Source organism: Vidua chalybeata, chromosome 6 (genome assembly GCF_026979565.1).
Source record: "Vidua chalybeata isolate OUT-0048 chromosome 6, bVidCha1 merged haplotype, whole genome shotgun sequence".
NCBI lineage: Eukaryota > Metazoa > Chordata > Aves > Passeriformes > Viduidae > Vidua > Vidua chalybeata.
The window spans coordinates 4949786-5010733 of record NC_071535.1 but is presented as its reverse complement, the minus strand read 5'-3'; the positions used below and the strand labels follow the sequence as shown (position 1 = coordinate 5010733).

At 45.8% G+C, this 60948-nt stretch overlaps 1 protein-coding gene, 1 long non-coding RNA gene and 2 pseudogenes across 3 annotated transcripts; 2 read left to right on the top strand and 2 right to left on the bottom strand.

The window, feature by feature from the left end:
* Positions 1-6456: 6456 nt before the first annotated feature.
* LOC128790168 (inositol 1,4,5-trisphosphate receptor-interacting protein-like 1) lies at positions 6457-10314 on the bottom strand (annotated as a pseudogene).
* A 79-nt stretch (positions 10315-10393) lies between these two features.
* On the bottom strand, positions 10394-13435 carry LOC128790167 (inositol 1,4,5-trisphosphate receptor-interacting protein-like 1; annotated as a pseudogene).
* A 23-nt stretch (positions 13436-13458) lies between these two features.
* Positions 13459-14036, top strand: LOC128790169 (uncharacterized). The gene is made up of 2 exons (XR_008431647.1): positions 13459-13639; positions 13742-14036. It is a non-coding gene; the product is annotated as an uncharacterized LOC128790169 (long non-coding RNA).
* Positions 14037-18789: 4753 nt separating this feature from the next.
* On the top strand, positions 18790-28832 carry LOC128789600 (potassium channel subfamily K member 16-like). 2 transcript variants are annotated; one of them, XM_053945752.1, is made up of 5 exons: positions 18790-19069; positions 21083-21203; positions 22921-23087; positions 24677-24842; positions 27894-28832. In XM_053945752.1, the coding sequence occupies exons 1-5, from the start codon at positions 18875-18877 to the stop codon at positions 28235-28237; spliced, it is 993 nt and encodes a 330-aa protein (XP_053801727.1). In that variant the 5' UTR covers positions 18790-18874; the 3' UTR covers positions 28238-28832. The 2 variants fall into 2 exon arrangements, with proteins under 2 accessions (XP_053801727.1, XP_053801726.1); XM_053945751.1 differs by having other exon boundaries at positions 24674-24842.
* The last annotated feature ends 32116 nt before the right edge of the window (positions 28833-60948 follow it).

Here is a 60948-nt window from a genome sequence, read left to right as displayed (position 1 = left end):
GTTAATTTGGCTGTTTAGAAAAGCTCTCCACACACACCAAAAAAAAAAAAAAAAAAAAAAAAAAAAAAAAAAAAAAAAAAAGTGGGAAACAAAACCTTTTCAATAATCTGGGAAAGCATTGTCACTTTAATATTATCTTAAATGAAGAAAATTAGATGTCCTTGCATTTAATTTTACCAGTACACATACCTTCCATTGAAGTTCTGACTTTATTTCATGAGTGATTAATTCATTTAGCTTTTGGTTCATTTTAAACTTATTTTAGTGATCATAATAAATCTCACTTTGAAAGTGTAGAATGATTTATTTCTCAACTACATTTTTGCTTTGAAGTGTCTGTTGGCTGTTAATAAAATAAGTCCTTTTACATTTTCTTCAAAGTCACAAAAGAAATACACGTGGATGCTTTGGGCCAAAGGAGGGGGCTGAAAACTTGTCTGGCAGTGGGAATTTAGCTGAAAGGAGGAAGGGTGCTGCTGTCTTACCACTCTGGGGAAAAATTCTGCATTTGTTCAGCCAAAACCACTGCGTGTGGAGGCAATGGGAAAGGTGGGACTGGGTCTGCCGAGATCCTGATTTAGAGTGTGGAGTCTTGGGCAATGAACATCACATTTTGTTAGAAAACCACTAGTGTTTTCACAGCCCAGATTTCATAAGCCTAATGTCTGTCTGACTGAAAGTTAAGTGCCTTACAGCCCTGCACTGTGTTTGCTTTGTGGTGAATACTGTAGTAGGCTCTGTGTCCAGCTCAGAGCTGCTTTTGGAGTGTGTCTGGAAACATTTGTGCCTGTGAGACATGGAGAAACATGTCGGCTTCAGAGGAGCAAATTGCCAGCTGGCAGAGCTGGGCAGCCACCCTCAGAAGCCACCGGCTCAGGCTGGCTGAGGATGAGCCTCAAGTGATCAGGAGTGAGATTTTTTTACAAAGGTCACAGTCAGAGCAGAATGCTAAACTCAGGTGCTGATGCTCTGGACCACTGCACTACTGCAAAGGTCCTTCCACCCTCAGGGAAGCATTTCACCAGGAGCACTGATGCTACAAAGCAATTCCCATCCCAAGCCAGCAGCTGTGTTGCCATCATGACACAGAAGAGGGGAGAAGGGAGAAAAAAAATCAAAGCAAGTTGGGATTGAGCAAGGGATATATCGCAAAAGGAGTCCACTCTGGAAGACATAGTTCTCAAAACCAAAAGTGTTTCTTTTGCTAAAATATTTCACACTTCTGTTAGGGAGAGTCCCATTTAGCTGTTGCACTTCAGTCACTTAGCTCTAAACCAGAAAATGCCACTGAACATCACACATTTCATTTTTAAAGGAGCTTAAGATAATTTAACAGTATTTCTTCAACTGACCTTCCACAGCCACCTCGCAGAGTCCAACGCCCCTCCTAGGGGCAGGACACTTTGGAAGACTACATGTCCAGAAGTGTACCACTGCAAAACTTGGGTGGGAAAACAATTTGGCCATGTGGGAACTGCCTGATTTTAGCAGTATTGAGGGAAAGGAGGTTTGGGGTGTGAAACCAGCTCCTCGCAGAGGAAAGATGGTGCTTTTGCACTGTACTTCCCATGATCCAGTGGGACAAAATGGATTCTCGATGGACAGAAGACTTTCAGGCTGCCTGGAAGCATTTCCATGTGAGGAGAACCTTTGTGCCAAATGCATCAGCCAAGGGAATCCATCCCCTTCCAAACAGAAGGAAAAATCAGAATTTTCCTTCTAGAAAATTGGAAAGTTTGGAGTGAAAGTCAGAGCTGGAATGTCTGTGTGGATTTTGCTAACCAGCAAGGCCAGACTGTGAAAAGGGGATCTCAGCAGCCAAGAAATGCTCTCTTGCTCTGGGGCCTTCCATGGCACAGGCAGCACAAGTGAGAGCCCTTGTGTGGCCTTTGCCTTCAGCAAGGCCCCAGTTTGGACAAACCCTGAATTCCCTGGGAAAGCAGCTCAGATTTACACTGCCCAGCCTGAAGGATGCCAGAGGACAGACAAGCCCAACAAGGTGCTATTGCAATCCAGCTTAGGCTACAGCTTTCTGCCCTTGTATCTCTGGAGCCTTGGAGGTGAAGGCTGCGTGCCCTGCAGTGAATTTCACCAGCTCTCTGCTAACAGCCCTGGGTACCCCAAGGCTCTTTGGTCTCAGCACAGGCAAGAGCAGGAAGAAATCCTCACCTGGCTTTGGAGATCCCTGAGACAAGCAAAGACGAGGACTGTGCCGAGATGACACAATCAGCACTGCACAGCTGCTTCCCTCAGCCACCAATCACTGAAAATTCAAACATTACTCTTTGGGTTTGGGGTTTGTGTTGTGTTTTGTTTGGAGCTTTTCCCCCACAGGAAAACCTGTGGCATTTGCCATATTGCACACCCAGATTTGAGCAGTCCACTCTCAGTGCTGCCTAGATGGAACTCAAAATTGTGCCTTTGCCTCTCTCCTTCCCCTGTGTCAGTTCCTGGGATTGATGGGTAACAACATTTCTCTTCTCTCACCTCGTGCTCAGGAGCTGGGAGAGTCACCCACCCCCCTCTCCATCACCATCTTGACCCTAGGAGGGTGCTGCAGTAGGGTAAGGTGGCATGTTGCCAGTGGCTCAGCTGCCAGCACCAGTGCTAGCCAAGGTGTAAGGCTCATCTGTATGGCTTGAGTCAGCTCACAGCTGCCAGCATCTGGGCTTTGTCTCACCCCACATTCTTCCTGCCATTGAGTCAAAGGCTGCAGCAGGATGGCAGGAGGGGAAGCCAAAAGGACTTCAGCAAATCAATTCTCTTTCATGCATGGGCTCTTTCTGTTGTTGTCTGCTCCCTTAGGCAGCTGGGCAAAACCTTGCCTGAATGTAATAAAGCACTGAAAAATATTGCAATAGTTTTAAATATATATCAATCACACTACAATAATACTGTAATAACTCTATTGTATGATAAATTACATTAAAACAACACAGGGTCATAACAGTGGCACATCAGTTTCTTCCATTCATATTTACATGAAACATGCCTTATTCTAGATGCATGCCATTTGGAAATTAGTGACTTTCCCACCATTTCCTACATGTTTTGTGTTTACATCACTTTCATCATCTTGGCAAACACAGCCTGGGATTGATGTGGCTCAGAGACTTTATCTATTGCTTGGTTCTGCTGGGTTTCAGATCAGTGCTTCCTGTGATCTGCCTTCAGCTTGACCAACATCTCTTGCAGCCTGCAACTCGCCTCTGAGCGGTCAAAGACTGTCAATAGGGACTGGAGGGACCGCAGCCTTTTCTGGAGGCAGCTCCAACCTTGGCAGAAATAAACCAACCTACGACCCCCGGCATGGGGCTTTCCCACTACCACTGATCCCACCAAAGCCAGTTCTCCTGTCGCAAGGCTGAAGGCAGAAGTGAAGATGAGGAGAGCACAGAGAAAAGCAGCTGCATAAGTTTGAGCACAAGAGTGAAGTTGCTATTAATGACTTCATGAAATGACATTACAAAATACTCTTTGGGTTACAACTGGCACCCATCACAGTAGTATGGACTTGTTTAGGTTGACAAAGATCTCTAAGATTGTAGAGAGTCCACCCACAAACCTGGCATTGACAAGTTGACCTTGCAACCATGTCCCCAAGTGCCATATCCACACATTCCTTAAGAGCCTCCAAACATGACAATATCATTAATTCCACTGGCAGCCTTGGCAACCCTTAACAACCCTTTCAGAGGAGAAATTTTTCCCTAATACCCAATCTAAGCCTCCCCTGGCAGAAGTTGAGGCCATTTCCTCTTGTCCTCTCCCTTGTTTCCTGGGAGCAGAGCGAGACCCCTACCTGGGGGGTGGCTCCACGCTTCTGTCAGGGAGTTGTAGAGAACAAAAAGTCCCCCCTGAGCCTCCTCTTCTCCAATCTCAGCCCCTCCAACTCCCTCAGTTGCTCCTCATCAGACTTGATCTCCAGACCCTTTCCCAGCTCTCTTCCCTTCCCCGTGCTCAGGCCTTTGTCACCACTGCTTTGGGACCTGTTGCAGCATTCCACACTCCACACAGGCATGTTTTTTATCTAACCCTTTCTTGCTCTGAGTGAGAGATTAACCCCTTTTCTTTGCAGTGACCTAACTTGTAGTCTGATTGCTGGCTCTGCTTGTTTTCTCGCATTTTGGATCACCCCCTCAAAAGAAAAAATCACCATACAAAAGAAACCACTGCTAGAGAAGAGTAGAGAAAGTCAGCAAGTACTTTGTGGGCAATTCCTATCCTTTATTCATCAGTGGGTGTGATTTGGCCAAACGATTGGAAATGGTTGTTTCCCTCTTCCCCTCCTCAGGGTGCTTTAACAAGGGAAGATTGATGTTCTGGAGAGGGCAAGCATGTCTGCAGCCATTCATTTGTTATGCTTCTCCAGGACCAGAATGGAATACATAAACCTCTGGCTCCAGCTAGAGGCCACTCACGGCTGGGTTTCTAAGCTGAGAAGAACCCTCCTTAGGAAGTATCACACTGCTCCGTTGAGGTGTGTGGTACAATAGACCCAATACCTCAGAGGGAACGAGAAGACAGGAGAATAGAGAAATCGCTTGCTTCCCGGGAAGTGGCTGAACATTGCTCGTCTATGAGAAGTAGAGAATAAATGTTTTTCCTCCTTTACTTTTGCATGCACAAATTCTCATTTTTTCCACTTTAATCAACAGCTTTATCACAACTGACTGCTTGTTTTCCATTTTATATTCTCTCCCCTGTCACACTAGGAAGGGGAGTGATGGAGTGGCTTAGTGACCACCTGGCATTCAGCCAAGGTGAACCCACTACACCCATTTTAAAAAAGGGTAGAAAGGAACACTCTGGAAATGACCAACACATCAGCCTCACGTCAGTGCCTCGGAAGATCATGGAACACATCCTCCTTGAAGCTATGCTACAGCACACAGAGAACAGGGAGCTGATTTGGGACAGCAGAGGGTGAGTCCTGCCTGACCTACCCAGTGGCCTTCAATGATGGAGCGAGTACATGAAGGGACAAGCGAAGGGCTACAGATGTTGTTATGGACAAATTCAATTGGGGAGGCTAAATATAGATAAATCAATTAGCAAGATTTTTATTAAGCAAGCGGTAGTAAGCAAAAGACAGCGCTGGGCGGCCGGGGAGTCTCCGCTCTACCCTCCCCCTTTGCTCTTTTTGTTTTCATAGTCCTTTTTTTTTTTTTTCTTTCCAGTTGACATATTTTCTCTCAATGCACTCTGCGCCTGTGCAATTGGTTGCTAGGGGGTCTTTTTTTCCGCGTTGGTGGTCATAGGGATGAAGGCTCCTCATCTTCCTTGCAGATTGTCCTTGGCCTAAAAGTTAACTTGTATATAATTAGTTACACAGTCTTCTATGCTAGTTGCATCTGCACAATTCTTAAGCAGGATACTTGCTGTTCCCTTGGGCCCCCCCCACCATCTCCTCCCACATCTTGAAATTCCCTACTCAGTTCAAATTCTTATCTCCTTCAATGCTCGTTTTAATGAACAAAGACCTTTTTATTTATTACAGGTGTCATTTATCTGGACTATTGTAAAGCCTTTGACATGATCCCTACAACATTCTCTCTAAATTTGAGAGAGATGGATTTGGTGCCTGGACTGTTGGATGGATAAGAAATTGCATGCACGGTGCTTCCAGAAGCCAACAGCTCAGAGTCATGATGGACATGGGTGACCACAGGTGTCCCTCAAGGTTCTGTTCTGGGAGCAATGTTTCTTAGTAACCAGGCTGGCCGAGTGTCCCCAGCCGGCTGTGCCAGGGCAGCGGCCTCAGCCTTGAGGGCTGCAGAGCTGCGGGAGCTGCCGGCCCCGCTCCAGAGCTCCCAGCTCCAGCTGGCAGGGCCTCAGCGCCCGCTCTGTGCCCTCCTGCATGGACAGACAGCCCAGGCCCCGCTTGCTGCCCTCATGGTGGCATTCCTGGCCCCTGCGCTCTGCAAGGGCTTCTCCGGGGCACCTTCCTGCAACCTTTGAGTCCCTGCACGGGAGCCAGCAGAGACCAGCACAGGGGCTGTTGGCAAGGGCCTGGAGGGACAGCACCAGGGCCGATGGCTTCCCACTGACAGAGGGTGGCCTCAGGCTGGAGATGTGCAAGGATTTCTGGCCTCTGAGGCTGCTGAGGCCCTGGCCCACGCTGCCCACAGAAGCTGTGGCTGCCCCATCCCTGCCAGTGCTCCAGGCCAGCTTGGATGGGCCTTGGAGCAACCCGGCCTAGCGGAAGGTGTCCCTGCCCTTGGCAGCAGGGCTGGAACAAGGCCATTTCTCAGGACCCTTCCAAGCCAAGCCCTTCTGGGATTCCGTGATCAGAGGGGCTGGAGGCACCTGCGCTTAATTTCTCTTTAGACCCATTTCAGCACTCTAATTTTGCTTGAGTTCAGAGAGTCTGCTCACGAGCCCAGATTCACAGCCCGTGACATTTACCACTACTGTATGTCTGGCTGCGATCAATAAAGTCTTGCAAACTCCAGATTCTGCAAAATTGCATTTTATTGAAACAAAAGGAAAGCAGTTTCCAGCTTGCCACTCATAAATGCTCTAACTCTAGAGCATGAATATGAGTCTCCTCAGATAGCGACCCGAGATACGGCCTTTTGTGTACATAAAAATGATATATGTAATATATTATATGGCATTTAATCTATATTATACACTTATTATATAAAGTATACAGTATGTCTATATGATATGTATGTTATATACGTAATAAATATAACTATTTTATGAAAAACCTTCCAGACATAAATGGATTAAGATCAATAATATGTGTGACAACAGATAGTGACACTAGATATGTGCTCTACTGCTACTATTTAAATGTAATTACATATTCAACTCTTTAAAATTACTTTTTATCATGTCATAATAATTACGTATTTTGTATCTTTGATATTAATAATCTTATTGTTTTGTTTTATGGTATTTTACTAGTATATATGATAATTTATAAACTTTATAGTAGGTATACACAGTACATCTATATCAGAAACAAAAATATAGAGTCCTCTATAGACAAAATTTCAGGCCAGCTCCAACACAGGTTGTCCAATGCTGACGTAAAGGTGTCCCTTCCGGGGACAAGGAGAGACTCCATCCATTGACTCATCCCGGGCCAGCAGTGCTGATTTTTCCTCTTGCTCTTTTATGCCTGGTTTGGTTTTTTCTTTTTCTGTCCCAGATTCCCACTTCTTTCATGCTCTAAAGTTTGGTCCTTCTCAAAGGCCAGGAAGAGCTGCATGTTGCAGCCGGGGTTTGGTGACTTTGACCCTTCACGTACAGCACGTGCTCTCTTCATGTGTTTTTTCAGGCGTGGGAGAGTTCATAGGTAAGCAGGGCTCAATGCCATCTGGGCCCTTTTTATAGAAAATGAAATGATACAAGGAGGTAGAATAAACCCTCCTATGGACCTCCACCCGCTGAGGGAGCAGGAGAGGCTGTGAGACCTTTGCCAAAGCCTTTGCACGAATCCTCTTCTGCTTAAAGCGCCAAATTTGTACTAAGAGGTGGATCTCTGCTGCCAGCTCCGGGCAGCACAAGCACAGCTCTGTGCAGGAGAATCTCTTTCAATCGTCAGGCTTCAGGATCGCTGAAAGCCGACGTTGCAGATCCAGGTACTCGCTTATCCCCTGCGAGTGGGCATCCGGATCCATCGCTAGGCGATAGAAGAGGTTGGGTGGCTCAGCCATTTGAACATCAGGGGGCAAACTGATGTCCTGAGGAAGCCTCTGGTTACCCACAATGAAGTGGTTGAGGCATTTCGCTTCCAGGGATAAGAGCAGTCGCTCGCTGATATCCTTCAGTCGCCTCGGGAAATGTCTCCTGCGCCACTGAGACGCAGGAACGGTGTTCAGGAGGTGCATGACAATGGTCTTCATGGTGTAGGTGGAAAAGTCTGTGCCCAGCAGAAGACGGCAGAAGAGCTGCAGGCATCTCAGGTGGAAGCTGTCAAAGGGGGCCTGCCTGGCAATGTGCTTGAAGAACTTCATCTCTGCCACATCATAGGTCTCAGGCCACAGAGTGCTTGGGCTTCCAGCACATCCTGGCTGGCTGCTCACAAAGACATCTGAGTCACCTCTCTGCACCCCAAACAGCATCTCAATCCTGAAGCTTGCTTCTCCGTTGCTCACTTTGAATTGGCAGGAGCGTGTGGAGGGCAGCAGCACAAGGTTCCACTTGTGTGCCTGAGGCAAAGCTGGCCAGATTGCTTTCACCAGTTGCCGGAACCAGCGGGCAGTTTTCGGCACATCCAGGTAGGAGCTGGCGCACAGGGTGTCTAGGAGGCTGGGACCCTGATTCCTCCTCAGCTCCTCCTCGGGGTGGTGCAGGAAGCACAGCATGTTCTCACCCTGCTGCTGCCTCGTTCAGGTGCACTCCAGCTGCACGCGGACACGGAAGTTCCTCACGTGCCCCAGCCCTGCACTGTCCAGCTCCAGGTGGAAGCTGTGGCCTCGGGGAGGAGTCACGGGGATGAGCACGCGGTGCACGACATCCTCCTCACGGGGACTCCAACCTTCAAAGGCACTGCCCACCCCGATGGCTCGTTGCAGGACTGGGTAGGAACTGTTGGACAGGTCATGTCCAACATAAATCTTATAATTTTCCAGGTCAGTTGTCCGCTCGCAGCCTGCCCGTAGGTCCTGTACAATCCACCGTGTGCGCTCCATTATAATTTGTCCAGCACGATCGTCAAAATCGCTGTCTTCTTCTTGGACTACATTTGCAACATCATTGTTGTTTTCTGCAATTGCAGCCTCATTGACAACTCCATTTCCCACATTGTCGGCTTCATTTGCAGCAACATTACCAACTTCCTCTTCATTTACACCATGGTTTTCTTCTTCATTCTCCTCTCTCCTCAGGCTGCTTTTCCACCCAATCAACCACAGGACCGAGAGAAGGACCAGGAGCACAGCAACAGCTAAGAGCTGCAAGACCTGCACCTTCTCCTGGGAGAGCTGCTCCACCTCCTGCTCCAGCCGAATCCTCTCCCATTCCAGGTGCATTGCGTGCACTTCCATGCGCAGATGTGTTTCCTCATCCAAACCGTCCCCCACGGGTGGCGGATACAGGATGAGACTGTTCAAGAGCACGAAGAGGAATACAACTGCATCCATGATCTGCAGGAGGAGGGAGAGAAGGCCTTGAGTGGGGCAGGGAGGGAGGGAACTACTGGTTGCTGGAGGGAGGACAGGATGCTCAGGGTTCTGGGCGCAGGAAAGACAGGGCCCCAGACAGCTGGCAGGCAGCAAGGGCTATGCCACTGCCCCTGGAGCTACAGAAGCAGCAGCAGCCCTGTGGCCTGCCCAAGGCTCTCCCGTCAGGGGCTGTGCCTGCATGCAGGGGGAGAACCCAGCCCCGGGTGCAGCGTTTCTGCCCCGGCCCTTGACCCCAGCCCAGCCTCCCCGCCACGTGTGCACTCACTGCTTGCCCAAGCAATGCAGGGCCAGTGTTACCTGCTGGGGCCTTTTATAGCTGTCCCCATTGTGACATGGCCTCCCTGATGTCACAGGTGTCACAGCACGTCACTACCCAGCCAACCCCACCCTTTGTCCCCTGAGCCAACGCCTGGCTCAGGAACTCAGAGTGGCCCTGGGGTACTGCTTAAAGCTGCCCTTGAGGGAAGTTTCTCCAAAGAACTCCCATTATACTTTCTTTTGCATTTATTTTCATCTGCCTTCATGGACAGTCTCACAGATATCCCTGTTGGAAGGCACCCTTGAGGATCACGGAGTCTAAGCTTTGACTCCTCACGGGTTGAGCTACACTCAAATCTCGGCGTCAGGGCGGTTGAAAAAGTCCCTGAAGATCACGCAGTGCGACTGCAAACTTAACTCTGCCAACTGCACCAATCAGCCAGGTCCCCAAATGCCCCATGCACACGGCTTCTCCTGGGGCACCTTCCTGCGGCCTTTGAGTCCCTGCACGGGAGCCAGCAGAGACCAGCACAGGGGCTGTTGGCAAGGGCCTGGAGGGACAGCACCAGGGCCGATGGCTTCCCACTGACAGAGGGTGGCCTCAGGCTGGAGATGTGCAAGGATTTCTGGCCTCTGAGGCTGCTGAGGCCCTGGCCCACGCTGCCCACAGAAGCTGTGGCTGCCCCATCCCTGCCAGTGCTCCAGGCCAGCTTGGATGGGCCTTGGAGCAACCCGGCCTAGCGGAAGGTGTCCCTGCCCTTGGCAGCAGGGCTGGAACAAGGCCATTTCTCAGGACCCTTCCAAGCCAAGCCCTTCTGGGATTCTGTGATCAGAGGGGCTGGGGGCACCTGCGCTTAATTTCTCTTTAGACCCATTTCAGCACTCTAATTTTGCTTGAGTTCAGAGAGTCTGCTCACGAGCCCAGATTCACAGCCCGTGACATTCACCACTACTGTAGGTCTGGTTGCGATCAATAAAGTCTTGCACACTCCAGATTCTGCAAAATTGCATTTTATTGAAACAAAAGGAAAGCAGTTTCCAGCTTGCCACTCATAAATGCTCTAACTCTAGAGCATTTATATGAGTCTCCTCAGATAGCGACCCTAGATACGGCTTTTTGTGTACATAAAAATGATATATGTAATATAATATATGGCATTTAATCTATATTATACACTTATTATATAAAGTATACAGTATATCTATATGATATGTATGTAATATACGTAATAAATATAACTATTTTACAGAAAACCTTCCAGACATAAATGGATTAAGATCAATAATATGTGTGACAACAGATAGTGACACTAGATATGTGCTCTACTGCTACTATTTAAATGTAATTACATATTCCACTCTTTAAAATTACTTTTTATCATGTCATAATAATTACATATTTCGTATCTTTGATATTAATAATCTTATTGTTTTGTTTTATGGTATTTTACTAGTATATATGATAATTTATAAACTTTATAGTAGGTATACACAGTACATCTATATCAGAGACAAAAATCTAGAGTCCTCTATAGACAAAATTTCAGGTCAGCTCCAACACAGGTTGTCCAATGCTGACGTAAAGGTGTCCCTTCCGGGGACAAGGAGAGACTCCATCCATTGACTCATCCCGGGCCAGCAGTGCTGATTTTTCCTCTTGCTCTTTTTTGCCCGGTTTGTTTTTTTCTTTTTCTGTCCCAGATTCCCATTTCTTTCATGCTCTAAAGTTTGGTCCTTCTCAAAGGCCAGGAAGAGCTGCATGTTGCAGCCGGGGTTTGGTGACTTTGACCCTTCACGTACAGCACGTGCTCTCTTCATGTGTTTTTTCAGGCGTGGGAGAGTTCATAGGTAAGCAGGGCTCAATGCCATCTGGGCCCTTTTTATAGAAAATGAAATGATACAACGAGGTAGAATAAACCCTCCTATGGACCTCCACCCGCTGAGGGAGCAGGAGAGGCTGTGAGACCTTTGCCAAAGCCTTTGCACGAATCCTCTTCTGCTTAAAGCGCCAAATTTGTACTAAGAGTTGGATCTCTGCTGCCAGCTCCGGGCAGCACAAGCACAGCTCTGTGCAGGAGAATCTCTTTCAATCGTCAGGCTTCAGGATCGCTGAAAGCCGACGTTGCAGATCCAGGTACTCGCTTATCCCCTGCGAGTGGGCATCCGGATCCACCGCTAGGCGATAGAAGAGGTTGGGTGGCTCAGCCATTTGAACATCAGGGGGCAAACTGATGTCCTGAGGAAGCCTCTGGTTACCCACAATGAAGTGGTTGAGGCATTTCGCTTCCAGGGATAAGAGCAGTCGCTCGCTGATATCCTTCAGTCGCCTCGGGAAATGTCTCCTGCGCCACTGAGACGCAGGAACGGTGTTCAGGAGGTGCATGACAATGGTCTTCATGGTGTAGGTGGAAAAGTCTATGCCCAGCAGAAGACGGCAGAAGAGCTGCAGGCATCTCAGGTGCAAGCTGTCAAAGGGGGCCTGCCTGGCAATGTGCTTGAAGAACTTCATCTCTGCCACATCATAGGTCTCAGGCCACAGAGTGCTTGGGGTTCCAGCATATCCTGGCTGGCTGCTCACAAAGACGTCTGAGTCACCTCTCTGCACCCCAAACAGCATCTCAATCCTGAAGCTTGCTTCTCCGTTGCTCACTTTGAATTGGCAGGAGCGTGTGGAGGGCAGCAGCATTAAATGCCAGTTGTGTGCCTGAGGCAAAGCTGGCCAGATTGCTTTCACCAGTTGCCGGAACCAGCGGGCAGTTTTCTGCACGTCCAGGTAGGAGCCGGTGCACAGGGTGTCTAGGAGGCTGGGACCCTGATTCCTCCTCAGCTCCTCCTCGGGGTGGTGCAGGAAGCACAGCATGTTCTCATCCTGCTGCTGCCTCGTGCAGGTGCACTCCAGCTGCACGCGGACACGGAAGTTCCTCACGTGCCCCAGCCCTGCACTGTCCAGCTCCAGGTGGAAGCTGTGGCCTCGGGGAGGAGTCATGGGGATGAGCACGCGGTGCACGACATCCTCCTCACGGGGACTCCAACCTTCAAAGGCACTGCCCACCCCGATGGCTCGTTGCAGGACTGGGTAGAAACTGTCGGACAGGACATGTCCAAAATAAACCGTATAATTGTCCAACAGGTCAGTTGTCCAATTGCAGCCTCCCCGTAGGTCCTGTGCAGGCCAGTGTATGCGCTCCATTATAACTCGTCCAGCACGATCGTCAAAATCGTTGTCTTCTTCTTCTTCTTCTTCAACAATTTCAACATCATTGTTGTTTTCTGCAATTGCAGCCTCATTGACAACTTCATTTCCAACATTGTCTTCTTCATTTGCAGCAACATTGCCAACTTCCTCTCCATTTGCATCATCATTTTCTTCTTCATTCTCCTCTCTCCTCAGGCTGCTTTTCCACCCAATCAACCACAGGACCAAGAGAAGGACCAGGAGCACAGCAACAGCTAAGAGCTGCGAGACCTGCACCTTCTCCTGGGAGAGCTGCTCCACCTCCTGCTCCAGCCGAAGCCTCTCCCGTTCCAGGTGCATTGCGCGCGCTTCCATGCGCAGATGTGTTTCCTCATCCAAACCGTCCCCCACGGGTGGCGGATACAGGATGAGACTGTTCAAGAGCACGAAGAGGAATACAACTGCATCCATGATCTGCAGGAGGAGGGAGAGAAGGCCTTGAGTGGGGCAGGGAGGGAGGGAACTACTGGTTGCTGGAGGGAGGACAGGATGCTCAGGGTTCTGGGCGCAGGAAAGACAGGGCCCCAGACAGCTGGCAGGCAGCAAGGGCTATGCCACTGCCCCTGGAGCTACAGAAGCAGCAGCAGCCCTGTGGCCTGCCCAAGGCTCTCCCGTCAGGGGCTGTGCCTGCATGCAGGGGGAGAACCCAGCCCCGGGTGCAGCGTTTCTGCCCCGGCCCTTGACCCCAGCCCAGCCTCCCCGCCACGTGTGCACTCACTGCTTGCCCAAGCAATGCAGGGCCAGCGTTACCTGCTGGGGCCTTTTATAGCTGCCCCCATTGTGACATGGCCTCCCTGATGTCACAGGTGTCACAGCACGTCACTACCCAGCTAAGCTAGCCCTGCCTTTCATCCCCACTCCCACTTAGCCTCTCAGTGTTGCCTGAAGGAATCAAAGGCTGGATACACACAAAGTGCACACCGAACTGTAGGTTAAGATGTGGAAGGACTACACATGTGGCTTTTGTGAGAACCTTCTATGAGGGTTATAGCTGCAGCTTGAGCAGGTCTTGTGCTGACACAATTCACAGTGGAGTGGAAAATCTGACTGTAGTGGGTCCAAGTGTGTGGTACCACTAAACGGCCTCTGTACCCTCACTCTTGTTTAGGAGGAGTGTCCACCCATCCTTGACTCCCTGGGGATGAGGTGCCACATTCCTGAGCGCACAGGACATGGAGAAGACACTGCTTTGTCAGCGTTTGAAATTTTTGCTGCACCATTCTTCAACAGCAAAAGCTCACTCTGGGAGTCAGATCCAAAGATGAAGAGGCCGTGGCAAGAAGCCTGGAACTAGAGACTCCTGTTACCACATGGATACTGAATGCTCTCTCTTTGTGAGAGAGTCCCATCCCTGTGAAGTTTCACCCTGTGCAAAGATGCCAATAAATGGCATCTTGAGCAAATGCTTCCTCTGTTGAGTGTTTGTGCCTCACTCTGGCGGGGAATGCAGGCACCAGTACTCACTTCTTGTGGTTGATTGACCTTGGCTGGACAGAGAGAGAAAATAAGGACCAAAGACTTGTGGGTTGAGACAAGAACAGAGAGATTGCTCAGGTTCATCTGGGGGAAGCATATTTAATTTGCTACCAATCAAATCAGAGTGGGATAATGAAAAATAAAACTAATTTTCTTAAAATACCTTTACCACACCTCTCCCTTCGTCCTAGGCCCAACTGATCACCGTGTCCAATGCTGTGAGCCAGGACTCACACAGCACTTGGCTAGTTCTCCATGCTGGGCTGCCTGACACAGCAGCCCTTACCTCCTGAACACCAGAGGTCTTAGCCAGCTACCAAAGGCAAGTGACCAGCTTCAGGATTTTCTTCACTCATGAATATCAGCCCATTTCTTTAACAGCTGATAGCTGTCCTCAGCAATTTGGTTTTGCAGACCTGAAATAACAAACTAGGAAGTAGGAGGATCTCCGTGGAATCCATCTTTAGCCTAAGTATTTGATAATCTGGCATAAGATCACAGCATAAAAACCAAAGTGACCCACGTTTGAAGACTGAATGTTCTGACCTGTTATGAGGAATAGGTATTTATAGGAGAACTGTAAGAAAGTGTAAAAAATACTGATCATTTAATGGTTTTGGCCCTAAGTACAACAGGAAGTACAACCACAATCACATGGTAAGCAATTCCCATGGAAACTCATAATATTTTCCATTAAACTGGAATTTATTTTAGGCTATGATCTGCTTAAGGACACAGAATGCATAATGCTGCAGCAAGATGCCATATGTAGAAAAAGAAAATGGCTAAACTGTGGGTATGACTGGAATGTGGAGGAGGAAAAGCAGGACTCGGCATAAGAAAACCCTGTCCCAGCACATCATGTTACAGGCAGGAAACGTTCCCTGCCCTCTGTTACCACTGGATCTCGCTGCCTGGGTTTCCCTGCAGTGGACTGGGTAAATAATGCAGGTGGAAAAAGTCAGCATGGCTCCTTCTGCCCTGGTCCCTTAACTGCGTCATGGATCTCTCCTAGCTCAGGAACAAAAAGTATTAATTAACTGCCTCACCAGACACACTGCCTCCGTGTCTGCCAAGGCTATCACCAGCCCACCCAAGCTTCCTTTCTGTCCTCCATGACCCGGGATCCACTTCCAGCCCAAACCAGGGCTGTCAGTCCGTGTTCCAGTGGCATTGCAGGGTGCCCATTCCAGCTTGCTCAGCCCAGCCATGGGTCCCAAAAAGCCAAGCCCAGCAGGACACCGTGCCTGGCCCGGGCCCCACAGCCCTGCTTGGCTGAGCTGCAGGATGATTTCCTGACTTGAACTCATCCTGTCTCATCACCATGAACATGCTCTATGAACACTTAGCAGGGCTGAACCTGCTGAGAATCTCCAGGTTGGCTCTGCTCCCTGGATGGGGGCAGTGGGACAGACAGACCATGATGTTAGCACACTCAGCTTCCTGCTCCTGGGCCCTCAGGGGGGCTGCCAGTCCCCACAGCACCTGAGCACGAGGTTTGCAGTGCCATGATAGCCACAATCTGCCACCACCCCTTGCCAGGGAACTACACCCCAACCCACCACAGCCTCGGGCAGCCCAGCGGATCTTGTTGCTGTAACTACAAGCCACAGGTTGGGTGGCAGTGGGGCAGTCCCGAGGGAACTGGACCAGCAGAAGCCCTGTCAATTTATGGGCTGTGGAGAAGTTCTTGGTAGCTGGATCTATTGGTTTCCCACAACTGAAAGCTACAGTGATGAGGCCTCACTTCTGTTTCTTCAGCTCCTTCTTGAGAAACAAAATGCCATGGAATAGATCTGTCAGACCATATGGCACCATAAGGGGCTGGGGACTCGAGAGAAGAGATGCTGCCAGCAGAAATTTGTTTTGATTAACAAGAAGGGTTCTATTAACTTGCCTGGCAGTGTTCAAGGCCAGGCTGGAGGAGGCCCTGAGACATAGTGGGTGGCTTCCTGACACAGTGGGTGGCTTCCTTGCCCACAGCAGGGGGGTTGGAAGTTGATGATTTTTAAGGTCCCTTCCAACCCAAACCATTTTATGACTTCTATGATGACTTGCCCCTTGGTGAGATGTATTCATGATCTCCCAATGTACAAAGGTAATGGTGGCTGGCTCACCAGGTACTGTGTTCCCATGTACTTTCCCAGCTATCTAGACAGGTTATCAGTGTGGTTATGAAGCAGGTGTGAGATGCCAGCATCAGCCTTTGGATGAGGGTGTTGTAGCTATAGCAGCTCCCAGCTAACCCAGTACCCAGACCCCTCTGGGGAAACTGAGTCAATAATGGTGCTTTGTCTCAAGCCTCTGACACTCAGTAGCTATAACAAGCAGTACAGCTCTAGCAGCCTCCACCAAGAACACGTTTTGCATTTTTTAAATCTAGGCAAAATAAGGAGAGAAGAGTCAATGCTAATGGAAAATACTCTTAACTTTATAAGGAATGGCTTCAAATAAAGCATTCCACTAAGTGATTTCCCCCTTCCTTTCTTCCTCAAAGCAACTTATCTGCAAACATCCTAGCAGTGAACTGTATTTTCCCTCCCTTGTTCCCTGTGGAAGTGTCAACCCAAGTATGAACAAGATGCTGTGTGATGGGGCACTCCTCTCACATTCAAACAATCAGTAGTGGTTATTAAAGATACACAGGCAGGTTATTAAAGATTCTTTGTATGAAGAAACAGACTGAGAAAAGTTGATGTGTATTCCGTGTTCCAGAGCTAGAGAAAAAACAAGGTCACCAAACTGCCTTGCAATCAAAGGTTTCTGGAGATGCAGGCACAAATAGCCCCTTTGGAGAGGGGCTTAGAGGGAAACCCAACTTAGTATATATATACAGGCTGGAGGAGACAGCATAAGAAAGATGAGGTTTCTTGGCATCTTACCCATACAAACAAACCACTGCAGCTGCCATCAATATCGAAATTCTCATGATCTTCCATGAGTTTCATGTTTTTTCTATGCACTTTCCCCTCAGATGAACTGAGGAAATAATCCACTTGTATTAACTTCATGCCTGTTGAGAATGATGAACACATGTTGCATTTGTACATGTAAAGGGCTTTATCTTATCTCATGGGGCTGGGAGACTGAGAGACACAAAAGGATGGAGCCATTGTTGTCCTTGTTTTGGAGCAATAATTTAAATCTGAGTAAGAAGCACACCTTTGACGTGTAACTTCAAAAGAAGTTAAAGGAAACACGGCACATCCTGTTTCAACAAACCCTTTTCCAGTAACCCTAAGGAAGATCTTCAAACATGTAAGGGTTTTGGAAGCTGCTTACCTTCATTCATAATCTTCCTGTTTTCCTCTAAGGTCAAACAGATTTGTATGTGAAAGGGCAACCTGCAGTTGTGAAGCCACGTGCCGCTTCTTGTTTACACCAGTTCTGCAAGGCTAATCCCAGAGTCTCTGCCTTTTCTTGGTATTTTCAAACTCAATAAAACCACAAAGTCTTGAAGAGCAGAATAGGTGGCACATTTTAAATGCTTTTTCAAAGGGTGACTTGCTTCAGTGTGCTCTCATTATTAAAATAGGGCATCTGCTGAAATAAAAAAGAAATTGTGCACAGAGCAAATGAAAATGCTGGGAAATATAAAGTCAAGAAAATTAATGAGTCTTAATAATGTCCATGGTGCAGCCAAGGTCAGACCTGTCTGCTGTCCGCTCCAAAATCAACATCTTCATTCAAGGGCTTCCCTCTCTCACAAATTCTTCTCAGTGGCACTCAAGTTCTTCTTGAAGCTAATGGGAACAAGCTCTGACAGTTATATAAATGACTTCTCAATGCATGAGAACCATCCTTCTGAAATCAGCAGAGGCTACATTGCTGTAGGCAACAGAGTCAAAGTCACTTAGATTGGAAAAGACCCTTAAGGTCATCGAGTCCAACCATTAACCCAGCACCGTCCACCACTAACCTCTGTCCATAAACACCATGTCTGATGATCTGAGAGGTCTTTTCCAAACAATTCTATGATTTTATGACTCCACGGATCTGATGGCATAGCTACTTTTTTATCCATCTAACTGTGCCCCCAGTACGAGTGTAATGTATTCCCTTGGATACACTGCAGAGGAATTGCTGGCAGAAGAACCTGTTCAGATTTGGCACATATGCAACCCACAGCCATTTGCCTGTGTGGCCAAGGTTTTGCTCTGGGCTGTTGAGGCTCTGCAGGGCTGCATGACCTTGCCCTGTGCTGCGAGCAGACAAGTGAAGCCCAAAAGATCAGTCCAGCTGCATTTCCCTGAGGCTGCTCCTGGACACAGGGCACGAAGGCGCTCCTGGGATCAGAGCCTTGCCCTGGAGTCCTGTTCTTGGACTCAGCCGGAGATACAGGAGGGCAAACAATGGTTTTCCAAGCAAACTCCCCTGTGGACCCCTTCCAAACTATCCTCACCTGTCCCTAGAGCCTTCTGAGCAGGAGATGGCCACCTGCCAGCTGCTCAAATCCTGACCCACTTTTCCTGAGAACTCAGCAAGGGAGAGTTTCACAGACAAGAGGAAATCCCTAAACAGCATGCAGCCCAGAGAATGGAAAGTTTTTTCTTGGGGGGGGGTTGGGTTTATTGTGGTTCCCCCCCGTCCCTTTCCAGCTTCCCAATGAATGCATCTGGCAGCACACTGTCCCTGCTAGTGAAGGATCCCAGCGGAAACCAGAGCTGGGAGGGCTCTTCCTGCCCGGGGGAGGCTTCCCAGGAGCGTGAGGGATTTACAACCCCACCTCTCGTTCCCCGTCCCCTGCAGAGTCGCCCTGAAGGCCATGTGCAGTGGCAGGCTGCAGACAGCTTTGCTGGTGGCCGGCTACTTTGTCTACCTGCTGGTGGGTGCTGCCGTGTTCCAGGCCCTGGAGAGGACTGCTGAGAAGCAGGAGAAAATGGCAGCTGCCCAGATGAAGGAGGCTTTTCTGCAGAACTTCACGCAGCTCACGGTGGCGGAGATGGAGCAGTTCATGAAGGTGAGTGGAAGTCCTTTCTCCCTCCCGTTTCCCCGTCAGATGTTGTTTCCTACTCATCCTTGCTGCACAGGTAACTCTCACTTGCTTTCCTTCTGATTGTGGTCACTTGGATGCTTCCAGCAAACCCCTCTCTGGTGTGAGCAGGCAGCTCACTCTGATGGGAAATACAGTTTGTGTAGCTGGACAAAACCTTGTGTGTGCTTGATATTAAAAATCCCCATCCCATAATCTCCTGGTTTTTTGGGTTTTTTTTTTTTTTGCCTCCTGTTGATTCTACATTTAGTGGGGCTGTGCTCTTACACAATGGGTGGCATGGCATGAAAAATGAGGCTGTCTGAAATGAATAGGTGTGGCTGCCACTTGGAACAGCGTCACAGATAGCACAAAGGAACAATAAGGAAATGTCTGAATGGGGGGAAAAAAAAACCCAAACAACTCCAAATAACTACAAGGAGGGTGGCATGATCAGAGTTTCGTTTTTGAGGATGCCACAGAAGTGGAACAGGCAGCCTGGCCAGGGGAAAACATTTCTGGTCATGGCACAGGAAGATGAAGATGAATATGGCTGTCTCTTAAACTTGGGTATTTTAGAGCTCTATCTGCTATAATGCAGGAGAAAATGAGGAGTTAAAGCCTTGCTGGAAGCATTTGCACGTGGAAAACTAGAAGAGCTCTTAATGGGCCACTTCACAGAATAAAGAAATGTGGGGAAGAACTGGTGTTTCTAATAGCAGAACCAGCAATTCAGCCCCTGTTTCACCCATGCATGCATCCTCTTCACCTTGTTTTTTATGGGTAGGGAAGAAGGTAAAAATAAAAAAAGAGAGAGCTTTTCAAGAAGGGAAGAAAAAAAAAAAAAAAAGATGAGCTTTTAAGACAAAGAAATCTTTGTGCAAGGGCTATGGAAATTATTTTTGTTAGCCTCAATTTTCTGAGACACCAGCAAAAAACATAGTGAAGGAAGAAGAAGGGAGGAAGATTTTGCTGGTGCAATTTATTCCAGCATGTGTCCTGCTTCTCAGTTGTTAATCTCAGTTGTTTCTGTACAAATCAACCTGTCTTCCAGATGTCCAGTCCAATGTTCTCTCTTTGCTAAAGACAGGGACAACTGGATACTGCTTGATTTTTAAATTTCCTTTTAACTTAAAAAAAAAAAAAAAAAAGAGTTAAAAAAATAACAGCACTTAGACTTAAAACCAAGGAAGGGTCTGAAAATGCATAAAGTGATAAATGATAGCACTGGAGAGGTGTGGAAGAAATATTTAGTCAAGCCTTGTGTGTGGCAGGGCAGTCTCAACTCAACCTAAACAATCTCTGACGGATGTTCCTCTAACCTCCTCTCAAAGGCAACTTTGCAAACATGTGTAAATGTGTAAATTTATCTATGTGTATTCATGCATACAGTTTGGAGAAGAATGTGTATGTCAGGCTTTGCAAATCAGTGGACTTTCTCTGAATTTAATTCTGTGACACGAATCAAAATACAGACTTGAAATTAAATTCTCAGTGTATCTCATGTGTACCCTGGCACAACTCACTGATGCACCACTGGGAGGGATCAGAGCCACTGCTCATACAGGTGGGTTATCAGATATTGGATTCACCACTGCCATCTCAACTGCAAGTCCAAATCCAGCAACCAGCCACCCCATCTCTTAAACCGGTGCTCTGCCACATCCTAATCACACACAGGATTGTGATTTTCCAGTCTACTTGGCTGAAAGAAACAAGGTCCTTGGTCACACTGAAAGAAACAATTTCTCTCCAAACACCCACTAGAGCAGTCAGCACAAACAGGGCAGAAGTTGAACACCCAAAACCACTGGATAAAACTACTGGATAATGGCTTCCCAGCCTTGGAGGTGAAGGTGTGAATAGTGTCAGACAATCTCTGAAGTGAGGTGAGTGGTACTCACAGGAGAGGAGCAGCAGTTGGCTGAACCTGCAATATTTTTGCAGCAAGCACTTGAGAAAAGCAGTCATGATGATACCAAACTTTGCTTTCTCTCCCAGAACCTGATTAAAGCCATTCAAAATGGAGTATACCCTGTTGGAAATGAGTCACAGTTTGAAGAGAGCAACTGGGATTTTAGCAACTCCTTCTTTTTTGCAGGCACCGTTGTCTCCACAATAGGTAGGTCTAATGCTTTTAATTTGTGTGTGTTTGTGTGTCAGTGATGCTTATTATGTCTGGTTATTAGGACATGAATGGATAATACTTTCCAGGATAAAAACTCCAGCCCTTTGTTGTCATGGGTGGCAAGCAGGCATGGACTTAGTCCTAAGACCTTCCCACTGCACATCTCTTGATGCTTTATTTTGGCTTGTCAAATATCAGTGGCCTTTCCTATTACTTCCCACTTGTTTCTTCTTTTCAAATCATCTGTTTTAATGTTCACTCTGCTGATATTTGTGGGTGGGAGATAAACTTCACTTTCCTGGTGTTTATTCCATTACTCTCAGGCTTTAAATCTGAGAGTGCTGTAAAACATAAAAAAAATCTAAGGAAAGAAGTGAATCCTGCTGGGGCCTGGGCACTGTCTCCATAACCTGTTTTGAGCTGTTAATCCATATATACAATTAGTAATGTGCCAGGAGGAAAAAAAAAATGGGCAGGGGTAAAGGCAAATGATGAGAATTTTACATTGCTGCTTCAAGTTGTTCTGACCTTTACAGGCCCTGCCTACCCCTACCTGCTTCATCCTTCTTTCAAATGTACATCCCAAAAAGTGCAGGCCTGCCAAACTTAGGGATAAAAGTCCATACTGTTGGCACCTGCTTCACAGTCATGCAGTGGAAGTCAAATCTGTGTTTTTACAGAGTGGTGCTGAGGCCTCACTCCCACCAGACCCTAAGCACATCTGATTTGTGAGTGTCACATGTCCCAAGGGCCCCAGCAGTGTCCCAGCATCATGGGAGCTGTGTAACTGCTGCCTGAGCCCACAGGGAGATCTCCTGCTGTAGAAGGGGAGGGTTCTGAGCCATCATTGAAATTGGAATATTTCTGCAACAGGGAGCACAAGACAGCTCATGCATTTGGGAATCTAGTAGCTTAAAAATCACTCAGTTGTTTTGTCTTTTCCCCCAAAGAAAACATTGCATTTTCCAAGTAATGGATGCCTTGACATGAACTGTGCATGGGAAATGCAGTTTTCCAGGGTCATTGGTAGCATAAGGACATGCACAAATTTCAGTATTCTTGCTCTCAGGGATGGACCTCATGGGGTCCAAGGGTCTTGAGACTAAAGGACATGTTTGGGGTTGTTCCACTACTTGGTAGGACCTTAAGGCAAATGGCTCTCTGGCATGAATAAATCAGCCACCAGCAAGGTCTGGGCTAATTAGCACCAATTATTCTAATGCACACTGCACAGCCTTGGGACTGGAGTCAGTATCTGGACATAGCAACTCACTGGGATGTAGCCAGGGAGGTCACTAACACACAGGCAGATCAACAAGAAGCTGGAGTTGGCTGCATGTGATCCTGACAGCTGGGACTCCAGCTCTGATGTCTTCCAGATCCTCAGACTTCTATTTTCTGACTTTCCATGTATTTGTCACAGGACAGAGCATGTTTCCCACAATTACTTCTTGATTGTGTTTTTTGTTCCCACTAAGGCTGTGTTGGGAACACACAGTGCTTCTGCATTCCTGCAGACATGCAGGGAGAGCCACTTCATCTGCTTACTGCCTTTTTCAGAGGAAAAAATAGTGCATTTGTGCTGAGAAACACTAGCCACACCTTTTAGGGTCAGAGCCAGGCTGGATTGGAGTAAGGGTGAATATGACTGTGAATTGCTGCATATCATATGCATGGAATATCTCCTCTGACCCATCTTTTTTTTTTATAGGCTATGGCACATTACATCCTAAAACTGCTGGGGGACAGATCTTTTGTGTGTTTTTTGCTCTTTTTGGAATCCCTCTGAACATTGTTTTTCTGCACCGTGTTGGCAAGATGCTCTCACTGCTCTGTAAAAAGCTGGGGAAATTCCTGTACGAGAAAGGAATGAGAAAGGTAATTGGTTTTGCCTACTTAGGCACAATTATGTGCTCATTTCTAGTGTTCTTCTCAAGTTCTATGCTGCCTTATCCTCCATTGTATTTGCTCTTGTGCTGGGTTAGATGTTGTTCTAGGGCAGGAAAAGAGCCATGCTTCACTTGCAGAGCTAAGCAGACATGTCAGCCATAGAGGAGATATTCAGACAAAGGGATGCATTCTGTCTTCCCACCTAGATGGCAGAAATCCAGCCCCCTTCAGCAATCAGTGGAGAGAGTGGCATTCCACCCCACTTCTTGAGACATTTATCTCAGGAGCCAACAGCCTAGGGAAGTGCATGCATCCCTTTAAAACCAGTAAGGGTGATTAAGCATCACCTTGAGGCAGCAAAAAGCAGGTGAGCTGTGCAAAGCTGTAAAAATTAGGTGAGGTGTAGAGGTTTCAATGGATTTTAACTCAATGCATAGTGTGTTACCCCTCCTAACTGATTACCCATTCCTTTAGTCTCCCCCCACCCTTAACTGTGAAAGGAAGCATCAGGCTGAAGTTGTCCATTTCAGCCTGGTTGCTGAAAGATGAGGAGACACCTGTAACAAGCTCCAGATAGGATGTTTTTTGTCTGGTTTATGCCCCAATTTATTTTCAGCTCCTCCCCTTCTCTCAGCACTGCTGAGGAAGTGAGAATAGCTTTTCTGTGTCTCCTACTGTAATTCTCTTTCAGGACAAGGTATGATTGCTACAGATTACCCTGTTCACATTGCTGAATTTCCTGTCATATATGGCAAACTTAAACAGAAGTTAAGGCTCAATCAGATACAGACTCAAGCATGTACACAATACATGAAGACATGAAAAGTTATCCAGCAGTTGCCATTAATTTCCAGGCAATCTGGATTTGGAAAATTCTGTACATAGAAAATATGTGTTTCTGGCTGATAAATCTCTACAAAGATTCTTCTTCTAGTCAAAGCTCCTTCATAGCTGCTGGGAAGTCACTGTCCAGGCTCTTCTTTATCAAGAGCTCATTAGTTTTTTGGTTTGGTTTGGTTTGGTTTGTTTTTTTTTTTGGGGGGGGGTTTTTTTGGTTTTTTTTTTTTTTTTTGTAGTGAGATATCCACTGGTTAGGAGCCTAGTTGTGGCATTGATGGAATGAGAAATAAAGTCAGTAATCAAGACTCTTGAAGACAGTACTGTCAGAAATAGAGCAATTATTTTTTATAAAAAAGACTATTTTCCCAGGCAAATCTGAATTTAGGTGCCAACCCTAATACCTAAAAATTAAAAATGAAGTTGTATGGTGATAAGTGGAAATGGTTTGACTCTGTTAATGTCATTAGATACTAATTCCTCCAATAGTCACAGTCATTGATACATTCAGGTAAAAGACTGCACCTTCCAAGGCCACAGTGGACATGCAACACCCATAACACCTGGCTTCCCCCTGCTTCTAAGCAAGACTAAGGTATTTCCAGAGGAAAAGCACTCATTAGAAATGCTTCAGATCCTCCTGATCCCAAACAGCCACCCACGCTGAATAACCACCATTATATATAGCTTATTTGTGTTTCAAATCATGATTATAATTGAGCTGGTTTATTTTTCAGAAGAAGATCAAATTTCTGACCCTTTTGTTCTTCCTGGCAACGGGGATCCTGGTTTTTCTGTGCTTGCCATCAGTCTTCTTCCAGATAACAGAGGGCTGGTCCTACAGTGAAGGAATTTACTTTGCATTTATCACCCTCAGCACCATTGGCTTCGGAGATTATGTTGTAGGTAAGGTTGATTCCAGAGGGAAAACACATCAAAACACCAGGATAATGACTGTAATTCCCATGGGTTGACTGAATCTACTGTAGAGACAAATCTGTCAAAAGTCTTTGCCTAGTGTTTGCCTTTCTGGGGGGAAATACTCACTTCTCTGGGGTTGTATGTGCTGATAAAAGCACAAAGTCATCAAAATATAAGGAAATGAGGTGCTTTGGGATGCAAAGAAAACAAGAATTTTGGTGAGGGAAGGGAAAGTGGAATTTTTATTATCAAGAGGGAGCAGTTTATGACAGCTGTACAAAACAAGGTTCTTATCACTGCTTTAGCCATCTCAGACTTATGTTTCACAGTGTAAAGAGAAGAAATAAATGATCATGTTTCAGAATATATGACTTCACACAACACACTAAGAGGTGGAAAGCCCAGTCATGGGAAACTGGGGAAATCTTCTCACACTATTAGAAGTGGCTTAAATATATACATCACTGCAAAAGTGGCCTTCTTTAGTCTCCTGAGTATCTCTGGAGGTTTTCTATCCTCACAAGCCAGAGCTTAGGATTTCCCCTGAAGAAACACTCTTTAAGCTGCACTCAAGCATGCTGGAATGCTCCTCAAAACATTTCCTTGGATCTGCTGGACAAAATACACTCTTCATGGAATAAGTTTCCAAAGGAACTGCAAAATAGTTACCAGGAGCAAAATCAGTGTCCACAGAAGAAGCAGAAAACTGAACTCCATGGAGAATCTAAGATTTCTCTACAACAACCTGTCCTGCCATCATCTTGCCAGCCTGAACTTCTCCTCAGCAGGGATATGCAAAGAAAACTCTAGCTAATACTTGCACCAGTGCTGTCCCCACAGAGGGTCTGGAAGCCTCACACACCTTTCTGAGGGACAGACATGCACCACACAACAAACCCGAGGCTCTCAAGCCTTGCAGAAATGCTAGACAGGCCTTGGAGCCTCTCTGTGAGTTGGAAGGATTTCTTACATAAGGCTGATGACTTTGGCAGAGGGAGCCCACAAACTTTTCCAGGCACTGATGTGTCACTGCTCACCATAATTTCTCTAAATCTATTCCTTGAAATAGTCTGCTGTACAGAATGGTGGGGAGGGGCTGGTGTCATGCAGGAGAAAACCTGAGCATCAAAATGTTGCATTATGTTTCCTTGTCCAAATCACAGGTGTGTTTTACAATAATGACAGCAAGTCACATCCTGAAAACCATGACTTCCATAGCACTTTCCTTCTCTGAAGCCATGTTGCTTTACAAATTCAATTAACTGTGTTCTAACTTTCTAATTGTTATTTAAAAATAACAATTAGATAGACCTCGTGGCTCTATGATTTCATCTTCATTAGGATGACTTAACTGGAGCTGAAATATTTTTCTGTGCCAGTATATCTCTTAATTGGCCTTAACAACAGTGATAAGATGTTGGTAAGTTTAATGCTTCACATCTTCACAATGAAATGAGCAGAATCAATGACTGCTCTGAGAATTATGCACTGAGAATTGTTTACAGATGATAAATGGCTTTGTACTGGCCAAGTGGAACAGAACAGAACAGATTTGCATTTTAGTAATTCAAAACTGGTTTGTAGCTGAGCCTGTTTGGGGCAGGGAGGCATGCTGGGAAGATGGGTCAGCCTGGGTTTAACTGTTGGGAATACATGTACATACAGGTGATACCTCTAGGGTGAAACTCCCTGGGGTTGTTAACTGAATATTCCCTGCTCAAGTCCAGTTTTGGGTTAACAATACAAAGCTATTACTTGTGGCTTTGCTAACCCTACATCATGAACTCCAGATAAGAGCAAACAAGGAGGTGCTTTGTACCAGGGCTGAGAATCCCTTTGCCAACTCATTGCCAGCAGCAGAAAAAGAAACAGCTGTTGGATTCCTGTACATGAGGACAAACCTGCCCACTGCTGCCCCATTTCCAGAGCTCTTGGATAACAAAGAACAAAAACCTTGCACATTAATCTATGCAGTACAGAGCACTGCAGGACTTGAAAAAGAGTTGCCAGGGCCCGGGCTCCTTCTGGGCAGGTTCACCACGAGGTGTGGTGGTTTCCCTGTCCATTCCTGTGTTATCCACTCTGTCAAGTCACTGGCAGTGACTTGGAGCACTCCATAAGCAATGTCACCAAGTGTTCCTGCAGATGCCAGGGCCACATCACCTGTAGCATGATGATAATATTGTGTGGGGCCAAGCAAATGCTCTCTGTGCGTTGGGAGCGGGTTGCTGGCATCTGAAGGATCCAACAAAATGACACATGCAGAACAGCAGGTGTGACGTCCTGGCTGATGCTAAGAGGATCAGACTGCATGAAATAACCTTTGGTCCACTGGTTTCCAACATAGAAACTTCTGCTCTTGGCATGTGTCAGTAAATTCTCATCAGTCATGTAGTTTTTCAAATGGAGGAAGCTCCTGAAGCCATTCAAAAGTGAGGTAGGAATTGCAGCTACTCTCTTTGTGAGATCGCAGGTACCTGTAATTTAAAGGAAATATTAATTAGGTTATAATCACACTCTATAGAAATACAGGGAATTACAACTACCCAGATAATAATGGTTGTGTGGTTATAGTGTGCTCTGCTTTTTGTGCTTTGGGAGTTTGGGTGCAATTCCAAGATAATACAATACAATTTAACACTACTTCCCACATAATTTCATTTACCTGTACGTGCAGCAGTTGAACTGGAAGTGATATGCAGTAAGGGGGAAAAAATAACCTGCTCTGATGGTAATTCACCTCAGTCACAGAATCATAAAATCACACAATGATTCACTTCTATTCTAGTGTGTCATTTGACAGGCCAGCATATTTGTATCATGTTTATTGCATGTATCAGTTCATTACAACAATAAGAGAATTACCCAGCCTTAACCTAATGCTGTGGAGCTGAGAGTCTCCATGACAGCAAAAAAGTCACTTTAAAGTCCTCAATATAAAACATACTGATGAATTCATTAGGCTATTCCATGTTACACTGGCAAGGCAATTTTAACTTTTTAATTTTCTCCTTCTTTCTCCCCCCTTATCTTCAGGCAAACAGTCTGACAGGAAATACTTTTCCTACTATCGAGTGCTTGTGGCCATTTGGATTCTTTTTGGCCTTGCCTGGATTGCTCTGCTATTTAATTTATTGACAACAGTACTAGAAGATACTGAAAAAATAATAGTCAAGGATCTCCAGCAAATTGGAAAGGTGAGTAAGGACAATGTAGGAAGCCAGCAAAGAAGATGCTGGCCTGTTCAATTTATTCCAGAAGAAGAACCACTACCACCACGTGCTGGAGGGGATGCAATGAAAATGGAGTCATTAACAGCAGATTCTGAACACACAAAAAATGAAAAAAAGTGTTTTCTAATAGCAAAACTCTTGCCATAACGTGATGAGAATTGAATTCTTCATTGGAGAATTGCTAGTTAATTATTCTAAAGAAATTCCCATAGAAATAAAATTTCTCCTACCTTTTGCTGAGATATGACCTTTTAGAACTCAAAAGAACTCAAGACTTACAGTTACACAAAGCCTGGATATTAATGGTAGGAAATTTGCTCCTCAGTTTGCAGCTAGGTTGTGCTAACAGCCTGAGAACTTGCTTTGCAAGGTGTTTTTAAGGTGCTTTCACAAAAATGCAGAGGAGGGGCATGGAAGAGCTTGCTGGTTCTGTTTGGATTTTGCAGCTTGCAAGAAATCCTGTCTCTTCCAGGAACTGACATGCACAAGCTTTTCTGGCACTGCATAGCACTTTTGGAAGAAGAAATAAGGGTATATAACTTAATAGATGCCTGACTTGAGCTATCATATTGGATAGGGTGCTGTGGTCTGAAAGACATGCTTAAATGACAAGACCTGAGCTCAGTTCAGAGACACTAGAAGCATCTAATGGACAGGGATATGAAAAGGTTAGCATGTTAGAAATGATTGATTCTACCTCTTCCTCTTTTATACTAAGATGAATAAAGGCAATTTCAGCTTTTATCCCTGTGGCTCTGAAAAACCTTTCTGATGGTGTTTATAAAAAATGCATCAACCTATGTTTTTAATTCAGTTTTTATAAAAATTTTATTCTGTAAGTTTTTCATAAGAAGAGAGACTAGTTTGAAGGGAGAAGTCCTTGCTGCTATGTTTTGATTCCATATGAACTATGAAGGCATTTAGCAATTATTCTCTGATGCTGTTGCTTTCCAAGGGTGAGTGGTGTCTAAACCTTCAACCAGGTGAAAAAAAAAGGGATGTCAGATCTGGGCATGGTTTTTCAGACATGCTGTCTGGCCTGCAGGCCACTTCTGGGTGAAGACTCTGACCTTCAAAGGGTTTATTATGTGTCACAAGCTTTCTTTATGCCAAAAATGCATGAAAACCCAACCCTGAAGAGCTGGCAAAGCAGCTGGGGTAGACACAGTCATAGAGGTGAAACATCCCACGTGTGTTTAAGGTCACACCAAAAGTCAGTCCAGCACAACACCTTCTCTGACCATGCCTCATGTGTCCCCCAGCAGTGCAAGGATCAGGCAGCTCTGCCATGCCCCAGCACAGGGGCCAAGCCCTCTGCCAGAAGCTGGTGGCACAAGGCTGCCCGTGCAGGAGATGGGGTCTGGACATCAAAACCCATGAACTTGCCCAAATGCTGAACTCACAGGACCCCTCAAGGCCATCCAGGGCTTTAGTGCACCAAGTCCCTCACTCTGACAGTGCTGAACCTGTCACTTGACAGGTTCCTATGAGCCCCTCAAGCTCCTGTTTTGTCAGACTCAATAACTGTTTTTTGCTCACCCTCTGGGTGTTATTTACAGCATGACCAGCCCATGCCAGAGTTATTCCTGTTTGAAAGGGAGAATAAATTACAGCTATAAAGCAATTTCAGGTCATAAAGATGCAGTCAGCCTTGAAGCTGGATTCATAACTATCTCAGTCAAACAGAGCCATGCTTCTTGCCAAAGCAATTCTGCTGGTTCAAGATCTGGCATGTAGACCTGGCCAAACATGTACTTTCTTTCTCTCCAGAAATTATTTTCCAGTGTTAATCTCAAGGCTGACTTCTCACCTCATATGTCTCACTGTCAGTAAATGTTTCTGAGGCAGCAGGAGCAAAACCTGACTGAAATCAAGGAAGGGTAGCAGGGGTGTCAGAGGACAAGACAACACCAAGCCAGGCAGAGAAGGCAGCTGGATGCTCCCAGGCAGGAATCTCTTCACCTCTCTGTTTTCCCCTCTCACTGAGCATTAACCCACATTATTATTTTCCAGGCATGAGTCTATTCTCTTTTTTTTTCCCCCAGCCCTTCCTAGAGGGATCATTAACCCCACTCCCAATCTAGTGTAAGGACTGTCAGGGCTGGTTTAGGGGTTTATGATGGTCCTGCCTTGGGATGCAATAGCCATTTTTCACAGCCTCTCATTATTCCTTCCATGCCAGTTCCTGGTGTCGGGAATGGAGAGTTTCTTCAGCTTCTTCCCACTATTCCCTGTTGTGACAAATAACACAACTCAGCCCTGGAGCAGGCTGCAGATGTCCCATTGTAACACAGAGTAACCAAAGATGCATTTTTTAGACATTTCAGGAAGGACAAGAGAGACATCCCATGGCCTCTGACTGTAAACAGCCAGCACAGAGCCAGGCAGTGGCTCTTGGAGCAAAATAGGGCAAATTCTTGTTCCTTTGCCTTGGTGGGTGTTCTACAATGAGCCTTGAAACCCAAGCACTTCCCACTTCCAGGAGTCCATCTGTCCTGTGTAGTTACTGCCATAGCGTGCAGGCATTTTAACTCATTCATCCTGCCATGCTCCAGGGTAAGGATGTGGCCCAGAGGGACTAGAAAGGCAACCAAGGCCAGAGGATCTGGGAAACATTAGCCAGAAATGGCCATCGTGGGGCTGGCCACCTTCAGGCAGCAAGAACTGAGGTGTCCCTTCAACTGTAGATGCCAGCCCGGAAGCACAGAAAACACATCCACAAAAAAAATTATTAAAAAAAAATTAAAAATATATTAAATTAAAACCTCTCAGGAGAAGCTCAGCTGCTCTGAGAAAGAAGGCTGCCCATTCATAAATCCTTACCCTGCAGAGGCCTTTTGGAGAAGGGTCTTAGCTTTGCTCCTTGTGCCCTCCAGTGGCTGTGCGCTGCAGACCCTTTCCCTTCACATCCCTGCCAGCTCTGCGTGGCTTTTCCCCACCTCCCACTGTGCAGCTCCGTTTTGTCAGTGGGAACCAGAGGACACTGCCCTTTATTTTTATCCAGTTCACACGAGTTTGCAAAGGGCTAAAAAATGCCCCGTTCTCCAGAAAGAGATGGGGATGAGCGCCTCAGACTGGTGCAGCCACGGTCCCTGCCTTATGCCCACATGGAGACAGCTCTGTGGAGGCCAGCTGAGCATGTGATGGCTTTGTGCCAGCAAACCAGCACGAGAAGGATCCTCACTGGCAGCACACTCGGTGCCCATGGTGGGGAGCACTCCCATCATGTGCCCCATGCAAAAGCTTCCCATGCACAAAATCTGTTTCAGGGTCAAGGCACACATTCCCACCCCCTGTCCCATAAGGGAAAAGGATTGGTCTGGAAAAAAAAAATGTGCAAAAAGGCAAGTTTGGGTGCAGGATCTTGGGCTTGGAGGGGCTGGCCCCCTCTGCAGCAGCCTGGAGGGCAGGCAGTGCCTCATGCAGCACCAAGGGTGGAGATAGGAGCTGCAGATATGTGGAAAGAAGAACCAGCACCAAAGGGTGTGTGGTCCTCTCTGCTGGGAAAGGCAAGGGGAAAGCCTGGGAAAGCTGCAAGCCAGGGTGGGAGAAGAACTTCTTTGGATGTGATATCGTTCCTCGTTCTTAAGCTGAATGATAAATCTGTCTCCAGAAGGGCTTAGGCACAGTGACAAATTTCTCCAGGGCTGGAGCAAGCAGCCTTTTCCAGCATTAACATCCTCACAGCATTGCACAACAGCAGCAGAAATTGTCCTCACATCACCTCTGAAAGGGGGAATTGTTGATTCCTGTGCAGGTAACAAGGCTCCAGAGAAAATTCATGCATCAGACCTCTGGCTCTCTCAGCCAGGACCAGGTGTCCTGGTATTGCTTACTGATAAACTAGGTTCTGTACTTGCTGAGGTTAAAAAAAAATAGACTTTCTACTTACTCTGGAATAGACTTTCTACTTACTCTGGAATTTGAGCTTTTGTTTTCAAAGCCTTCCTGAGAGACTTCAAAATCAAGTTTGTTACGTGTATGTTACTCTTTGAAGATCTGTATTCCAGAATGAAACACCAGTGCTCTTCCCAGCCATGCTGGTGTAAGTGAAGAGCAGCACGGTTGAAAATCAGTTTGAATTGAGAACAGAATTAGAGCAGAGATTCTACACCACATCTGGAGATTTAAAATAATCCCAAGATTTTCAGTTCATGAGTATAAGCCAGGCTTTGCTGTTCTTCTGCACGTTTTCCTTGCCCAAGGGACAGAAACCAGGAATAAATCCATTCCAAAATCTCTGTTCTGCCAAGTGACGGAGTGACAGAAATCCTCTGGGGACCAAGCAGAAGGGTTCTCCACTGGCAGATCTGTGCAGCCTGCAGCCTTTTCTGGGAGTTGCTCAAAGCTCTCCCTGTGACCCACTCCCACTGTGCCACACAGGGGAATCCAATTTTCACAGAGCAGCCTCCTGTGCAACTGCCAGCTCCCCCACTGCAGCTTGTCTTCAAACGGGAAACATTTCCAAGGCAAGCCAAACACTTTCCAATGCATTAAACCAGTTGCTGAAAAACTCCAGGAGTAGGATTGTGAAATATATTATCTGGGATTAAATGGCAGCAGCATGTTCCTGCATTCAGTCTGTGCTGCTCCTCATACATCACCCACATCTTTGCTGCCAGCTAGGAAACAGTGTGCACTTCTGCACTTGAAACCAAGGAAAAGCCATGAGGAATTATTTTTCCCCTCAGAAATTCAATTGCCTCCAGAGAGAACAGGAGGAACTACACTTTGATCTGTCTTTAATTAGTATAGGGGCTGTTAGGGATTGTTTGAGGTCTCCCTCAATTAATAGTCAGTTCATTTGGAGAGATTTTTATTTTTTTTTTCTGGAAGCAGAGGCACTACTCAAAACAGTGGAACACCTTGGCTAATGTAACATCACACAGCCAGTGGGATATTTTTTTTACAGCAATTGCTAAGCATGGGCCACACACATGCTGTTTTCCACTCTGTCACACTTGGACTTGTGCTTTCTTGCCTGACTCATGACCAAAAGGCTGGATCCAGCTCAGAACTGGTTTAACAAACATAACTAATCACTCTACAAAGGCTTGCTTGTAATCCATCCCTCATGATCACACCCAGAGAAACAAAAACCCCAGGTTTTGGTGCCAGCCAAGTCCCTTGTACCATTCTAGTAGGGTTCAAAGTGGTGTTGAACGTAGATTTGACACCAGATCTCACAGTGTGAGGAAAGGGGATCCTTTGGCATCTCTCACATGGATGTCTGAGTTCCAGCCTGGGCAACACTGACTTCACTGCACCACAAGTAAAGTCAACATTTAGCCCTTCTGGGGCTAGAAATTTTGGGGGAAGTAAAAATGCTGCCTCCAGAGAGCCTTGTCCATGCTCTTGCATCCCTGCAGCCAGTCTCACCTCCAACCCAGAAAGGGAACTCAAATCTGCTTAGAAAATTCAGCATTTACTATCATGAGTGCTTCTGGACTCAATTAGGGTAATTCTCAGCCATGGGTTTGCAAAGACTCATTATGCTGAGTTAAAATTAGGGCAATTATTGAATCCATTTGATTACCAGATCGACATGATTTAGGAGATGTGGCTCTTGAATAAACACTTTCCAAATTTCTCTTTCAATTATTCTTACATTTGTGGTAGGAAACTACATTTGTACTTTGTGGTGAGATGCTGAAGCATGAAATAATACATCCCCAGAAAGAGAGATACCCTGATAAGCAGAACAATAATAATAACAAGCATGAATCATTGAAAAATTAAGGGAGGTACAATTTACAATTTAAGCTGATGGTTTCCTTGAGAGGGATTAGCTAGAAAGATGCTGATGTTCTCAAAGAACAAATGTGGTTTGAGGTGAATCCAGCTTCTCAAAGTAAAAGATGACTGTTCATCTTTTGGCATGGAGAAAATCATGTATCAAGACCAGAAAAGAGCATAAGTCAGAATTTGTGCTGAAAATCCCCCAGCAATCACTGTTCCCTTAATTTAAATGACTCATTGAATGCTTTAAGAGCAAAGACAAGGTCTTAAATTTAAAATGGTTTTGGAAATATACTGGAAACCAAGGATGAGACCTAAGCAGGTTTCATCAGTCTAGTCTCAGCTTCAAAAGTCCAGGCATTAATCTCAAAATAAAATATGCACTGCCTGAGAGTTAGAAAGATGCAAGACGCCCACTACGGGCACCTTCCAGTTGCTGGAAACCAATTCTCCCCACTCAAGCAGTCTGCCTCTTCACAAAGCATGCAGGAGCTATTCAGCATCTCTGTTGTGCAAGTCTGTCACAAATCAGTGCTGGGCTTGGGGCCTGTGTATTGCCCCAAATTAGATATAAATCAATTAGAGGTCAATGCCAATCTCTGCAGAACTTCAGCCAGTTTCCCAATTGCCAGTATAAAAGTCCAACACATAACTTTTTTTAATGCATTTTTTTCCTTTCTTCCTTTCTTTCCTGATTTCTTTCTTCCTTACAGCCTTCAAGTTGGTGATGGGATGAAGGATGGATGCAGCAGAGCTTGCTACAGTCCCAGAAATGCATGGGCATCTCCTGGAGAACATGGCCCAACAACGAGGCCTACAAAGTGCTTAAAGGCTGAATGTAATGACAGCAGTGGTAGCACAGTTGGGTGATGCCAAATAGCCAAAAATTGCCAGGGGGAAGCAAAAAAGAGAAATTTCCAGCAGTGGTTGCAAAAGTCTATTCCTTGCTTGCAGCAGGTCTCTGAGTGAAAGCCTGAATACAAACTGCCCACACTTTTTGCTCAAACATGAGTCATTTTTTGGGCTGGGGTTTGGTAACAACACTTCCCAGTCATCATCTCACAGGTCTCTGCAGGGGCTCAGCCTGCCTTGGCAAACCATCCAGTGAAGGTGGAAAACATCCTCTAGGGGTGTCAAGGGAGAAGCACAATTTTGGGTGCACGAAATTTGCATACTGGCATTTGTAGTAGTGAACACTACTCAACCATACCAGAGTGGGAAGGGCTTTGGTGTGGCAGCCAGGGTGCCCTCCAGCCACTCTTCTGGGAAGTTAAAACATGACAGGAAATTTCCATAGACACCCCTGCTTTGGCACATGGTTTTCTCAGTGAGTATGGTTCAAGGACAAAACCAGAGGATGGCAAACTCGTGCTCAAACCCCCAAAGCCCACACTTACTTCACACATGCCAAAAAGCAGAGCAGTGAGTTACAGAAATGAGAAATGTTGTCACTCCCCCACCAAGGCCATCTGTCTTACATGGTGACAGCAGGGTGAGGAGAGTGTTATAAAAAAGGACAGGCAGAGCACTCTCCCCTGTGGGATTATGGATAGTGGCTGATTTTTGGGATCAGCCTACATGATAGGTAAACCCCCTTTATGCACCATCCCCCTTTATGTCCATCAGCTGAGACAAAAAGTGCATTGTGGTTGTAGAGGGACTTTTTACAAGGACATTGAGGGACAGGACAAGGAGAAATGGGCTTCAAACTGAGAGAGAGCAGGGTTAGGTTAGATATTAGAAAGAAATTCTTCCCTGATAGGGTGTTGAGGTCCTGGCACAGTTGCCCAGAGGAGCTGTGAGTGCCCCATCCCAGCCCTTTTCCAGGTCAAGCTGTATGGATGCAGCTTGGAGAACCTGGCCTAGTGGGTGTCCCTGTCCATGGCAGGGGTTTGGAACAAGGTGGTCTTTTAGGTCCTTTCCAATCCAAATCATTCCGTGTTTCTAGGACTCTGTAAAGTCACTGTGCACACACACGACAGAGCCTCCAGATGTCACCATCAACCCAAGCAAGAAAGAGGCATAGCACAAACCGAGCAGAAAAACCCCACTCACAGACTTCTCCTTCAGTCCCTGCTCCCCTGCCTGGGACAGACAGACAGGAGAGTTTCCAGTCCACCTGGATAAAGAGCTGGAATCATAGACAAAATCAATGAATGTGGTTTATAGCTGTGCATGAAAGCATTTTGTGTGCACATTATGCTGATGTAGACCACATGGGTGCTTCCCTGTGTGTAGGTGCTTGTTACTTTTACATATATATGTAAAATCACCTATGTGTATATATATATATGTATATAAAGTTATATATATAAAAGTTATATATATAACTGCATAACTTTTGCTCTGAAGAATCACAGGTTTTACCTGAAGGTAAAAGCAAGGCGTGCTCTCCAGTGCCTTTTCTTACCATATACATATTCATCCCTTGCAGTACACATTCCTGTGTCCCATCCAGCTGATGAGCTGAGAAATGGAGCAATCAGCCCTGTATAAAGGATCTGAGAGCACAGGCACAGGTGTTCCCAGAGAAAGAAGGCAATACGCCCTCAAGTCTGTATAATAAGGTCAGTGTTGACTTTTCAAGGAATTGGTTGTCTCCTCTATTTCCCTTAGCTTGTTAAGTTCATTTTATGGCTCTCTTTCAACAATCTAAATTTGCCTGCTAGGAAAAAAAAAAAACAAAAAAGCTTAAAAAAAATCCCAACTCTGCCTCTTCTTCCCTTGAACTCTGCCCTCTCCTTATTGCCCACAAGATTAAGTGCATTCAACATTTATGGAGAAGAAGAAGGCCCTCAGCTCTGCTCAAAGCTGGCATTTACATTGTCCCTGTCACAGCGTGGAGCTGTGACGCAGAATAAAGTCACAAACAGAGCCAAGCATTGAGGCAGCAGAGGTGTGGGACCCAAGGGCCACTGCTGGTCACCCTTCCAGGGCTGCAGAGGGGTGTGCAGGGTGGCAGAGCACCCTCCAACCTAACCTTGTACCTGCAGAAAACTGGAGGGATATTCAGAGGCTGTTTGTTTAAACACACCCTTCCCCCTGAACACCACATTAAAAAAAATGTTACTGAAGGAAATGCCAGATTGGGTTGGGGAACGCTTGCAGGGTACAAAGGTGTTGTTTTTACATGAAAAGACCCCCAGGGCTCTCCTGCACCAAAGTTTTCATCCTCACAAAGTTTGAGCAGGGCCTGGAGGGATAGTGACATGGAAGATTAATGGATCTCTTCCAGCCACAGGTTGTCAGTTAAGTCAAGCACTGCTAATGCAGGATGCTGTCCCGAGACCTCTGTTAGCCCAATGACAAAGCTTTTTTTAAGTCCTCTGTGTAAAAGGCATAATCCTTGTATGCCAATGGATCATATCCTCGAGATCCCCAGGGAGCAAGGCAAATGTGGAAAGAAAGGGAAAGGAAATCCCTTATTTCATAATGGTGCAAACAGACATGTCAGGAGAATTACATCAATATGCAGCACATGTGAAATTTAATACTCCTCCTAATGCATTTAGATGAGGCAAAACGTAAAGTCTGTGCTGCCTCTGGGAATAATTCTGGTAGGAAGCTTTCACCACTAGGAACCAAGGTCTTTCTACTTACTCTGGAATTTGAGCCTTTGTTTTCAAAGCCTTCCTGAGAGACTTCAAAATCAAGTTTGTTACATGTATGTTACTCTTTGAAGATCTGTCTTCCAGAATGAAACACCAGTGCTCTTCCCAGCCATGCTGGTGTAAGTGAAGAGCAGCACGGTTGAAAATCAGTCAAATATTCACTACAAGGGCCGTCCAACCTGCAAAAGAAGAGAGGCTTTGCACTGCAGAACACCGAGATAAATAAACACAACAGAGCCCTTATCCTTTGCCTGGTATCAGCTGGCATTGCTGCAAGAGTCCATCAGACCTGCATGGATTTCCACCAGCTTTGACAGTGGCCCATGAAGCTCTCAAAGGCTTATAAACACAATATTTGATCTGGAATCCTTGCAGACAGGAGGAGCCTGAAGTCTTCTCGCTGGTTTCCCTCCCTTTTATCAAGCCATGGATATGGAATTCAGCAAAGGATACAGCTCAGATGTGGCTTGAATTCAGACAAGTGACTTGAAGTGATGATTTTCCCCCCTACCAGGCTGCAGATGATCGATGTATTATGCATGAAAATAGTGCCAGGCACAGATGGGGTGGGAGTAGAAGGTGTGAGCTGATAATGACAGCAGCCAAGTTCTGCTAGAAAAGACTCTACAACACACTTGCATGCTGGGCAGAAAAAGGATGCAACATGCATGAGAAGCTAGCCATGGTTTAAAGGGTCAATTAGATTAATTAGAGTCAAAACTGAGATTTATGCAAAGATTTGAGTGGCATGGTTGCCAGAGGAACAGGGAATTAGCCTTGATGATTCAAGGAATCATCTTCCAATCTTGTGTTCTTGAATAACCATTAGGGAGCTGAGTAAAACACGTTTTCTGGGGTTTAAAAGCTGAAGACAGGGAATCCAAAGGGGTGACATAGTACTGCATCAAATATTGCCTTCAGCAGGATCCTGGCTCGTGCTCAGCACAGTGCTGAGAACTTGGCACCAGGTCCAAAGCTGAAACAAACAGGAATTTCTTCATGGACATTTCTAGGGTTTGGATCGAAGCCACTGAAGACCAGCATGCGAGGCCTAATCCCGTAAAAACAGTCAATGTTTGGATGGGAAATGGGTCACTGAGTTGGAGCCAGGTGGGTGCAGACTTCCGTGGGAGGATGAGTCAAGAGAATTCTGGCATCATCTGCAAAAGGACCTGATGCTGAGGGAGAGAGCTTAGCAAGTGTAAAAATCCATGAGGAAGCAGTGATGGTCCAAAGAAAAGCCCACAATTTCCCTGTTTGTCCTTGGAGCTCTCTGGAGATCACTGCAAGACCAGGCACATGAAATAAGCTGTTTCCCTTCTACCTCTGAGCCGTGAGACAGGGATAGTCTGTTCCTCACACAGCTTCTCTGAAGAAACTCCAGCCTTGAGCACAGAACTGACAGCTGGCAAGATGCCATTGGCTTTGCCAAATCCGACCACAGCTGGTCCCTGATGCAATAAAATGTTGAATCACCAGAATCTGAGAATGTGATTGTCTGGATGGTCACCAAGAAAAATCAGTAAAGACTTGCTGGCAACTTGCAATGCATTTGCCAGTTCCAGGCTCCGTGGAAACCTGACCTGTCAAATTTCCTCCAGTCAGGGCTCAGATGCTCGAATTTGCCAGTGGAGAAAAGCAGTTCTGATAACACTGCCCAACTTGAACTTGCAAAGAAACCTCAAGTAGAGAGAGCATCACAAGGAATAAGGGTTTGTCTCACAAAATTCCCATGCCCCAAAGGGTTGCAACCCACTCACCAAAAACCAAGAGCAAATGTGTGACAGAAAGGATGCACTGGGATAGTGGAGTAGCTCAGCATCCATGATGGCTCATGAGTGACCCAGCAGCTCTGCCAGCCACTGGACTGGGATTTTTCTGCTTCCCCTCTATCTGCCAGCTTGGCAAGCCATCCCTACAGGGATCCACGCATATCCTGAGACACCTTCAAACAGGCTTCCCTGTCACTGCAGCCCAACACAGTTTCCCTGTGTAAAGTATAGGAGAACCTGAAGGGCTTGAGTAAGATCACTTTCACTGGTTGCCCAGAAAAAAGCTGCAGCTGCCACATCCTTGGAAGATTTGGATGGGGCTTGGAGTGGCCCGGTATCATGGAAGGTGTCCCTGCCCATGGAAGTGGCAGGGGATGGAACAGGGTGATCTGCAAGGTCCCTTCCAACCCAAAATCTTCAGTGCTTTCTGTGGTTACTGTGATTTCACTAGTTTGACACCCCATCAAGACCTGCCACAGACTAGTGAAAGCCCCTTCATTCCCACTCTAATTGTCCTTAATGTCACATTTTGTGGTGCTAGCACCATCAAGACCTGCACCATCAGTTCAGATCTGTCCTCCACCTATCCTGCATCCTTACCTCATGCATTTTCAAGGGGCTCAGCAGAAATTTATGGATCAAAGCTAATCGATAATACCAGGGCCCTTTCACCATATTGCTTTCACTAAATTACTGCATCCTTTAAAAACAGAAATCTTAGCAGACCGCAGTACAATGCCAGACAGACTGTCACTTCCAAATTATGTTTATTTATTCTCCCTCTGCCTCTTGGCTGGCCCCATTACCAGCATATCTCAATGTCTCTCAGCCATCGGCATATTTGCCTCCCCTCCCTTCCCCCTGCCCCGAGGTACATCTCCTCTCAAGTACAAAGTGGACTGACAGGGCAAGTTTTTGAGCCTATTTAACACCAGCTTTATCTGAGGAGAACTAGATTCAGTGACAGAGCCTCAGAATTAATTACACGAGGGTGAATTCCCCATCACAGAGCCTGGCACGGTGTCACCGCAAACATTTTAACAGCCAGTCCCTGGCCCTCGACTGCCTTTGTGCAGTGTAAAGCAATTATTTGTACCTGCTCGGTGAAACGTGTCAGCCCCTTCAGAGGAGCTGCGACACAGCAAACACGCTTCAACCCTTGTTATTCACCAGGAAAAGGGTGTGTGGTGGATCTTGACTGTGCACAAAGTCACTGGTGCTCAAGCTCAAGCTCTTCAGGGATCTGAACGCAGCAGTTCCTGTATAATCTACCCAGAGGATACCTTGCAGATGAGATGCAGCCAGGCCAAAAGCAGAAATGGGACTCAAGGGCAAGGAAGAAAAGCGCAAATCTCAAACAAGCACGTCCTTGCTGAGCCCCACCAGCAGGGAGGAATGGAAGACTGAGCCCCCTCTTTCATCTCCCTTTCGTCAAGTATTTTCAGTCCTTTTCTCTCCCTTTTCACCTCCTGCATCCCAAGGGTACCCCTGGTGGAAACTCTTTTCAACTCTCACTCCAGGTCCAACTGCTTCCCCTTCCCGTGCTTCAGCTGTTACAGCTGACACATTCCTACCACATTCCTTCTTTATTCTCACAATTAAAAAAAAAAAAAAAAAGGAGAATGTGTTCTGGGGTTTTCTTTACATACCTTTATTACAAATTTGCACAGAGCTGAGTTGACACTGGGGTTAACCTGTAAAGTCTGTTAGAGATGATCCTGGGAGACCAGAGAGGGAAAATAAGGAAAGTTGCTTTACAGCCTGGAGCAAGGAAGGGAAATTGTGTTTATCCCTTCCACAGCAGCGTGCCTCAGGGCAAGGAAGGAGGGATGGAGGGATGAGATGAGGTTTGTTACTACGGAGAGCAAAGGAAATTGACTGCATAAAGGAGAGATTGGAGCACAGGGCAGAAACAAGATTGGAGGGGACATCTCTGCCTTTCCTGGAGGAAAGGACCTGTCTGCACCTCCCAAATTCTCCCTCCATTGGGACTAGCAGGGATTGTGAGGCTCTTTTGAGATCAGAGGCATCTCAGATTTAGCCAGGGCCTTTGGGGTTTAGTCAGAGCTCCTGGACCTCCCCAAATTGAAGATCACCTGTGGAGCACCTTGAGATCACCTGGAGAAGAAGTGCTGAAGACCATATTGCTCCTGGGCAGAAGGTTCCACTGCAGGGTATGTGGTGGCCTCCCCATGCAGAGGGGGACAGGATGAGCCATCTGCCCAGCCCCAAGAGAGGAAGTTTTCCAGCTGATGGGCAGGAAAATGGGGCTGTTCTCAGTGAACTCCTCTGTGGTGCAGAAACAAAGTCCTTTCTCATTAGGGAGGAATTCAATGGGCCTCTCTGGGAATCAGCGCCACAGCACACAAAAGGTCAGGTCTCATTCTGGAAGCCTTTTTTCCTTCTGCCAGCAGGAAAAATATTCTAAAATATCACCTAAAGAACCCTGTTCCCTTGTACTCCTTTCCAAATACAAAAAGGAGGAAATATCTCAATGTGGGGAGCGGCACTGTGGCGGGGATGGCAAATCTCCCTGTCCAGCCCATGGGAGCCACATTCCCTTTGCACCTGACAGCTTTGTTATTAACAGACCATGGCTAATTAAGAGGGGAAGGAACAATGGGAACATCCTATTCCCTCCACAGGGCAGGGTGCAGAGATGGCCACATCTGTGGAGACCCTGCCAGCATCAGCTGTCACGTGTGGCTGTTTGATGTGAGATTTTCTTAGGGGACATTCAGTCTGTTTGGTTGTCCCAGCTGCACCTCTGGTGTTGTCACTGGCCAAATTCTGCCTGCCCCAATCATTGTAAATTCTCCCAGTGCTCCACTAACCTACAGAAATGTGCTTTCCAGTCTCATCTTGGGGTGAAGACACATGGAGTCTATTCTGGCAATCAGAGCCATGTCAACACAAAGGCTTCTCACCTTCATGACCAGTTCCCATCACTCAATTCTGCTTTTGTAGCCTCTGAAAAATCAGATCCCTCAAGACCCATGGAGGTCCATTTTCATGTCCCATAGCCCAGCACACCGAACCTTCACTGAAATCATTTGGAGTCCATGTTACATGGGAAAACTGAAAATGGTCTGCTGTCTGTTGTAATCTTTCTGTGCCAGTCCCCTTTGATTCTCAAATTGTTTGTGAATATGAAATTCCACTTCTGTGATGGAGATAATTTATGGTTACTCTAAACTCAGCATGTTGACTAGGTAGTCATTTATGGATTTTCAAATGGACTTGTAGAGAGCTTTAATCACACATTGTCCAAACCCCAGGGCCTGAACTGAAGGAGTTTTGTTTCAGCTCCCATCAGCTACAGAGGTCACAGTTAAGTAAAATCAGCTTAAGCTGGGATTGGAAAGCTGTGTCTGCTACATTAGCAGAGAGATCAGATGACAGATTTGGTCTGGCCTCATTATCTAGCCATAAAAATGTAAGGGCCTGAAGTATTTAGGGAATAGGAATGCAGAGAGCAGGAGGGATTTCTGGAGGATCTCTATGCAGTATTTGCTGTCTGGGAAAATGAGACCAAAGGACCCCCCCACCCAAACTGTCTGATGTGAGCTCTTATCTCCAACAACAAACTGAAAGCAGGAGAATCAGTCTCTTCCTTTTGCAAACAGTTCAGGGAACAGGGGCTCCTGTATGTCTACAACATCTTGCATTTATTTTTAGCTTCATCTGTTTGGTTAGTGAGGTCACTGGAGCCCAGGCTTAAACATGTTCCCCTGACCAGCCAAAGCTCTGGCTTGCCTGTAGCTATACAGACCCCAAAGAAAAAGAGCTAATGTGCAAGAGAATTTTATGTCAGTATTTTATGCTAGACTTTGAATCACTGTGTCCTCATTTATTGCAACACTTCTTCTTTAAAGGGTATGAAAATTGCAAAATACACTATGAGCAGTTTTGATCCAAAAAACCCATTTGATGGGGCTATTTCCTGGCTGAAGTAACCCACATGCCTTTTCCAGTCATTCTGCATTTAGGATTTAATTTACACAGTTCAAGGATTAAATGAAAATTTCCAGCCTTTGGTATAAGAACAAACAAACAAACAAACAAAAAAAAAAAAACACACACAAAAAAAAAACCCAAAAAAAAACCAAAACAAAACAAAAAAAAAAAAAAAAAAAAAAAAAAAAAAAAACCCAGCCTTTCTTCCCCCCAGAGCTGGGAAACATTATCCAAATCACTGCTAGGAAATAAAGTCAGGGTACCTGGAGCCACCACTTTCCATCGTTTCCATCCTTGTCTAAGCTAAAAAATGAGTTTGTGGGGGAAAACTTTCTCATGGAGCTGCAGAGGTATTAGCAAATAATGCTTTTTTTGGAATGATAGCTTGTTCTGCAAATGCAATAAATTCCTAATGGAGTCCCCAAGCCCAGGGCTGGAAGCATGCCGGGACAGAGGTGCTGGAGAGCAGGCAAAATTCATCACTGCTCCACAAGGGAGGTGAAGCTGAGGAGCCTGCAGGGAGCTCAGCAGGTGAGAGGGGAGGTAGCACAGCCCTGGGTAATACAGGGTGAACTCTTGTCCTGACAGGCTTTTGGAGTGCTCTGCTGGGAACCATGAGCACACTGGCTGAAACCTCACCCCCACAGCTCCTGTTTGGAGAAAAGGTGACCCCCAGGGAGAAAAACACCTCCAGAAGTGTGCACCTATCCTTATTTTCACTCCTCGAGTCATTCTGGGAAAAGCCCTTTTCTAAATGCTGACATAACCCTCTCTTCCCTAGGGAAATATTCATGTAGCTGCAGGTGACTGAATTAGGGAAGCTCAGAAAAAGTTCCTGTTAACAAAATAAGCCACAGGGGCTGCCCATGTGCAGATTTTAGAGCTCCTGCAAATGCAAAACAAAATGTCCCTGCAGGGTGACTGGAGCTAATGTGCTTTGCTTTACATTTGCATTTGGCTCAGAGTCGCACAGAAGCTTCTTGCTGGGGCAAAAGTGATAAAGAATTAAGCTCCTATTACTCAGCTGCTTGCAAATATTTGCTATATCTCTGGTGGGAAAAAAAAATGTTGCAGAAAAAAACATGCCTTTTCCTCATATGCAACCAGAAAATGTTAAAGATTTGGTTCAGCTCTCCTCCTCTCTGCTCTGTGTGTCTGAAGTTCACACACCAAGAAGAAATTCCCACTTTTCTATTACCTGAATAACAAATATTTCTTACCAGAATAACAAATATTTCTGCAAGCACATTATTCATCTAGAGAAGGTATGATCACTGCCCCAGCAGATTATATGAATCAAGGTACTTAACTCCAGAAAATGATATTTTGTTGACTTTCATTAAGACCTTCTGTTGGGTTTTTTTTTTTTTTCATTGTTTCTGTCTCCTATCCTAAATTGTTAAGAAATATCACCTCCTTCCCAGAATGGCAAGACAATGACTTATCATGGAGTCGTAGAAATCACAGAATGGTTTGGGTTTGAAGGGGCCTTGAAGATCTTCTCATTCCAAGCCCCTGCCATGGGCAGGGATGCCTTCCCTAGTTCAGGTCACTTAGAACCCCATCCAAGCTGGCTTTGAGCACTTCCAGGGATGAAGCCTTATTAGATCTGGATATCCCCATGGATCTGCTACCTATTTGCTAATCACTGGTAAAAAAATGCAGATAATTTGTGATCTATTTAATTGTTGAAAAGTTTTGATAATCACATTAGCCAGTAGATGACAGCATGAATGGCACATACATGATGGGAAATTGTTCAGGAGAACTCACTGTAAACTGCTTGGAGACCTGTGCTGTGGAAAAGAAGTCATTTAAGATTTCCAGCCACACAGACCTGAGTATCCAGGCTCATTCTGAGTTGTTTGAGAATGGGCAGAAAAAAAAAATAGAAGAAAATCCCCTGATAATTCATCTGTGGAGGGTAATTTACTGGGTCTAATCAGAGCAAACATCTCTATGGCTGGAATGCTGAAATAAATTAAATATAAAGCCTTCAAGGTCATAGCTTCCCAAGCTAATAATGCAGCACTGCTGCGCTCAGGTGGAGATGCTCTGTGCTCCACTGTGAAAAATCTCCATCAGCTGGATGGAATGGGAATATTTCAAGCAGTGATCAGGCCTGCCTGAAAGAAAATGGGCACTAGAGGATTCAATCTTCAGACTTGAGCAGCTCAATAAACAAAGTTTAGACACTCAGATTGGAAATAAAATACCTAAAAAAAGACATTTACATTTGGGGTGGGGGAGAGGTAGTGAGGAGAGTTTGGAGAACGTTGCTAGCAAGTGTAAGCTGTAAGATGCAAATCTTGCTGTTCTGCTTCCAAATGCTGATGCAGAAGCAATTAGATATTTCAGGAGTGGCCACGTTACACATCCCAACTCCTGCAGGGACCATCCCCCTGGATCAGAGGTTTAGAACCCTCAGGCAGCCCCAGCTACCCCCATCCAGCTGACCAGAGGTTACCACCCCACCAGATGTGCAGCACAGCCATTTCTCTGCCTTTCCAATCCCAGCCCTCAAGAAATGGGGCTGCAGGAACAACAAATATCACCTTAACGTGGAGCAGGTGTCAGCTAAAGGCAGCCAGGAGGAGATGGAGCAGGCAGGGGCAGATGAGGCAGGAAGCAGTGGAGACCCCAGACACGGGCACACAGCATTGCAGGAGGGTCTCCTGGCCCATATCTGGGTGGGTGGACACCTGGAAGGCTCCTGGTTTTTAGTGAAGTCCTGAGCCTTTGAGGTCAGCCTTAGCAGCCCTGGTTATTGTCATCCTGAAATTCCTGGGAGTCTGCCCTGTGCCAACATGTGATGCCCGGAGATTTCTTTACTACCACAGTTTATTTTTTTACTGTTCTGTTGATTTTGATGTCAGCAGAGGATCTTTTCATGGCAGGACTGGAAATGTCTCTGCTTTTATTTTATTTTATTTTATTTTATTTTATTTTATTTTATTTTATTTTATTTTATTTTATTTTGATAAATATGCATTTCACAGCCACCTCAACTTCACAAGCTCACGCCTGTAGATCTCACCATTCAAAATGACTGCTTCACCCTAGCTGTTAATTTAAAATTAGATCCTGTGCCTATATATGAACACACACACACACAGTGCCATCCACTTTGGTTTAGCCTCCTCTGCATATATTATTTATATGTGACCACAGACCTATTTGTCTGCCCTCCATCAGACCCTGCTTTGCTCCATCCATAACGATCCAGACCCCCACACAGGGTGGTTGCTGGGGATTTCTCTCCCTGTTCATCACACAGCCTCTCGTCCTCGTTCCCTTTGCACACCTTTCTAACCCTGGGCTCAGCATTCCTCTGAAGTGCTCTCTCTTTGAGTCTGGAAACCTTGCCAGCACTAATGGGTGTATCTTCAACAGAGCCCTGTGCCACAAAATGATACCATTATCCCCATTTTTGGAGATGGGGAGCAGAGTTGCAGAGATGGGAAGGTCAACAGCATTAAAAGCATCTGCTAATTTGAGAAAGCACAAGGCAGGATTTTCCAGAGTGCTTTTTTTTCCACAACACTTTACTTGGTCACAGTACAGGTGGCCTTTGACTGCGTCTGCAATCGTGAGAGCTTCACCCTGGTGTCTGGCAGAAGGGGGTCACAAGCTGGGGCCCAAAGCCACCAGCAGCATGTAATTAGTGCCCATCTCTGAGGGGTCTGACCCGACCAGAGACACACAGCAAAATCCCCATCTGAAGCAGGCTGGGCTGGCAAAGCTCTTAAAAAACAAACACTGCATCTTCTGATGGAAAATATCACATCTCTCAGCTGTGGCTGAATAGTTTCCAGCTTGTGGCTTGTTTCTCTCTGAATTCAAGCCTACCAGGAAGGTGCCTAGATTGCTGTGAAGGCATTCATGCCTCCACTGGAAAAACCTGAGTGTGAAAATCAAAGCTGTGAAAACCACCACATTTTGCACAGATGCCAGGATAATAAGAAATAAAGAGCAGGCAAGAGGCTTTTCAATGAGCTGGTAGACTCATCAGCTGAGCTGTCAGCTGGAAAACAGGCATTCCCTTTTTTCCAAAACAGGAGGTTCTTTTGCCAATACCTATCTGGGTTGAGGTCCATCATCTTGGGGATGCTGCTTCTTCCTCTTCTCTGCTCTTTTCCCCCAGCACAGCCACAAAATCTGATTTAAACACTCTAGAGATCTTCAATATCTAGACATCCTGTCAAAAAAAAAAAAAAAAAAAAAACAACACCCAAGCTGTCCTACATGTTCAGAGAAAAAGTTAAGAACAAATGGATTGAAAATCCAAGGGATTGGGAGGGGGACCTTCTCCCTCTGCTTCCTGTGGTTACACAAATTCAAGTCTTTTAATAAAGGTATATAGTTCCCCAATTTCTGCCAAACTTCCCATTGTTTCTTTAACCTGAGGTAAGATTCCATGGCTTTTTTGTGTGCTTTCCTTTTTACTTATGCACAGCAATAACTCTACCAGCACAGGTTTCAGCTGGTGCTTACAATAAAATTCCACCTGATCACGTTCATGATCTAGGTTTGTTAAAATAAAACTAGTTTCATCAGGCTCAGTACCAGATAAGGGCATGTGCTGGCCAAAATGTGAAATGCTGTTGAAGAATTTGGTGTTCATGCTTTCCAACCTATTTTTGAGTTTGCTGGGGAAGGAATAAAAATTATAAAAAGCAAATTAGTTTTAATATTCCATAAGATTCGCCCGTTTCATTTAGAAAATGGTGGTGTTTTTTCCCCCCAATGTTCAAAATTAAAAAAAAATAAATTGCAATGAAAAACCTCATGAAATTTCTGTTTCTGGACCTTATGCAGAGGTTCCCCTTTAGGGCAGGGGTTTGCCCTGTGTGCTGCTGAGACTTCAGGGACATGTCCTGAATTTTGGCAGGGTGTCAGCCTTTCTTCTCACCTTTATTTGGCTGCATGTCCATTCACTTTGAGCCCCTTTTTCAAAGCCCAGCAGAGCCAACAGAGGGATTTCTCAACAATCCAAGGAGCCTTAGGTGTGGCTGCCAGTTTACAAAGCTCTGTGGTGGAGGAGAGAGACACTGAGGGAGGTGGGGGAAGAGATCTGCTCTGGCACTCCAGGGTTAAGTTTAGGTAAATTGTGCTCACAAAGTAAAGTGTAGGAAATTAGGACAAGTGACAGATTGGCTCCAAAAGCACCCACTGAGGTTAAAACAGACTGTTGATGCAGCTGCACCCATCAGGAGCCACCTCGCCTTGGAAATGCAGCTCTGAGAGCTCCCCTTGGCAGAAAACCAAGTAGTTTCAGGGAGGAAACTCTCCTTCAGGGAGATGTGGTCCCCACCTGTGTTTCATCAACCCCCTCAACGAAATCTAGCAAAAGCAGCAGAATGACCAGTTTTTGCTTCATCTGCTCATTCCAGCACCAGCCTGGTCCCAGAAATGGGGATCTGGTGAGGCTGAACTGGGAAGAAAAACCTGTTTTAAAGGACCTAATGAGAAAACCACCTCACAGATTTTGGCACACATATTGCTCAAAGCACCAGAAAAGAGTAAGGACTTTGTTCCACCCTCATCGTCATTCGTATCTAGTAAATTGGCAAGGATTTAGGACACTGCCAGTATTTCCACATATGCAAAAAAAAAAAAAACAAAAACCCACTGCCCCCCCCAGAAAAGCTCTGTAGCCCATTACTCACATCCCCAGAGAAATCATAATAAGAGACACAGAGTTTACCACCTTCAAGCAGGAAATAGCTGCCTTTCTAATGCTTGCTAATTGCTTCACTTAAAACTAGTTTGATTACTTGGCACTGAGACAGTGTTTTAAACCTGAATTATTGCTTGGAACTTTCCTTTCACCTACCAAGAGCCCAGGCCATTAAAAATGTGTAGCAAAGGTCTCCCTGCAAGGTGTAGGATTGCCTGTTAACTCTTTTGTAAATTATAAGAGATGTTTGGCTTCTGGGATGTCTTTTTCTCTTGTTATATTTTATTAATAAGAGGTGCTATTTATTACTACTGGGTGCTGAAGGAAGTCATACTATGGAGTTATATTCCAAAAAGCTTTTTCCTGGGGTGGGATCACATTTTTATGTTCTGAAACCGATAGGATAAATTAATCTAAGATTAATCTAAATTAATAAATTAATCTAAGATTCATGTGAAAACAAATTATTTTTAAATTTGGCTTGATTTTTCCCAGTCGAGATGTGCTACTTTTAGGGGGTGGAGGACATCAGGAGGATGAGCTGCACATACTGACCTGGAGAAGCACAGTGGCTGGGTTGTACCAAACACTGTCATTAAAAATGTCTTTGTCACAGCACTTCTTTAGGATCAGAAATTAGCTTGCATTTTGTACTTGACAGGAAGTCATTAAGAAATCTCCCCTGCTACAATAACACTGATGTGTAAATTGCAATCTTTCAAAAAAGAATTTGAATCTCAATGCCAAGCAGCAATAAGGTAAGCAGCAGCTCTGGAGCTGGCACATCCCTGAAGTGTGTGTTCCTGGAAGTCTCCCTGCAGGTCTGGAGGAAAACCAGGCTCCACGGCCAGGGATGAGCAAGGCAGCAGCAATCCACCTCCTCAAACCCTGTCCAAGCCCATCAATTATATTTCCCATCAAATTCAGTACGAAGTTCCTTTATCCTCCTGGCAAATGAAGTTTTTCACAGCTACACAGGAGCTGCCCTGGAGGACAGGGAGCAATTCTGGCTTTCTCCTCACCCACTCCACTCAGGAGCAGCCAGCCCTGACCTCTGATTTATCTCAGAGGATTTGGGCAGCTTTGGCAGCCTTGCTTCAGAAAGCCAGTGGGGGAAAAAATGTATGAAAAAATGGTGGTGACGTGGGTGTAGAACACAGCCTGAATCTAACACAGGATGTTTTGAGGCAATTAGTCAAAATATGTGGAAGAGGGTGGGCTTTGCTATCGTGCCATCACTTTTTTAGGCAGCAGGCATCCAGAATAAAAATTGACACATGAAAAAGTGTATCTTGAAAATGCACATAAAAAAAAAAATCATCCTAAATGCTGCTCAGCCACAGAGAAAAGGCTTCCAATGGGGGACTGCATGTAGAGCTGTAACCCAGAAGAAACAGGGAATTAAATATATATAGCCCATGCCTATGCACTGCACAGGGCTGGGGTCACACTGCCTATTTCTGCTCTCACCACAGCAATTTTTGAGCAAATTAGAGAATCTCTAGTGGCCAAGAGAACATTCTGAAAAGGGTCACTAGCTAAAATTGGCCTATTGATCAGGAAGCAGTCAAAAGGAACAAAAATATCTGGGCTTTTGTGCAGAGCGAGGAAAATAACACATTTTCTTTTCATCCTAGGAAGCCACTTGCAAAGCTTTCCATGGGAAGCAGGCAGATAAAATAGGCAGATCTAAGTGAAGAAATGCTTAGTGCACCAGACATGCCCCTGACTGGGAGGTGTCTCATCTAATCTCCAGTCAGCAATGAGTTTTAGTGAGAAAAGGCACTGGCAGGACTGCAGAGGACTCGAGTCTGACATGGAAAACATCAGTTTCACCTTCTTCAACACCAGCCTTGGCACCCAGCACGACTGTAATGGGTGCAGGATTGATTGAGAACATTGAGATGTTATTAGAAGAGCCCCTTCACTTGCTTTGTAGAAAAGGCCACCCCACACCTCCAGGATAAATATTTGTGTTCCTATGATCCTTTCTCCTCTTCAGCCCACTTCCTGCATCCTTTACCAGTTCCCCATACACTTGATGAAAGACTTACCAAGATCACGGCAGGAACTGAAACTTAACATTTTTGTTTTCAAGCTTCAAAAATATTTCCCAAACATCTCTTATTTCTCTGCAGGAAATCCCTTTAAAAACATTCTCCAGTGAGCAGTTAAGAAGTTAAACCAACACACATCTCATCTCAGGTTTCTGCTGGTAATTAATAAACCAACTGAATATCTGGCAGGATGGCAACTTTTATCATTCCTAGATAAATGTTAATGCATCTGGTTATTTCCAGACCTCCGCTGAGGTGATCAAAAAAGCAAATTAGACAGTGTTGTAGCAGTCTGCCTGACATTTCTTCTTTTCTGCTATTTCTGTTATTTTATTCCTTTAAGCCAATTTTTGCTCTGTCACTACTGTGAAGGTTTTCTCAGAAATTTAATTACAAATAAGAACCCTCCAATGTGAAACTGCTACAGGATAAAAATCCATATTTAAGGTGTCATCTTAAAAGCAGCTCATACCTTCTGTGTGTATGTGTGAGAGAGAACATGTGCAAACACCCATCAAGCTTATTTGAATGTGTAAATTTATAAACTCTCCTCTTTTTTTCGTAAGGAAAACATTTGCCTTGATGTTCTTTCATCCTTAGAACTAAATGTTTCTTGGTTAACTTAACACACATTTTTGCTCTGCAGAAAATAAAAAGATTTTATTATCCCTTAAAAAATCCCGTGCATCTGAGGAGGTCCAAGATTTTCTGAGAACCCAACATTTTAGAACGATTTTTGAGCATGCATAATTTTTTGGCCCATAAATGCCACCCACTCAGAAACAAAGAAACCAAAGTAGGCTGTAATTACTTCCCTACACAATGGATTCCAATTGCTTCTATCAAGAAATATTACATAATTATTATAACTTAGGGCTGTGATTATATATTTGCTCAAAGAAGAATCACACATAATAGCAAGCAGTGGGACTTATGGCTCTTTGCCTATTGTGTCAACTCATACATTTAAGTTATTTGATTAGAAAACTAAATAAAGACCTTGAGTCCTAAACACTTTCTCATCAGTTGTCAGGACTGAAGGAAGTGATAAGTGATGGGACAGGCATATTTGTGTAGGAAAAGTGGAGAAGCAGGAGAGGAGAGGAGAAGTTGTGTTTCTACTTGTGTCCTTACATCCATCCATGTCCATCCCTCCATCCATCAGAGTCTTGGGCATCCTCTCTGTGTACATCTCACAAGGAATTTGCAAGGAGCTGATAAGAAAGATCAACTCTCCATAGAATACAATGACAAAGGTCAGCCTGTGGAAGATGTCAAGAAAAATCAGCTCCTCCTCCTCCTCCTCCTCATTTTCTTCTTCATGTTCTTGCAGCCTCACCCTCTCCCCTCCCTCACACCAGCTGGATTCCTGGCTATTTGTACATTTCCCAATGGAAGCAGGGTCTGCCCGTGCTGGGATGTGGGAGGATGAGGAGGAGGCAAGGCTTTCACAGGGGCTTGTCCTGTTTCTCAACAGCTCTGCACGTCGGATTGAGATGGTTCATTTCTGATGCTCACAGCTCACGCCTCAGATAACCCACGCATCCTGGGTGCCACCAGCACTTTGGATGAGTCCTCCAGCTCTGTATCCTTGGATAACCCGCACAAGATCACAGACAGATGGCCATCAAAACCAGGACAAACTATCAGCTAAAGAGGGCAGACTTCTCTGCTGTAGAAGGTGAATTTGATGCTGCCTGAAGGTGAATTCCCCTTGCAGACAATGTCCCCTGGTGCTGAAGTGCAGATCTCTCCAAGCAGTCACCTGTTGCAATTAAGACAGCCAACAGTTTGCATTTTCTGAAAATCAAGAAACAAAATTCAAAAAGAGAAATAAAAGGAGGATCCCTTTTGGGCTTGTAAAACACTATGCTGGTCATAGTAGTCTGAGAGAAAGGAGGGCACAGATTCAAATTTTGGCAGCAAGTCCCATGTCTCTGTTAGCACAAAGGGTCCAGCAAGGCAGCTGCAGATGAGTCTGTGACTTCTCACTGGCACCGAGCCACAGCAACTTCAAAGAGAAATGCCATAAGAAGCTGATTTTTCATGTGTAAGTGTGTGTGTTCTTTTATTAGGAATTTTTGTATTTCTGCCTCGTAATAGCAGAAGGAATATCATGATTTCCCAAGTGTAACAAATTCAATGTGTCATACATGCTGGATGGAAGTAATTTAACACGAGTGCTCTTTAATTTCATCGATCTCTGGCAAATGGGTCCTGGTTAATGATCGGGGGTTTGCTGTTTTTCCTTTTTAAAGTCAAATCTTTTAAAGTCCAGATGGAGAGGGTTTGCTACAGCTATGCAAGAACAGTGACACTGATACATGCTGAACTCTGCGGGTGGTATTAAAAATCTGTCATCTACTTTAAAAGGATTTTTTTAAAGTCATTTTAAAGGGACATCATCAATTTGAAGATCATGCTGGATCTCATAATATTACAAGTAATATTTCAGACTATCACATGAAGCCAGCTGTGGGGACAGAAATTGATGCTATGTGCCAAGCAAGCCTCTTTGTATTTTCACGATATTTTACACTGGATTTTTAAAATCTTCCAGGGAGAAGTTACAACCCTGTGAACTGCTACTGAATGGACAGGTAAGCCCCAGCACTGATCACAGGCTGTTACACCAAGACCAGCACTTCCAGCAGCAAAAAAGGGCTGGGACTGGCCTCATCCTCCGCTGAGGGGGACATTCTTGGCAGCAGCCAGAAGCAGAGAAATGCTGGTGTTGCTTTCCAGAAAAGAACATTTGTCTTTTGCAACACTCCTCAGCATTAGGACAACATTTAGAGATGCAAGGAAGCCTCCTGGTCCCAGCTGCTTTGGCTCCCACTGTGACCTCCTTTGGTTTTTATTAAATCGTGGTTAGGACTGTTCGTTGTTCCAGGTGAGAGCTCTGATTTACAAGGGGCTGAGGCTGCACTTTATCCACAGAGAGCAAAAATGCTTCAGAGAGGGAAAGCTGTCCCCATCTGAGAAGCTTCTGGAGTGGAAACAATGACCAAATCACTTGGAAAGGTAAATCCCAGCACAGGGAAACACTAGCCAGGTTGTGGTCTAGAAGGGGATCAAGGAAACAAAACACTTTACAACTGAAAGGTGCGTTTTGGACCTGGGGCAGGCAACACATTTTTGTGCCTTTTCACAGCCACCTCTGTTGACTCACCACATAACCTGCTGGGCTTCATTTCAAAGCTCAGGGGTTTTATGAGATGAATCCATCTCATGTCAGCTTGCAAAAGAAATGAGGGACATCTGGGCCTGATGGTCTCCAGTGGGACTGAGATGGTCTGGGAAAGGGCTGGATCCACCCTCTCTTGGCACCCTCACTTCCAACCCAAACCATTCTGTGAGTCCATGATCCAAGCCAAGAGCTGAGGTCCAGAACTCAAATTGTGTGTTGGTCTGGGCTTTTTTTCCCATTCAGAGCACCTGGTACGCCCAGAGGTCATGAGGCTAAATTAATTAGGGGTCTGGGAAGCCATCAAGTACTACAGGAATTAATATGATGATCGAAATCCCTATTCATCATTTTCTGCCATCCTCTGGATTGATACATATTGATCAGCTGGATCCCAGCAGCTGATAACTACTCCTCCTCAGTTTCTGCATTTTCTCTAGAATCGTTGTGTGACATGCATTTTAAAAAAATGCTCTTCTATTTATTGCAGCCTTTTTGCATAAATTTAAATAACTGGATCTCATTTATTTAGTTGAAAGCATTCTGCATGACACATCTTGCTTGGCATTACAGCTGCAATTGTTAAAAGCCCCCAAGAAGAGCCACTGCTTATGGAAAGCTTCCCCAGAACCCCATAAACATAGAGAGGACTGTGGGGACTGATGGTCTGAGCTGTGGCAGAGAAAGGAGCCCCTGCCAGGCACCAAACCCAGCCTCCAGCTGTCTCCTGGGGAACACCAAAAGTGCCCTGGCTGTGAGAATCCTTAAAGTCAGAGGGTTTTGGGCAAGTTGCAAAAGGCAGGCCTCAGAGACAGCAGAACTGTGGTTAGAGCTAAGCAGTAGCCATAAGATTTGTCAGCAGAAAAATGATACAAAAAGTAGAAGAGTAAGGAAATAATAGAACAATGGTCAGTGTAAACGCTTGTCTAGAATAACTCCCTAAGTTACAGAAGAATATATCTAGTGAGATATTAGGAAGTTCTAAGCTTAATAATGGAACTCTTTGCATTGTGTTTTAAGGCTTACAAGCAGGTATTGTATTGGAAATAAGCAAGCATTGTTTTAACCAAAGGTACGTGTGGTTGGCTAGAACTACTGTCAATATGCTTTTGCTTTGTGTGATTGGTCAAAAAGCTTTTAAAGCAAGTTGTACCATTAAGTTCTTTGTCTGCTGCTGGGGATGTGAGCTGCTGGCATCTGCCCATTGTCACAACCATGTAATGAGGCTGACGCTGGAAAACGAACAGCTGGAGACGCGTTCCTCAGCAGTCCCGTCCCGCTGGTGATCCCGGGGGATCTCATTTCCCTGACTGGAACACTGTGATCGCAGAGATCTCTGCTGCACCCCACGGAGCAGAGGGAGATGAGGCTGGAGGCTGATGCAGCAGCCAGTGCGGAGCAGTGGGAGCTGAAGGTTGGGCAGAAATGTGGGAGCGAGCAGAGAGGGCTCCCAGCTGGGTGGTGTGGTCAGAGCTCCCTCTCCTGACAGGCCAGCACCGTCCCTTCGGGATGTGACCTCGGCTTTCACCCTCTCTGAGGGATGGAAGCAGAGCCAGGACTTCTCCTGGTGTCCCTCAGCTCTCCAGGAAGCACCTGACTTTGCATCCCAACTCCTCTCTGGTCAAACAGCAAGCAAGAATATAAAGCAAATACATGAATCTTTAATTAAATTCCAGGCAGCACTAGTGCTGCTTGATCTTCAGAAAAGAGCCAACACTGCTATTTCCCTCCATAAGCTGGAGTTTCCTTCCAGCCTGACAAGGTGATACACTGCAGCCCTTTATTTGAGGAACGGCACATTTTATTTTTCTGTTCCTTGCCCTGGTGAGCCGTGTGTAATTTCATTTAGCAACACCAGTGTGCTAGGCTGCCTGGAAGGGAAAATCCTCACACTTAAAGAGCTGATCCAGAGAACCAGTTCCTGAGGAACAGCCAAACACCTTTTGCATCATCTTGGCATATTGAGTCTTTCTAATTTGGCTTTACATTTCCTAGAAATTTTTGAAGAAATGTGTGTGTCAGTGAGGCTGCAGACCCAGAGGGAGCACCCAGCTTGTCACCATTTATTTTAGCCTCTGATTTCTTTTGGATTTCAATTAAACTCGTCATGGGGGTAGAGAAACAAACAAAAAAATCCCTGCTAAATAACAAAAGCCATAGATACCTTATGCAGCCATTGCATTTTGCAATCTAATTACTTTAACATGTAGGGATGGAGGAGGGGGTTATTGCTCAATAAATACCGGAAAGCTTTCATGGAATAACACAGAATTATTAAACTTTTCAGAAAGAATCCAGTTTGCAGTTCCCACTGCACGTTTACCTGGGCGATTTTCCCTTTTCCTGTGGCCGAGAATCACTTTGTATTACACTTCCCTGCCTATAAAGGAAGCCCTTGTTCATAGCTGCCCTGAGGTGCTCATAATGTTATTGGTTCTGTGCTAAGAAGTTGGGGTTGCTGTGAATTCCTGCCTTGTGGCTCTCCAGCTCACAAAAGTAAACACATTTGCTGAGTTAGCTCGGCTTCATGGTGCCCCAAATCCCACAGGGAATGAAAGGTCCTATCGAAGGAAGCTTTGAAACCCTAGTTGCTCTACAGCACTTTTCTCAGGCAGGAGAGCACACAAAGCATGCTTCTGTGCTGTATTTACTGCTTGCTTTTTTTTTTTTTTTTTTTTTTTTTTGTGCATAAGAGCTGCATTGAACCTTGGCAGAGGGGAAAGGGCTCCCCTTGGAAACGTGCAGGATGCAATGGAAAAAAAAAATAAAAATCTTTGCTTTTCAGTCCTTACTGAGTCCCTTGTGCTCAACACACAGGTGGCTGCCTGGAGATGAAAAAATCACTCACGGGTGAAGGGAGAAGCAGCCAAAACAGTAATTTTCCTGGCTCAGATGCACTTACTAAGAAATAAATAGGTAAAGCCAAGGCCAGTCAGGGCAGGGGATGCCTGTGGCACGTGTATCCCTGCTGCCACAGCAGCTGAGCACTGTAAGAGCCCCTCTCTGAGATGCTTAAAGAGGGGACACACTGGGGATCTGTCCCCTGACATGCAGCCTGCTCTTCCTGCATTGTGGCTGCCTTCAATGTACACCCATAGGCAAAAGAACCTCTGAAAAATGCCCGCTCCAGACACAGCTTCTCAAAATCTTCATTTTCTTCCAGCTCTAATTAGATCCAAGTGGATGCTAGCCTGGGATTTGGATGGGGCAGTGTGCAGCAGGGGGAACCAGATGAGCACCAGTTAATTTAGCTGAGAGGGTGCTGCCCAATTAAAAAATCATGAGCACTAATATGAGATTTTGATTTGGAGGGAGGATGTCTTTTGTTGACCCAGATTTTCTCCAGCACAGAAATGAACGCACCTGGGAAGGGTTTCCTGGAGAAAGTCCCTCCCTAGCATGACATCCACCTACCCTGGAGCCCTCTCCCTCCATTGAAAACACGAGGGACAAGCTCCTGGGATGGGGGGAACCAGAGGGGATGCTGATTTCCAGGGACATGGCCTAAAGTGACAGCATCCTAAAGTGCAAGCTGGCACCCCAAAGGACGGACTGTCCTCTCCTTCCTTGCATGGCATCCTGTGGCAGGGTGGTAGGGACAGCTGGCACGGGATTATCCTGGGAAGAAGGGCATTACCAATGATGTCTCCATGCCATCCCTGCTGTGGCAAAGCTGTAACACATCTGACAGCTCACCCTCACTCCAGGAACGTGCTCAGGACATCTTCCAGCTGCTCATCCTTTCGGATTGCGGTGGATCGCTTGTGACACCAGTGTGCTCACACCCCCAAAGCACACGGGCAGCATAAACTGGCACACTATTCCCTCTCTTCTCATGAAATGCCCTTTCTGCCCTAGGCTCCTTAATCTGAAATGAAATTCTAGCTGGGCTGCGGCTCATGGCTGAGCAGGGCACGGGGAGGGTGAGGAGCAAATCGCAGCTCAGCGCTCCAGACGCTCGAGCTCGCTCCCGACGCCCATGTCGTGTTGCCATCAGACACATTCCAGAAGTCTTCATTTTCTAGGCATGAAAACATTTTAACAATAAACAGAAATTCTTCTGATTACATGGTTATATTCGGCTGCTGAAAGCAGACTCTTATTAAGTGAGGCAGAGAGCAATTAATGTCATGTAGAGAGCAGTCTTCCACATGGCAAAAAGCGGCACTAATATATCTTTCCCACATCCAGCAGCTGGGACCATGAGTTAAGGCTTCAAGTTTGCAAAAGCTTATTAAGATGCTTGTTGTAAGTATGTGAGCAGCTCCACTTAAATTGGAGCCTGGTGAAAATCTGTCTGTAATGAGATCCATGGAAGTTTTAGCATTGAGACTTTAGTGGGAACAATGTTTTGTATGCACTCTTCAAAGGGGTTTTAAACTCAGTTTCACTCCTTCCCGCCACCAGCAGCCTGGATGGATCATTCTTCATTTACGTGCTGGACATTGAAATGATGCAGAAAACATAATTGAGCTGGAAGATCTTCACCAGAGGAGTCTTGAGGCTATTCCTATGTGTCTGCAGCTCCTAAAGGAAAGGAAAAAACAACATAATGAAACTGAGCTGCAAATTGCTTCACAATTATTTTTACCACCTAATTTGGTGCACGAGGCTGGAGGCTTGCTCTTTGCATACCACACTCCTGCTGCAAACTCAGGAAGAGCCTGAAAGGCCACGGAACAGACGAGATATTCATTATCATCTCTTTCATGTTGCAGCTGCGACAGAGGCCCTGGAGAATTTGCCCAGCATGATATTTGCAAATGCTTGCTTGCCTCTTTATTATGTTCCTCCTCCTGCCCTACTCCCATCCAGCCAGCACAGCCCTGCCACCTGGGAAGGGCAATCTGGACCAACTTCCAGGGGTGTCTCTACTCAGTCTCTCTCCTGATGGCCTCTTGGGGGCATGGAGCAATGATCCCACCACAGCTCAGGCTGGAGTCACTCGTGCTCAGCAAGCCAGAGGCTCTGGATGCTGCAGGAGTTACAGATTTTTGCAGAGAATTATGGTGCTCCTTGATGAGACAGGGAAGCTACAGTAAAACCACCATGAAAGGGCTTTTATACGCTCTGCTGCAGCGGTGGTTATGGCTGCCAACTTCGCACAATTCACTTTCAAGCTCAAGAGCAGCACAAACTGGTTTAAGACGATTTCTGAATGATGAATGCTGACTTGAAAGGTTTCCAGTACAACATAATTACCCTGCATTAATGTGCAATACACAATGATCTATATGTATCTCAATGGGAATCTCAGTGGGACTTGTGGGCTCTGTTCCAAGTAACCTCTGCCGGGAGTCACGCTCGGAGTTCGACAGGCTGACCTACAAATAGATCCCATATTCATTCCTGAATTATTCCTGTGCACAGTCAGACTGGAGAGATCCAGGGCCATATGCGGTGGTGTGTGGCAGCACACAATTGTGTTCAGCTGTAGTGCTGAGCCTGGGTTATTTTGTCTCCTTGGCCTGATGTGTTTTCCTTGGGCTAATGTATGCACACCTTAATCTTTAGTTGCTCAGAGACAGACCGCTCTAATGAACTCCCCACAGTTTCAAAGATAAGTGAGATCAGGGAGAGGAGACTCAACCACTTGTCCTAAGCAAAGGCCAAATTGAATGAAAAATTCATTTACTTATTCCCAGTTAACCAGCACGCACTTTGAGATTTCACCTAACCCTCCAAATGCACTGTAATCCTCTACAATGATTGTTCTTCTACTGAAAGAGTAGATTTAGATTTGGTATTAGGAAGAAATTCTTGACCATGAGGGTGGCAAGGTTGTCACAAACTGGCAGAGGTTGTCCAGAGAAGCTGTGAATGCCCCATCCCTGCAGGAGTTCAAGGGCAGGCTGGATGGAGCAAAAGCTGATCAGGATGGGATCCTACTTAGCTTTTGAATATCTCAGCATCTGGCTTGTTTTACCTCTGGGCATGCCTGGGGATCCTGGTGATGAACAGGGGATAAATGCATTCAGGAAAAAAAAAAGCCCCACTCAGTAATCAGTTCTTGGTCCTGGGATAAAATTTCCCTCCAAAGCTCAGAGCTGTTCGAAGCAGGGATTTTCCCCTGGGCTGATTTCTAACCAGCATGACAGCTGTACTGGTTTTGTCCCACTGTGCTGCTCTCAGCCCTTGGAGACGCGGCAGACTTCTGCAGTTCTCCTGGTGGGAAAGAGCCAGTGGGACACTGAGCAAAGGAAAGCATCCCTCAGTGCTGGTCCCAGAGCCACGGGGTGGAGGGGGAGCATTTAATTAACTCTATGGGTGATTCCACTTCCCTGTTTGGTTTTGCACTGCCAAATGCTTGCGGTGGAGGCAAAGGCAGCTGTGAAGGGGCTGCTAAAAGGACTTGGAGAAGTAAAAACAGCGGTGCAGGGAAGTGCACTGCAGGTAGGCAGCTTCAAAGGCACGGGGATAACAATGGCTGGACACATCCCAGGTGGAAAGAGCTGCTCCTCACAGAGCTGAGCTTGGCATCAAAGTAGATCTCAAACCTCCAAGACCCTGGAAGGCAGAGCAGGTTTGGGTGGTGGGTGGTGGCGAAAAGAGCTGGAGAATGAAGGAGGATTTCCTTTGACTTAGTCAGGGCAAGCTGTGAACAGATGAGTTCATTATTAACCGCGAGCAATGAGCTGCCCGGTGCACAGCAAGAGAAGGTGAAGTTTGTGCAGAAGGGGTAGGAGCCATTTTTACCTCAGGAAACAAGGTTTATATGAGGATACAGCCTGTTGGTTCCTCTCCACCCTCAAACCTTTGAACCAGCTCGCCAGTTTTAACCACATTCAAAAGTGGGGTAGATGTCTCTGAGATAACGCTCCCACTGATTTGTTTCTCAGTTAACAGACAAAGAGA

Bases quoted from the DNA above. Each gene is read 5' to 3' on its own strand.
- LOC128789600 (XM_053945751.1), top strand. From the start codon at position 18,875: ATGTGCAGTGGCAGGCTGCAGACAGCTTTGCTGGTGGCCGGCTACTTT. The intron at 19,070-21,082 runs GTGAGTGGAAGT...TTTCTCTCCCAG, and splicing joins AGATGGAGCAGTTCATGAAG to AACCTGATTAAAGCCATTCA. The intron at 24,843-27,893 runs GTAAGGTTGATT...CCTTATCTTCAG, and splicing joins CTTCGGAGATTATGTTGTAG to GCAAACAGTCTGACAGGAAA.